Source organism: Argopecten irradians, chromosome 3, assembly GCF_041381155.1.
Source record: "Argopecten irradians isolate NY chromosome 3, Ai_NY, whole genome shotgun sequence".
NCBI classification, from domain to species: domain Eukaryota; kingdom Metazoa; phylum Mollusca; class Bivalvia; order Pectinida; family Pectinidae; genus Argopecten; species Argopecten irradians.
The window spans coordinates 49,506,874-49,567,731 of NC_091136.1; the positions used below are offsets into that span (position 1 = coordinate 49,506,874).

The following is a 60,858-nucleotide window of genomic DNA, read 5'->3' on the forward strand; positions in this document are numbered from 1 at the left end:
GTCTATAGTGTCGGTTGTCCATGACCTAGATTCTTATCGTATCTTTATCTATGTATATTAGTTTATGTATGTCGTCGATACTGTAAGCATATACAGGGCGATAATCCAAAGAAAAAAAGTAATTGTATTACAGATAAAAGTTGAATGTTGTTATGCAAAGAAATTGTAGAGTATTTCTTTCAAAAAACAACAAATTATATATGTTATCATTACTTACGACTATTATTATGTTTTGCTATATATTTCTAAATAAGATCGACTACGAGACATAAATGAACTGAAAATATTTTCCTTTTTGCCATAAACACGAATTCCTTTCCACTTCTTCCTTTCTGGGGCTGCAGTGGCCGAGTGGTTAAGGTGTCCCGACATATCACTATACGCCCTCTACCTCTGGTATGCGAGTTCGGATACCATGTGAGGCAGATGCCAGGTAATGACCGCTGGTCTGTGGTTTTTCTCCGGGTACTCTGGCTTTCTTCCATCAACACATTTGGCACGTCCTCAAATGACCCTGACTGTTATTAAGACATTAAACTGATAAAACCAAGCCAAATTTCTCTTTAATGCATTTGACGACCAATTTACAACGGGTATGTATGACCTTATAAATTCGTGTATTGATAATCGTCTTAATTTGTTCCAGCTTTCATTTAATTAAGATTAATATGAATGTATTTGTTCCATTTTACTTGGCTTATGATTATTTTCATAGTCATGAGTTATCGAAAAAAATATTGCAAAATTTCCTTTTTATTGTATCTTGTCGATTTGTTTTCGGTTTTTCCCGACAGCAGCAGTTTTGATCAGATCCTTGTATAAAGTAATTTGAAAACATTTTATTGAATACTTTAAAAGGAAATAACTGTGATAGTTCTGTGTTTAAATCATTTTTTGTTTCACGTGCTTTAACATATTGTTGAAGAAGTCTACATATAAAACAGAAAATTCCAAACGAACTTTATTATTGCCCTTTTGTTATTCGGCAAGATATATCAAAATATACTTTGTTCTTATTTCCATTGATATTCTTTAATTCATATATGCAATAAGGCACAATATCTTAATACATGTAAATGCAACTCCCATATTTCGTAATATCATACAAGGTATAAATATATACATGAATTGAGATATTGGTCGATGGACTCTTCATCCATGATAAATATAATATACGGGCACTGTGTCAAGCTCAAGTCGTCATGTCAGCACCAAATAAGCTTTGTTCCTAGGGTATTGGACCGCGATCCCGACATCCAGGGTATATGTCTGTCCAGTAGACGCTATTGTCACATTCATGGTACCCATAGCGTCTTTGGTTTGGTTGATGAACATTTGAGTTTCGGTGAATATGAAATCAAAGGACCCGTCCAGGTAGTCTATTCCAGTCAAATTAAATGACGCGGTATCAGGTGGTAAGATAGGGTCAAACTGAAGCCTGTCTGCAAATATTCTAAATCCGCCATAACCAAAGATCAATGATTGTAAGTATCCACCAATTCCGGTAAGAAAATTTCTAGCTCCACCACCTTTCTCCACCTCCGACCAGATCTAAATCGAAACGAAACTTTATCAACATATAGTATTGTCATGAATGTTTATTGATTATGTTTATTATCCATAAATCGTTTCTTATATTTCATAATCATACCTTATCCCATCTCAAAAATAGACAATATTGCTTTTTAATTTTAAATCGTAAGTAGTTTAAGAGTTTCAGTATGGTAACATTAAGATCACACAACTAACTAAATTATACCGATTACCTTTAGCAAACGTTAGTAGATAGAAGGTAGTTTATGTCGATACCTTTTTATAAATTATAAACATAAATCCTTCATGCACTCTTAGAAGAGTATCTAAATTAATTTCCTAGAATTGTAAAGAAAGTTAATGAAATGTCATAGTAAACCACTCTTTCTCAATACAACTTACATTAAATGGAGGAACAACATTGTTGAATTGTTTCTTGAACAAATTCTCAGCTTTAGCTGTTTCATTTAGTTCTAGCCACCCGATGGCAAACATACCCCAAGTCATTGCGGGCCCTCCAGGGGTAACCTTGTTCATACAAAAAGAAAGAAATGGCAACAACTTTAAATTTAATCAAATAAAGAGATAATACAATTTAAAATGAATATGAATGTTTAATTGGACTTCACAGATAAATTTATTCAATATATATATATATATATATATATATATATATATACAATGAGATGTGCACAAGTTTTCAAACCTTTATAGAAACATCTCCCAATATGGTCTTACAACATACATAATATTTACAAGATGACATTTAAATGTTTCAGAAGAGAGGAAAAATAGAAGGAAAAGAAGAGAAGTAGGTCTATATTCTTATTACAGTTACAATTTTTGCTTCTATGGAATAATATCACTAATATTTACCTTTTCGTAAATCTCTAAATCGTTTTTCCTAATTTCCTCTGACATATCAGTCACAAGAGGGTAACCGAGAAGAACAACATCGGCCTGTTTTACAATTTCATCTGAAGAAAGAATGCTTGATCTAAATACACGGCAAACCAAATGTAAAGAATATAACGTGTCGTCGCATTACAGCAATGAAGATATTTCCTGCAAACAACAAGTCCGTACGATATGGACAAAATGATCAGAATTGTGATTATCTAAATGTTATGAAATCTCTAGAAAAAAAGATACATTGCAACTCTTTTGAAAGTCTTTTCTGAAGGGTTGTGATCTGCTACTATAACTAATTATCAAAGACAGCTGAGGTAAGCTACCTATATAATTATTACATTGATTACTTCAAGTTTAAAAATGTATTTTACTTGACGTAATAAATGAGTCATAAATGAGACACTGAGATCAACCTGACAAACGACATACCTTGTGTATATCCGTCATACTCTGGGTGCCACTGGCCAGTAGTGTTAAATGGTATATAGGTTTTCTTAGCCATATCCTCAAACCGTGGGTCCGGCCTCCTGTTTATTAAGGGTAGGGCGTACTTAGGTAGTAGTAGGCTAATCTTAGCCACACTGTTGGTATAGACGGAGTTGTTGACAGGATAGTGGTACTCGTCCGGGGGCATCACATCTACGTTAATGAAACATGATGTTTATTCGTAATTCAAATTATTTATTGATAAGATGTGTCTCTCAAAATTTATCTGTTTATTTATCTTGAAATTATTTAAAATCAGTGTATATATCCAATCTTCATTTATTTAAGGAAACTTGATATGAAGCATTTTCAAAACTAGATAGAATTAAACACCTTACCTACCATTTATTTCATAGTGATCTTCTGCCGGGCTATACGTCATCCTAGACATCCAGAACGAGGCTATATCCGTGATGACGTCAGCTGCACCTTCGTCGTCGAGGAAATGTTTGTCTCTAGTCATCATGATGTACTGTTGGAATGCTAGTGCTATATCGCCTGTGATGTGCTGTTCGTAATCAGAATACTGTGCCAGGGGACACACCTCCAGACCTTTATTTAGATCAAACATAACACGTTCTACCTTAATGTGTAGCATCCGATAACGATTTAGATCCATTTAGTGTAAATATATATCGAGAAAGAAAGAAAGAAAGAAAGATAGAAAGAAAGAATAAGAAAGAAAGAAAGAACGAAAGAAAGAAAAAGAAAGAAAGAAAGAAAGAAAGAAAGAAAGAAGCTTTTTCAATAATAAAATGCAGGAACTGTAACACACGCCACCCATTAATATACAAAGCCTGTCATCCAATTTTTTGTCTCATATGATCAACTGATAATTTCGTACCATGAAATTATGTTTCATCTAGTATATGTTTTTGTTTTGACGTTATATTTCGCTAAAGTTCTCACTTTACTATACAAGTAAATGTATATGTATTAAACAACATATTGTCTTCTTTATGAAACTAGAATCAAACGTTACCAGTATATGCGCTCTCCCATGGAAACATTGCTCCATCAAAACCTTTCATGTTTGCGATGTGCTTAGCAGATGCGTGTTTCGTTATTCTGCTTTTGATTATTGTCTTTGCTTTGTCTCCGTGAAGTGCAAGAAGTGGCGGGAACATCCACGTCTCTTGGTCCCAGAAGACATGTCCTTGGTAATCCTTATAATACACATTGTCACATGCATATACATTAGCTTTTAATTCTTGAGCATTAGCAGAAACATTGGCATCAAAAATGAATTGCAGGGAAGAAAATCCAATGGGTCAAGAAGAAAATGCCGCGAATATAAGGAAATCGTATTGATATGCACATAATAACAGATTCAAAACAACATCACCAAATATGAAGGAAGATATGTTTCGATTTAAATTTCAAATTACATTGACATTGCACAATATTGCTGTTTAGATTTTAAAGCTTTTCTATTGAAGATACCTTATGTAAGGCACCGTGAGCTAGCCCTCCCGGTGATATTCCAGTGAAAGTTCCCTTACTCCCATCCCTGGGTACCTCACTCAGTAGATAATACAGGGCCGCATAATTAATTCTATTGATTTTCACATTAGAATCCACATCTATTCTCCCCTTTCGCCATATATATTCCCATTTCTCCTCATGGGAACTCCTCAGCGTCCCGTTAAAGAAATAGTTGATACCTACAATAAAGATTACACAATTATCCGATATAGTTTAATTTTGGCATAAAAATCATTTGGCTATATTTCAAATGATGTTTTGTACACATTGATCCGTGTCAAAGAGCTTTTCAAACAATTGTTAATATTGTATACAGCAAAATGACATAATAAAATGACATAACGAATCCCAAAACCAACTTGATATGTAGATAAAAACGTTAAGATCAAAAATAAGAAACGTAAATAATCACTTCGATATTTTAAAATTTCTGGCATTTACAGTTCGCAGACCCCTTCGTTTGCTTATCCACACTTTTGGCATCCATTATCAATGCCTTCACATTTCTGTAAGGATTATGATAACGAGGAGTATCGAGAGTAATTTGTCATTGGCGTCTGACGATGAATATATACGTCTCTTGTAATCTCATTTTAGTTTATATGATAATGATACGCGTTACCCTGCTGGAAAGATTCTGTCGAATCTTTAAGTTTCGATTCCACACACGTCTGGAATAGATATCTGACGTTCCCACCAGCTTCTACCGTGATAGAATCCGGAACTAATGTGGACAAAGCCACCAAGTCCCTCCTATCGACTGTATCAAACTCGGGTACATTGGTAGTGCCATTTTCCATTCTAAAATGCAAAGAAACATAAACAATTGGATAATGATGGCATAAACATCATCCTTAATAAAATTTAATTTTTGTCTTTATAAAAGTCTTCTTTACATTCAAGTGAACCATGCGATTATTATATATTATTATGAGCGTTAAACGTTGTGAAATTAAAAATGAAGCAAAACGTTCATAATCATTTTGTATTTCTTCATTAAACATAGATATTCATTCAAAACTTTATATATTTAAAACGTGCGAAATCTATCTAAAACGTTATTTTTGTATTTGTTAAACTGCAACCATACCAATAAAAACAACATGTTGATAAGATATTAGGTTTATTATCATAAAAACCTACCGAAATTCGTTTAAATCATGCCTGTCCACAGTCTGAAATGTAACATCATCACTGGGAGGGCCCAGGTTCTGGGATAAGTTTAGATAGACAGGTACACTGCCATTGTTTACCACAGATATCTCCGTGATCAGTAGTCGGTTCAGCCATTGGTGGGCGTACATGCTCATCTCTACTCTGATGTCCTCAGATATATACTCCTCAACGTACATACCTGCAAACACATTAAAATGAAGTAATAAGTCCTCCTCAGATCGACCAAATGTTTTGAAATATAACGTGCAAGACCCCTACGATATCAATATTGTCGGAAATTCAATAATTCATGAACAAATGGTTAGTTAATGAAAATAAAAAATGTATATACCAGACAAAAGAAACAAAAACTAAAGCGTAGACATATTTACAATGACAGAAATATGTATCTTAAGAATTTATTTTCTTTATATTCGATTCACTACCTCTGCCGACGTCCAGGGAGTATTTCCGGTCTCTTACAGGGAAGGAGAAATCGGTTATGTTGATGGAGGATGTGGACCGTAGCCTGGCCCTGTGACTGGTACCATTTGGGCCGTTGTAAACACCATCTACATACATGGTATCACTGTGTATAAGGGTTGCTAGGTAACCGTTACCAATGGTTGGCATGGAGGCACCATCAGGTAAACTATGTTAAGAGGGTAAATTTTATTGACATCATAACGCTCAAATGCTATGTCATCTATGGAGAGAGGACAATTTATATAAAATTAAATAAAAGTTTGACAAAAAATAAAGGAGCAAAAGTGAAACCGAGCATGAAAGCTGAAACCATTTTATACAGTTGCTTGTTCATATTCGCGGAAATAATGTATGTTTAAAGAGTAAACGTAAGAATAACAAGATAAAGATTATCTTTAGTGAGACAATCAACTGTAACCAATTAGAAAATACCACATGCAAACTAAATAATGAGTCATTAATGACACATTAACCCCCCCCCCCTTATTTTAACAAATATTGATGTAAAATACGTAAAAATGTTACAAGGCTTTATAGATACAAATCCTTAGACAACACTTAAAATTCCATACTCGTCGCAAGGCACGTGTGGCCGAATATTACCTGTCAACTGATAATACTGTGACATCCTGGTCCAGAAATGACGGGTAAGCTCTCTGGTTTTCCTTTATTTTTACTGTTAAAGATCCATGGAACAACGTAACGAGGCTGTCACGGTGACTGGATACCGTCATATTGTTGGTGGATCTGGCTAAACTGACACAGATATTGAAACCGACCAATGTCAGTACGATCAAAAACAGATGAAAGGGGTACATGATCTCCACATGAGAAAATTAAATTCTCGTAATCTTGGTAACAATGACGTGCCCAGGGATGACTGGCATCAAATCAAGCTAGCCGAATCATATTCCACACCCATGTTTTATACATATGATGAATAACCATCTGAACTGACAAAAACTAGTGATACATTTACGTAATAACACCGATAGGACTTCATGTCCAGATAGCATAGTGTCTATGGAAGATCTACTTTATCAGGCCAACACAGGCACCCAGACTTACCAACCCTGAATTCACAGGCATGTACCCTGTGTACCACATCATCATAATTCACACAGTACAGATTTTAAACTTTATATTGTGGACAAAACGTGTTTTGTCATGTGGTTACACATTACCCTTGTGAGCTACTGTAAAACGGCTTATTTTCGCCACAACTTCATTTCGTTTTTTCAAACATGACGACTTTTTAAGGATTTAATTTCCCGATCGAGACCTCTTTGGTTCTACTATATATGACACATTTTCCCTGCGATATATGTTTGTGATTTCTGATCGCCCTCGAAATCCGCGAAAATCAATCGTGAAAATAACATCACAGGAAATAATTGACACAGAAGTTAGAATATTCAGTTCGTAGACGAGATTCAATGGTATATTGATTACGTAAATTGCTGAACTCGGTGGTAATGCATCTTCGATACTCCAAGGGTTTCGATCACATACGATCTCAACACCCCTGGACTATCTCATAGTAAAACTGGAGACAACACAACAGGTAATTTAGTCCTTTGATTACACCAACAGAGCCGTATAACGGTAAACTGTGGTTGACTGTGGCTTTGAAGTAGGGCGTTGATCTCTCTATAGTTTTCAAACAAAATTTGTGCTGGCCTGTGATTGGCTCAGATTTGTTCCTCTGAGCTTCCTTCAGTTTTACTATGAAATAGTGTAAGGGTGTAGAGATCTTATGTGACCGGAACCCTTGGAGTATAGAGGATGGTGGTAATGGTGACACACCAATTCGACAGACGACCGGTGTTGTATTGCAATGTTTAACAATTTGGTGTGTACATACATACAGAAATACACCAATGTTAATTTAAATGTTTAGTTTGTGATACAGGAAAATGCAATTCAGGTATATGTATATCAAATGACAGAACATGAAACACACAAATATTAAATTCATTCAAAAATGTAAATAACGGAAATGAAAAAACGAGTCTAAAATAATTCTTTTCCTCATATACGATTCTTTTTGACGCCGTCGGTGTTGGCGGCATGAAATGGATACGTTTATCATTAGTTTAAATAAGATTAATTACGACGGGATAAATCTAAATCATTCTTTTATTTCTTCATTAAAAATCATTAAATACAGCTATTTACAATTTTTTATTAAGACAACGTCAGGTAAGCTGTACTCCTGCGGAACTTGATTACAGTCCCAACATCTAACGTCTGGGTATGATGTGTCGACGGAATGACGACCTTCATTCTACCCGCGGCGGCCGACGTCTGGTTTATCGTTATGTATTGGTCGGAGAAAGTGAAGTGATATGAGCCTCCCAGATAGTCTATTCCGGTGAGACTCAGTGAGGTGGTATTGGGTGGTATGGCAGGGCTAAACTGGAGTCTGTCTGGATATATCCTAAAGCCACCATAGCCGTATAGAAGGGATTGAAGGTATCCTCCAATAGCTGTCAGGTAGTTCAGTCCACCTTTATTGTCCTCAGGGTTAGACCATAGCTAATGGGAAGTAAAAGTTATATTCATTTTAACGGTTTACAGAAGTATACAAATAAAAAATATCACACAAAACCAACGTAAATCACATTTTGTGTAAAAACACGTTTGAAGACCGAGATTTCAAGATTTATGTGAATACAATTAAAAATTATTTAGATTCTTGTTCTTGCCGCTCTGTTTAATTTTATAATTAAACAATATCATGTATGGGGCAAAGAAGTAATATACACCGTGTAGACAAAATAAACGTAATGAATTTTCAAAGGCTGTCAGCCATTTTATCAAGACACACATAAAACAAACAGGGTCACACTTAGGATTAGTTCTTTGGCACATATACTATTTGAAGTAATTAAAGGATCTCATATTGCCCGGAACATAATGATGTTAATTCTTTCACCCATACATATGTAGCTACGACAATACATCCATAACAGATAGTGACCAGATCGATTATTCTTGTTTATTCTCAAACGAGCAATGGGGTTTCGTTTAAATTTCCATCAGTTAATCTGATCTTCGTTATGTATGACCTCACTTTATATGGGCCAACAACGTTCTCTAACTGTTTGTTAAAGTGTTGTTCGGCTTTGTCTGTGTTATTCAGTTCCAACCAGCCTAATGCAAACATTGCCCATGTCATAGGTGGGGCCGTGGCTGTTACCTGAAATAAACAGGTATTGTTATTATTCTTATAGCAAACAAAATCAATACAACGCTAACTGAAAGCATATATAATATATCTAATGTGTTTTAGCACATAAAGGAAGTTTATTTTCGATGTTAGTATATAAAATGTTCGACAATCATGACATTGAAAAAAAATTGATACAAAAATGTTTCTAATTAAACTAAAGAATTAAAGTGGATTTTTATTTAGCAAAATTATATCGACTTGCTTTTTATTTCACTTTCACTTCTTAATTTACTGGAATAAGCACACATTCTATTTATCTTAAAACGTTACGAAAAGAAGTACTGTACAAACTTTCTCATAGATTTCTAGATCATTCTGTCTGGTTTCAGCTGATAGGTCAGCCATGAGTGGAAATCCTAGTAGGATTGTGTCGGCCTGCTGTACGGTTGTCCCTGTATATTGTATGAAAACCATCCTATTGTAATTATGTTTCTTTTTTATAACCGTGCTTCGTTTGCAATCATACTTGTCTATAATGTCCACCCGATGGACAGAGTAAATTATACACACGTTGAATTGTGTTAAAATTGGTCATTTAATAACCTTGAAAAAGGTCTTATTAAAAGTTAATCTTTATATATGGGTTGTGACTAAGGCAGGTTTCACTGCATTTCAAAATATTAAAAGAAAAAAATGTTTCAGGTAGTCGTATTAATGTATTTATTTAAATGTGTGTAAAATATTTCGTTATCTTAAATGAGCATATGCCAGACAGCTACACGTTAGCTATATGAAGAATTTATGATAAGTATTTGAATATGATACAAACCCTCCACATATCCATCATACTCGGGGTGCCATTTGCCAGTGTTATTGTATGGTACGTATGTTTTCTTGGCAGCGTCCTCAAACCTGGGGTCTGCCGTCTTATTGACCAGAGACAGGGCGTACTTTGGTAGGAGGAGGCTGAGCTTGGCTACACTGTTGGTATAGGCCGAGTTGTTGACAGGGACGTGGGATTTGTCGGGGCCCATTACATCTACAACAATACCATGATGTGATAATATTCAATCAGAACAGATTCGAAATTATTTGTTTTCACATAATGACTATTTTGGCACTTTTTGTCGGTAAAGAAATCATTTCAGTTCCAAACAAAGAAAATTCATAACTATTATTATAGTCTTACTACTTAAGTGAATTCCCAATCCTGACGAGACAATGAAGGACACAAAAATAATGAAGTCGTTAAAGCTGGTAACGTGTCAATAATTTAATCCAGAATTTATCCTGGAAGCATGTTTCACTATGTTAGGTACCATATATTTCATACTGATCGCTGTCATTATCATGTGTCATTCTCGACATCCAGAACGAGGCTATGTCATTGATGACGTCAGCGGCACCTTCAGATTCCAGGAAATGTGTGTCCCGAGTCATCATGACAAACTGTTGGAATGCCATGGCTACGTCCCCAGTGATGTGGTGCTCATACCTCAAACATTCACTGTCTGGACAAACGTTTAAGCCTGTAGAAACACGCGGAAGGGGGCATTGGATTACAAATAAATCAAAACACACTTTGATTTTTAAAACTACATGTATTAGTAGTGATGATTGTAGCGAAGATATTCCAACATACCAAACGGTTTCGTGTAAAACGACTATTACAATATCTGAATAGTAACGAATCAAAATAAATCAAAACACACTTTGATTTTTAAAACTACATGTATTAGTAGTGATGATTGTAGCGAAGATATTCCAACATACCAAACGGTTTCGTGTAAAACGACTATAACAATATCTGAATAGTAACGAAGAATTCTTGAAACATACACACATTTTATACAGATTTGTCAAAAAAACATTTTTTCTCGCTAAGTAAACGCGTAAGAGTTTCACCGAAATCTCAGAATATGTCATTGATCCCTGGAAACTACCCTTATAATCAGGATTGGTATGTTACCAGTGTAAGCACTCTCCCAAGGAAACATGGCTCCCTCGTATCCCATGGATTTGGCGAGTGAATTAGCAGCAGAGTGTGTCCTCACACGGGTTCCTAGGATAACCTTGGCTTTGTCAGAATGTAGAGGAAGCAAGGAGGGAAATATCCACGTGTCCTGGTCCCAGGATACATGACCTTTATAATCCTAAAAATATATATTCATGAACTTGACACAATAGAAACACATATCATGTTAATAGCATCATTTCGCGGAAAGCAAACCAATTAGCGCAAACGATGAAACTAATTGTATATAGTATATAGAATGAACCAGGAACTGAATGCAAAGAATAGAGGATAACGCTCATCAAGGGAAGCAAGCTAATAAATAACTATCCTTCCCAAACTGTAACGATTTGTTTCCATATGAAGAAAATTAGAAGGTAAAAGGTGTTGTTTTTATTTCTCTGTTCTTGTCTGCAAACATATCTTAGTTTCTGAAATCTTTCTTTCGTCCAGAAATTTTATTTGGGCTTTTGGTAACGGTTTTCATATGTATTATGACAATTGATTGAAATATTAACCTCTCAGTTGGTTATAAATTGTACTTAATTAAGTAAATTAGAATGGTTGATGAAGGATACTTTACGTTGTGTTTGTCGCCATATCCTAATCCCCCAGCAGATATTCCGTAGAATGGTCCGTAGGTCTGGTACTGTGGAATCTCACTCAGAAGATAGTACAATGCAGCATAGTTCAGTCTGCTCAGCTCTTTGTCACCATCTACGTCAATCCGTCCTTCTCGCCACATGCTTTCCCAGTGGTTCACATGGGAGGATTCCAGTGTTCCATTCATAAAATAATCTAACCCTATAGAAACATGTCAGTATGTAGTCTTACAATACAGATGGGAAACCATTTCAGAAGTCATTAAGAATGTGTGAAAAGGTATCTTCCTCAATAATCGAAAATTGAATACACTCTGAACAGAGCAAAAAGAAACACCGATAACACTATTAAAGACTCTAGATAATCACTGACCTTGTCCATACGAGGCCATGGCTATCAAGGAATTCTCGGCGATCGCTGTCAGATACAGATGGCGAGAGGCTTCGAGTGGACCGACTGTGATGGAATCGGGAACTGGAGAGGAGATGGACAAGAAATACGCCGGGATGTCTCCGTCCGCTTCAGTTTCTTTGGCTTGTTCGAAGTCTATACTGCGGTCAAGATGTTAATTTCCATACAAAATTAAGTTCAATACGTTTAACATACAGACAGGCGTGTATGAGCACAGAATCTTGTTGTCTCCTTGTTAAAACGATTTTATCTCTCCATTCTTTGATTGATCTCAGCCTTTCCATTTCTCATTAAGCAATTTTATATGTTGGCTGTGGAGCGGTATAGGACTAAAACATAACACCAAATCAGCTTACTAGGATTTACATTGTAATAACTACTAAAACACTACCCCTTTTTATTATACACGAAATATCAGCAACGTTTCTTTTAGACCCTCAAATAGAGCCCCTATATCAAAAAACACTTTCTCAAAGAAGTAAACAGTCATCTAACAAAAAGCTCAAACAAAATTGAAAGAAAGAAAGACATTTAGCAATCTAATTAAAATTAGACTTGTAATTCCGCTCCAACTACGATACTCTACGTTAAGCTTTTCTTGTATTGAAGCGTAACATAGAGTATCGTAGCGGGAGCGGAATTACAAGTCTAATTTTAATTAGATTGGACATTTAGAGATCAGACTTTGTACTTTTGGTTCAATCTTTAAAATCACCAAGTGTATTTGATTTCGTTACCTCTTGTGAATAGTTTGTTTGCATTAATTTATCAATATATATTGTCATAACTAAATTTCCAATGAGTTTCTTTCTGTCTCTTCTGAAATATGTACCGATACTTACCGAACACCATTTTCGTGAATAGTGTTGACGTGAACATCTTTACTGAGCGGCCCCAGCGTCTGTGACAGGTTCAAATGTACTGGTGCTGCACCATCATTAGTTACATATATCTCAGTAACCAACAGATTGTTCAACCACTGGTGGGCGTACATCTTCAGTTCTACGCTGACATAACGTTGGCTATATTCCTCTATGTACATACCTGTTGGTTTAAGGTGGTAAAAGATCTAGTAAGTATTTCTTTATATATGTAATATTTCTACCATGTATGAAATACCATACGATACATTGTTACATATTCCTCGATAGGTTGACTTTTTAATTCTTAATTGTTATTGATTAAAAACCATTTTGTTGGTCTAATTAACATTTGTTCATTGTCACTGTCGGCCTTTATTGACCTACTTTCGGCTGTTCTATCTATTATCTTTACATATGGTATTAATAACAGTCAATAGCTGTCAAGCTTCTCAATGAAGTCGGACCAATGGTTGAAACATTCTTGAGAATTCAGCCTATAATACCTCTTCCGGTATCTAGTGAGTACTTCCGGTTATCTATATTGAACGAGAAATGCGTAATGCTGATAGAGGCAGTTGATCTCAGTCTTGCTCTGTGACTAGTGATGTTTTTGCCGTTGTATACTCCATCCACGTACATAGTATCACTATGGACAACTGTGGCCAAGTAACCGTTACCGATAGAGGGCATGCTGCTGGCATCGGGAAGCCTAAAGGGAAGTTTTTGAAAATGAATATTGTTTTTTATGTTAGCAAATTTAGTTTTTATTTCATTCATATTTAGTATGAATATTACGAATGATGCGTCAGGAGGATTTACTAAACCACTACATTTATATAAGATATTGCAGTACAATCGTTACTAATTATGAAGGTAAGTATATATATATATTCGTATAACAGAGCATTATCAAATTAAACTCACGTTAGACTGGAGAGAACTGTAACTTCCGGGTCAAGGAATGCTGGGTAAGGTGTAGTTGTTTCCATGACGGTTTTAGTTTTATTCCCGTTTATCAATTTCACCAACCGTGGATGTTTATCTTCTCTGACCAACCCACATTCAATCATGCCACACAGGGTAGCGGTTATAAGGACAACACCAAATAAAGGGAGATTCTTCATGTTCTAGAGTGAGTAAAATGTCTGTTATCATGCAAATACAAACAATCTAATTTCATCAAGAAAACTTTCTAGATACTTTTGATATCAAACCCATTTTCTGCACTTGGAAAATGTATTTAGTCGTAGACGCTGAAAAATCGGTGGTGTATCGAATGAAGCTAAGGTAATAACTACAATAAGAACAAACAAACAATGTCTGTCATCAGTTGGACTTGTCAACGCCGTATATTACGTGGTATGTTTCAAACCCATACAGCTTACAGCTATCTGACTGTCAGTTCATTCGGCAGCTTTTATGTAAGCTTTACCTAAAATATTAAGACGTTGTCGAATAATACAACAACCTTACATCATTATGACAAAAATGATCAGTTACAAAAAGTTAAACCTTCAGTTTCCCAATGGATATGTAGTGGATTTAACGTATGTAAAATCACAGTTTAGCACATACACTACTGGCCAAAAGGTATGAATCTAATACTTAAAGTAATTGACAGTAAAGTTCATTTATAGCATTCCTTGGCATTTCTGAATCTATTTGTTATTGTTTTTATGTTAAAATGGTAAAACTCGACATGTAATTCCTGGTCAACTAATCGACGACAGATAAAGTCCTTGTCAACTAATCGACAACAGATAAAGTCCTACCAAGGCTAAAAGGAAATTACATCGATCAGTTTATTATTAATCTCAAATGACAAAAAATTTCATAATTCAAATTGAACAACGAATAGATATATTTGATTTGTGTTATTATAAGTACTAAAAAAATTTCTCTAAGTGTATATGGTAGGTAAGCTACATAATGGTACAAACATGATTATCAAAATTCAAATTGAATATTAGTGTAATGATGATATCTTAAATACGAATACTTAAAATGTCACTTGTCCCTGCCGTCCACACTGAAGGTCGTTGTACAGAAGCCGGTTCCGTCTATAGCTATTAATAGATTCACTGCTGATAACTTACAAGTTCATAGGTCATGACTACCTTCATATCTTTTTACATTGCAGAATGTTGGTTTCCAAAGCCGTGAGCATGGACGTTATCGAAACTATGTAGAAAATATTGTTGAATTTCCAAAGGCAGTCTGTCCCTTTATCAAGATATATATGTATAACAAATACGGCTATGTGAAATAATAATAGAAAATACAAAAAAAAAATACTTTAATAATGATGAACGCAATTAACCTTTCGGCGTGTGGAGGAAATGAGCTTTGCCTTGCAAATTGAACATTATATTTGGTCTATACGGTTTGGATAACTTCTTTTCCCAATATTTAATACTTGAAGTAATCGTATCCTACAGACAAACGTTTGTTCCATTGATATTACTTCTTTTACCCATTGCTTCAAAGACTAGTATATATTTAGTATTCTTGCATCACTTCACTTTAACTAAATGTCAAATAATAAAAGCAATTCAACACCAATTTACCTGTGATTTAGAAATGATCATCGTTTTAATGTGACAAAGGTTAAACTATAATTTATCATTATTTAGGAGAATACATCAATTTAACATTCTTGTTGAAGTAACAACATCAAAATGAAACTTAAAAAAACCCTTTTAGACCATTTATATCTCACCATATTCAGATTATACTAAACAACACAAAAGAAACCAAAGATATGTACAATTAACTAAATAAAATGAATGCTTTGAGGAACACATCAAAGATAAAATGGTAAAAAAAACCATTCTGTACATAGAACGTTTGGAAACATCATTACAAGAATCCTTCTCATGATATCACCTATATAAATTCAGATTACATAACAGAATACTTCCAACAAACCCATCTTTGTAATGAAGAAATAGAGACAATTGAACATAATGTATCTTTTGGAATTGCCAGAAAGTTGAATTTATATGGGATGATAATTATTCAGTGGGTTTTCGATAAATTACATATAATTTTGAATATAGACATAAAGAACAGATTATTTTGGATTTATTGATGTAGAAATGAATGAAAACTGGACTCCAATCAAATTTACTATACTTTACAAAAATACTGCATATTTTGATGTCACGAAAGAAGATGAACCTATCCATAGCTGAATTGAAAGCATAATGTATATTTAAAATGCACAAAACATAATCAATAATACCCCCCAAAAAAGAAAAGAAAACATAGGAATTTATTCTTAGGATGTACACTTCTTAGGAGTCAAAATTTTCTCGTATTAAACTTTTTTTCTCATATAGAGTTTTGGAAATTGGAGTTCATACCATAGAAGAAAATTGAAGAAAAAACATAAGTCCGTGTGCTCGTTTTTGAGCTTTTGTCATTCAAAATTGACATAATATTGAATTTTATGAGAATTTTGTAGTTTTGATCATATACACCAGAGGTTAGATCCATAATTTCCTAATGAGGTGTTTGATATGCATGGATGTTTGCAGAATTTATTTTCCAGTGATCTTTAAAAATATAGGAGTTATAATTAACAAGATTCATATTTTCACTCAGAAAAACGACATATGCTACCCCTGCCATTAAATTTATTAAACTTTTGGAAATATTTTGCATATCAATAGGGAGAAGGTTGCTCTTTTTAAATCTTGCAAAAAATGGGGGGTCCTTGTGCTGACTTTTTTGCCCCATTTCAATATCTGTTATTTTTCAATGTTAAAAAATAAAAGTGCTAAAATTACCATAAAATGTTAATATGAAGCGACAAAAAGGTATCATTTCACACATTAATGCTTAATATTTAAATTACCACGAAGCTAGTAAAAACTACAGCAAAAATTAGCTCGATACAGCTAATAATACTGGCGCAGAGATGATTTAAAGGTAAAAACAATTTAAGCCAAAAATGGTAAAACTTCAGCTCAACTCAAAGAAAAACAACGGCACATTTTCAAAAGTTGGTCATTTCTTATAATTCCCGTACAAAAAATCTAATAAGAATAGAAATGCAATTTTTGAATAAAATTTGCAAATGGCAACTTGCTACAGATATTCATAGATTTTATTTGAAAACCTTATAACGTCTTTGGTCTATGTCGAAACGAGACTTCAGCGGGACTGAAACCTCAGTAGAATACATCCTTAACATGGCATGACTTTCAACAATGTAGTGTTATCAGATCTTTTAGAAGTGTCGATTTTATTTGAAATCTTCAAATACTTTACAATTTAGTAATTTACTTCGCCGTATGGCAATGAAAAGCAGTACAATATGTGGAAAGCCAAACACTATGATAACTTAATTCAGGAGTTAATGCAATAGATGGTCTACATATTTATGTTCAGTCGGAAAATTCTTCATATTCAGACATGGTCTCGACGTTTTCCTATTCAGACATCAGCCTATAACTCCTACAATAACAGGTAATTTCTCAGATATCTCGGCAGATCAGGGGCTTTACAAGCTCCTTAAAGTGCACATCCCACATGAAGCCATTGTTCTCCATTTAGGTTGTAACGAGCAGACAGAAGATGGTAAAGTATTTCTGTATTCTCGTTTGCTACAGCTACATAAAGAGTGGTCTTTTGAGAACGCAATATCCGTAGTGACTTGTAACCCGGGTTGATACCAAACCTATTCACTTCTAATTTCACATTTTCTCCAAGCAATAATGTCACAACCGCTATGTTGTTTTTGTACACTGCGTACCATAAGGGTGAGGCATTTGCTTTGTTACGAAGTTCGGGATCTGCACCGTATACAAGGAGCATCCTGACAGTACATGTCATACCATTGTATGTAGCATACATCAGGGCCGTATCTCGGTCTTGATCTTGGTTATCAACGTTACATCCTCGTGGCAGCAACATTTCCACCGCCTCTGCGTGTTTTCCAAGACACACAAGTCCCAGAGGGGTGTTTTTGGAATATGTCACTTTGTTATGCTCCGCGCCTTCAACCTTTAGCAGAGCTTTCAACATGTGTGTGTGACCGTACGAGGCGCCATAATGCAGTGCATTATACCATCGCTGAGGAAATTCGCTGCTGAGGTTGACGTCGGCACCGGCTTTAGCTAGTATCTCTACAACAGCAATTTGACCTTTTCTGGCAGCACTGGTAATAGGGGGTCATTTTATTATCTTTCCTCTGATTATTTGGATTTGCATCAGCATCCAACAGTACCTGGACAATATCAGCTTTATCTGTAAGTATAATAAAATAAGGAAACATGTACCTTAAGGTACTAAAATATTATATACTTGTTATATACTAGGTTACCCTACATTTGTTGGGTAACGTTGATTGGAAATCCTTATTAAAAATAATCCAAATAATAAAGCCTGGTAAGGCCATTCCAATTTGATTTTTGTTCTTCGGATTTTGTAATTTTAAAATAGGAGCGAGCAAGCGATTTTTTTTATTTTAAAATATTTTGAAAATGAAAAAAAATGAGCGAGCGAATATTTCCACAGTATTTGTATTATGTTCATTTCATGAAATAACATTTAATAAGCAATTGATTTTCATATTGTTTTCAACATTCATAACTGTATCAAAGATGGAAAAAAGAAGTCTGATTAAGGTATTGCTTACAATGGTATACTTTTAAGACAAATCATGACAATTTTAACATTGCATGGCAATGTGTAATACTTCAAAGAAATAGTCAAGAAAGCTATAACTAAGTAAACTTTACTTCATATCAACAATGTGCTGTTGACAGGTAAATCCTTTCTCAGTTGGCACAAAATATTGTTTGAAACTGACTATTTTTGTTTGGCCTGTTACTTATCTTGCAGCTCGTACTTAAACTGAGATATATAACTACAAACACAAAGATTATTGCCTTTCTATAAAAAATATATGGACAATATGACTCAAAAGTTTTATTTTATCAACATTCACAACAGAAAGGTTTTTTTTTTTTTAATTCATTTTATATAGCATCTTGAAGCAAAACAAGTACTCATTGTAATGGACACCATTACATAGTCCCCCAAACGCACCCCCAATTGCAATAAATCTGAAAAAAGTGTGCACTATATGCGCAAAAATACGGTAATACAAGGCTATTTTCAGAGAAATTGATTTGGCAGTTATCATGACTGTATGGCATCCCTTAAAATTTTAAGTTAAAACCCCCATTTACCAATTTTCAATGAATTGCTGACGAAAAATTGAAAACAGGAAGTTTGCCCAGCGACAATCTTTTAAAATTTGTATCATATTGATCAGCATCCCTTAATACCCCTATATGCTAATTTTTATTGAAATCAGAGACCAAAATATAAAAACAGGAAGTTAGGCCAGCGGCCATCTTGGAATACCAAAAATCTATACAAAAATGTTTTTATGTTGTTCGCCATCCCTTAAAACCCCCTGTAGACCAATTTTCTTTGAGATCGGAGATCGAAACCTGAAGAACAGGAAATGAGCCAGCGACCATCTTGGAATAGCAAAATCTTTACGAAAACCTTTGCATGTTGTTTGCCATCCCTTAAAACCCCTATATACCAATTTTCATTGAAATAGAAGACCGAAACCTGAAAACAGGAAGTGGGCCAGCAGCCATCCTGGCATACTAAAATCTTTACGAAAATGTTTGCATGTTGTTTGCAATCCCTTAAAACCCATACATACCAATTTTCATTGAGATCGGAGACCGAACCTGAAAACAGGAAGTGGGCAAGCAGACATCTTGGAATACCAAAAATCTTCACGAAAATGTTTTCATGATGTTCGCCATCCCTTTAAAGCCCTATATACCAATTTTCATTGAGATAGAAGATTCATTTTTTTATATTTTACCAAAAAGATAGGGATGCACTCTCTATAAAATTCTCAATAACCTCCGTAATTTTTTTTTTTTTTTTTGGTTGACTTATTAAAATACTCAGTTAAATCATACATGTAACTACATTTATGTATATGTAATTGAATTGATAAATGAATACCATCATATATATTCGGATAATGTCATCATGCAGCATCAGTTATCTCTGTCAAGAATTCATTTATTTTTCTTTATTCTTTCTTCACTTGTTTTTTACATTATGACCTTCTGTAACACATTGTAACAAACAAATTTTGAATCTTGGAGTATCGAGGATGTAGGCGCCCATGCTCCTATGCATTCTTATAATTTCCTTGATACTTTAAAGAATTAATACTGATTATAGTGTATAAAATCAGAACTCAATTCTTAACCTGATTATGCCATCGCCAAAATATCATTGTGAGTATTACTCAATGACACATGTGCGTCGAGCATTACGCACTTGATATGTTTCTAAAAATAGGTCTTGTTGATACATGTATGACTTATGGATAAAATGAAATTGAAATATACAGGTAATACATGCATTTTAATTACTATTTTCCAGGTAAAATTTAAACTTTTGTTTTCAGGAACTAGGCTGGGTTTACTCTATTAGTGAAAGATACAAACAACGGGAATTGTGTTGAAAATATCACGCAATTTGCATATATGGAAAATTGACTTGCAGTCGCGGTTCTTTTCGAATTTATTTCAAGATGGTGGAAATCCATAGTTGTAAAACTGCAATAAAACGTCATGGTACATGTATGAGCCTCGGCAAGCCTCGGGTTTTACATTTTGTGACCCTCGGGTAGAATATCACTATCCTTCATATACAGTACATGTGACATCAAGGACATAGTCTCACTTATAAATTCTTGGTGAATCATATGTTAACTTTTCCGAGGTATTAATATATCGAATTGTTTTTGTACGGTACATTCATGTACATGCAAGCGATTTTGATTATAAAAATGTTACAATATGCACGTGAGCCTGATGTCAATTGAAGGTTCAGCAGCACAAGTTTAAAAAGTGACTGGCCAATCAAAAGGCGCCATTGATTTGCAATTGTAAATGGGCGTGGCTTTCAATTCTCGAAGGTTACCTGTGACGGGGTATGTGACCACATCAAAGACACTTTTTAAATGGTGTAACAATCTCCCGCCGCCGAAATTCATTCGAAACGAACCCTCTCTGTTTCCGATTCATTGTATGATCACTGTAAATATGTACCATTACTAATGAATCTTTTTGAATGGTTAACTTTTACCAGTGAATTTTGTAGACTCCCCTTGTAGAAACCAATAAGAGTGATCTTCACTTACCGAGTTTCACAGCGATGTGGAGAGTTGTTTCTTTGTATGGACACACTCGACTGGTGTAATTAACATTCGCGCCTTTTTCTAGTAATTTGGTAACATACTCAATTCCTGTCGGTATAGCTCTCATGAGTATGCTATCTTGCCCATCACCGACCGTGACATTAACATCTGCCCCAGAATCTATCAACACATCAAATAAATCTTTGTTTTGAGAACGAAGTGCCAGGCTCGCTGGAGATTCTGCACCATCTCTGTTTCCATCTCTCATACTAATGTTAATTCCAGGAAATTACAAAAATCGCTCGACCAATTTGAAATTACCTTGTTCCATGGCTAGAATGAAAACCGTTGATGTGTTAAGAGTACAGGCAGCATTAACATCGATGTCTAATGTGAGAAGGAGGTCAGTAGCTTCTTCATTCCTCCTCATCACGGCGATGAAAATAGGAGATAGATTCAAAGAGCTCGTCTTCTTATTCAATATGTATCTTTGCGATGAGAACACTTTCAACAGTTCTACGTTGTTGGTCGAAGCTGCAACATGGACGAACGACAGCTTGAGGACATAGAAATATACATAATCTTCATCAAGTTCACATCTACACTTACCACTTTGTATCACTTGTGAAATCTCCGCTATTGATGTTGAGTCAAAATGTCGCTTTTAAGGCATCCTCTCCAGCACTTACAAAATTATTTTAAGCCTGTGACAATAAAAACCTGTACAGTGCATTTGTAAACCTTTATTTTACTATTTTCATTAACAAATTATAAAGATATAGCATTAAGGGAGAAGAAGCATTACAATAACACTTTATGACTACAACAGGTCGATAATGACTTACATATTTCGATATCCATCTTGATGACGTCTTCAAATTTGCTCACAAGTTCCATGCAGTTAATGTCTGTCCGCATTATTCTCTCATACAGTTTTGCCTGGCGCTTTCTGATTTCTGATATAGACACAAACGATATTAAGTAATAGAAAATTCTGATATGATGTTATGGTTTGATAGTGCTTTAATGTGACTACAGGTGATATATCCTCTTTTATTTCATCCAAACCAATTTATTTTACTCAAGTTCTGTCTATTACGAGTACTATTACTAGTACAACAACTACAACTTTATATTGCCATTTCTTTATTATCATTTATATCACAATAAATGATTTCGTTTCACAGTGGTAGACTAACTTGAAATAATATGTAACTAACCAAGAGTAAAACGCCAGTGCATCTACATGATGTATCGTAACACTGTCAATATTTGTTCGTTGTAGTCGGTAGACACCCCGGGTACACCTGGGAACTCTCGTCTGTCTGCAAATCATTACACTTCCTGTGTATTGAACAAAAGACGCACCTCGGTAAGCTAGTTTCTCAACGGCCAGTGAATGTTCCGGATAGATATACTCTGTACATTGTTACACATGCGAGTGAGAATTTCTAATATATGGGGATTTCCCTTCTACGGCAGATCACTGTTGATAAACACATGTCTTTGCTTCTTATTCATACAATTTCTTCTCCACATAATAGGTGGATAAAGCCACATGATAACATTATTTTATCATTGGGGAAAATGAAATGAAAAGAAAACGCAATCACACACACACACACACACAACCTCTCTCTCACACACACACTGATAAAATTGAAACAGTAATTTGTAACAAACCGAAAGTGGGCTACCTTAATTTCATAACTGACTCATATCTTATTATACATATCAATTCAAATTTTCCCATTCCAACATTGTAATTGTGTTACTAGTATAACAAACCAAAAATAGGTGATCTTGTATATTTTCATTCTGAATGCGTATAACACCAGTATTAAAACTCCATACTCATCACTGAGTATTTACCTGACGAAATCTCTACATTTGTCTGTGCCAAAGATTGCATTTTCAAGTTAAGAAATAAAGTTGACATATTTTCAAATACAAAACAAATCGACCAACATGATTTTAGTAAAAATTCAATATTTTTGATAGTTGTTTGGAAATTTTCATTGATATCGATGGCCTAAAATGAGGTTACAACGCCAAACAAATGTAAGGTTCCCTGTGTAATGTATGTTAACACTGACAATTTATTTCGCTTATTTGCCGTCCGGCGCAGTCATAGTCAACTAAAAGCACAAAACATTTGGACGACGATGGGAAACATACAACGACCCGCGTTATGAAAATTAACATGTTATTAATTTCAATAAAATTGTTAGAAGGTGATGATAAGTATAGTATTAACGGTAAGCTAATGACTAAGCTCTACAAAATTATAAATATCGTTTTACACTTCAATTTTAACAAGAGCCCCAGAGGGCCTTATCGCTCACCTGGTTTATTTAGTAATTATATTAAAAACTCTTGCAGTTTGAAATAGCAAAACTGACCCATTTGGCAACCACCATTTGTACAACAAGGATGCTACCATTGCAATATGGGTGTTATCCAATGCTTAGTTTCAGAGAAGAAGTCGTTTATATACAGCCAAAAGGCCGCGTGGGCCCGCCATTTCTACAATTTTCAAACAGTACCGCATAGGAATGCTGCCAGTGAAATTCTGTTCAATGCTAACTAGCGAACAAGTCACAAACAAGTCGATTGTTGACGGACGACGGACGTGGTATCACAAAAGCTCACTTTGGTCCTTCAGACCAGATAAGCTAATAATTAAATCCCGTGTTGGAAAGGTATGTGACCCTTGAATACTTACACAATTATAAGCACAGGGACCTTTGTGACATTTAAAGACATACTAATTGGACTCCGGGGACTAATACTGCAACAAATTATTTGGGATATGTACACTATGAAACAATTGGATTAATAGCAAGCTCTGTTCAACGATCGGACGAAGCATTTTTTTTAAATGACAAATAACAAATACATTTGCCTAAGTCGAAACCTCGGTGTTTGTTGTTATTAATTTTTTTCTTACAATAAAAAGTGTACCAAAATGCATTTATTCCTAATTATTTATCATCAAATACAAATGTATTGATGTAACAATGTAATGATTACAAAGGGATAAATCCGACGGTGCTTGATTCAAGTTAAAATAATCCGATATGAATTTAAATTTGAAAAAATAGATATTTTATAATTATTCTACTGACGTTAATATTTACTTGTGGAGAGTTTGGTAGAAATGATTTTACTTATCATTATTGTGAAGTATAAGTATATGTAGGCTATCTCAAACAATTACGGCAACTACTATACTGTGATTACACTTGATACCATACAGCTTACAAATGCCATGCTAGTTGAGAGCTTTCGATGACCATTGTACTTTTTGGTCACTCTGACTTATGGTTGGTCAACGCTGGGTGGCGTGGTTACGTCACGGGAAGGAATACTCAACAAGTCAAAGAATACACTTAATTCATATATTTGTTGTGTTTAGGCCAGCTAAAGAAATACAATACGGAATTGGAATGACGAAGTCACAGATCCTATTGACAGGATACCGACCTACGGCCAGTCCTCGGCAAAATACTACGGATATGTTTCGACCTAAACCCCTCTAAGAAATGGAGGGCTAGTTAACAAATGTTTGACGTTTTTCTTTCATTAAATAGTAGCATGAAGAATAGGCTTAATTCTGTTTGTGACACCATTTTTGCATGACTTTTATATTGAGGAATCTGATAATAAATCAGTTAATAACAGATAATTTTGCAAATATTTCGGAAGGTCAAGGACTTTTACAAGTTTCTTAAGCTGTCGCAGATTCCCATATCCTCTGAAATAATTACGACAGATAGAAATTAAGCGTAATGGCTGAGTAGCCTTACTCCTTAACGTTGTCACGACTTTAGCCTGTTTTTCCAATTCCGGACAGTCAATGTGAACCCATGGTTCGCCGCCTATGTTGTAACCTGCGGCCAAAAGAAGGTAAATGATGTCGTTGTATCCGTTGCGGACAGCGACATAAAGAGTACTCCTTGGAGTACTGAATATTGGTACCGGAACATTGCTGAATGCGTGATGATTCGAACCTATGCTGTTTACCTCTAATCGTACATTTTCTCCCAACAATAACTTTACAATCTCCTTGTGGTTTTTGTATACAGCGTTCCATAAGGGTGAAGCATTTGAATCACTGCGAAGGTCGGGATCTGCTCCGTATTCAAGGAGCATCCGGACAGTGTCCGTCATACCATTGTATGTAGCATACAACAGAGCTGTATCACGGTCTTTATCTTGGTTATCAACGTTACATCCTCGTGGCAGCAACATCTCCACCGCCTCTGCATGTTTTCCATGACATGCCAGTCCTAGAGGCGAGTTCTTGTCATTTGTTATTTTGTCATGCTCCACACCTTCAACCTCCAGCAAAACATTCAGCATGTCTGTGTGGCCGTTCCAGGCGGCAAAGTGAACTGCATTATACCCCTGAACATTACATAGGTTGACATCAGCACCGCCTTTAGCCAGGACTTCCACTGCTACAGTTCGACTTCTATAGGCAGCACTGATTATAGGGGTACTTTTATCGCTCATCAACTGAACATTCGGTTCTGCTCCAGCATCCAACAATATCTTCATAATATCAGTATTGCCTACCAATAAAAAAATATTCTTATTAATTGGAAAGCGATTTAAAATAAAGATATTTGAAAACAAATCCTAATTTCAGTACAGTTCTGATATGAAACGATTTTGTTATCTTGAAAGTACATGTATATAATTCCCCTTTATTCTATACTGTAAATTAATCAATTACATCGATGTATTAGGATACGGATTTAGTGGCAAATTATACCTGTGTTCAGTAAATTTCAAATTAGGTCTTTTGTCAGTTTGGTCGCAAGTCATTTCGGTACAGTATCAAATAAATCATGTTACGTGTCGGCATTTCTTGCGGCTTCTGAGCTCAATGCTTTATATCCTCACAGCAGAGCTACCATTATGCAAATCCACCCTGAAGAAATTTAAGATTTTTTAAAACAAATCTAATCCAGTTGCAGTAGGTTTATTTAATTCTTTGTTAAATTATGATATCAAGAAGTTCAAATAGATTTTACATACCGATTTTTGTTTCAATGTGCCTGACGATGGCCAACAGGCCGATCATTTGTAATAGAAAAGACATTTGTGTTGTTGAAACTGTATATTTTCTCCCTCTAGAGGGCACTTGTTTGAAAGTTCATAGTGCCATTCAAGACATTTCTAGGTTATGTGATCCTATGAATATGAAACATCCGCTTGATGAATAGTTCCGCATTTTGGTTTTCAACCCATTCAAGTATATAAGAATCTATTTATGTCCTATTACGGAAACTTACCAGTGTCAACAGCGATGCGTAGAGCTGTCTCCCTACGTGGGCTGATGTAATTAACATCAACGCCCTTTTCAAGTAGCTTGGTAACATATTCCATTCCTCTATATATTGCCATCATGAGTAAGCTCCTGATGATTCCGATACCGACCGTGACGTTAGTATTTGCTCCGGCATCCAACAACATATCAAACATTTTCTTATTTTCTCGTTGTAGCGCAATGGTAACTGGGTTTTCCATGACTGTGTTTTTCTTATTGATGTCGACTCCATGGAACTGTAACAGACGTTGCACCAGCTTTTCATTATTCTGTCTCACGGCTTGCATCAAAACCGTTGATTCGTTATTCATACAGGCAGCATTAATATCAATGTCTTTTGAGAGTAGAAAGTCAGTTGCTTCTTCATTTCTCTTTATCACAGCGATGAAAATGGGTGATAGATTCAGACATTGCGATTGCCGATTCAAGATATCCTTCCGAGATGTAAAAAGTCTCAATACATCTACGTTGTTGGACGAGGCAGCAATGTGGACGAACGTCAGACTGACAACATAATCCTTACGATCACAATGGTTACATGTACACTGGCCGATACGTATCATCTCCGATACCTCCTCTATAGAAGGTGAACATTCTATTAAGGTACGTCCAATGTCTCGGCTGCATGAACATTGATATGCAACAGCATCTGCAACAAAAAACAAAAACTTCCTAATACGCTTTTCTTTTAAATGAAGAAAACTGTAAATAAATACAAGAATACAAATTACAATTTTCTTATTGTTAAAGCCATCTTCAAATATTGGTGAAACGTTATTGGTTTTTTTTAAATCACATTTTAAAACCGTGGTACACATTTGTTGTGAATTCCACCTTTATTTCTCTATCTAACGTGATGTGCATTTCATTTGATTAATCAGAGATGTTAAATGACAGAGATTCGTTCTATATATCGTAAACACAATACATATAATATTCATAGAGAAGTGATGTATATGTAGACTTATATTAAAATATATGATAGAAAAAATATGTCACTCTGTCACGTCGCAAAAATAATTCAAACGATAAATACTTTAGAAAAATTCCTTGTCTTCTCCGCAAATGGGTGTGAATAAGCGGGAAAACAAGCAGTTGTTGTGGACACCAAAACACGACTTACTTATTTGAATTTCCTTCTGGATGACGTCTTCATATTTTCTCACTAGTTCCATACAGTTAGTGTCCTTCCGCATCATGCTTTCATAAAGCTCAGCCTGAAGCTTTCTAATTTCTGTTTAAAAAAAAATTTTTTAATACAAAGGTTGTCTTTATATGGAATTTAATGTTGTATGCCGCATTTTTTTAGTTGTTAGAAACTAGGCCGTAAATACAATGCCATGTTAATTGGAAACTAAACATCTAAAATGACAAAGAGACTGATATTGTGTGATAATCTACTTATTTGATAGAAGTAAAATGTTTATTGTATATTTTGTTTGATAGCTGATACGTCGGTGTACCATACACTATAATCTACTCTAATTGGTAGATGATGTTAATCTGCGAAAAAAATCGTATTCGTGCATTACGAAAGTCACATCAACAGGACGTAAAAAATCATATCGAGGTGTCTGTATGTATAACTATGGAATCTAGTCCGTGTTCTAACAATGGCTTGACATTGGAATATTCAGAAACGTTTCGGTAACATATAGGTGAAGAACAAATGAAGCTTTGTTAGTCCACTACTTTGGGATACTTATTGAAAATGGTCATTCCGAAAAGTGAGATAAATGGTTGAAAAACTCGAATATGCACAAGAAAGGACAAAAGAGTTTCCATAAATATCGACAAAACGTCAAAGCGCATTTCCATATGACTTTTATTCATGGCTTTTTATCCTATAAATACATCATAGCTGAATCAGTAATGTAGCTATCTTGTTTCGTAATAAAGTATCGGCAACTGAACAAAACCGAGGGGAGGGTCTCGTTTGTCAGCAAAATTGCACTTTTATCTGTCAAAGTTGTTAGAAAACATTTAATGCAAAAACGGAAAAGTTGTGAAGGATGAAATTGATGAATAAATTAAGCAAGTATCTAAAAAAACGATGACGAAGTCGCTTTGATCATTGAGTTTCAAATTTCTTCACAAGAGAAAAACTGAAAAGTCATTGTACGGTGGAAATCCCTGAACTTAGGTGACAAAATCTTTCCGTCTGTAAAAATATCCTCTTGCTATTTTCAAATTTACACGAAAAAAATCGTTTTGGTTTACATGTACATATTATGATTAAATTATTCTTCAGAGATAAAAGATAACTGTCCATACGAACTCGCAAAGCCGCGTCTTAGATTTACCTGTGACATCCATTACACAATCCATCTCGCTATCCATCCTGCATACACTCCTGTCTAGTGTCAGTATCTGTAACACCAGAGAAATATCCATTTATATTTATGCAATATAGAATATAATTTATTTTTTGTTTATTAATCTATGTCTTTATGTGTGCTATACATAAAGTAGATAGTGTTCAGAGGGCTGGTAATGCAGGAAATCCCTATTAATTGATTATTTTCTGTTTTCTGTGTTCTCAATTTCTTGCTTACTAATTGCGATAACTGCGTCAGGGATATTTACAATTAATTATGTAATGTCTTGTTGCTTGCCATATTTTCTTTTCTTTTTTAAGAAAGCCTATAAGTGTCACTTTGGAAAATAAAGAAACTCTTTCTCGTTAAAACGCATTAATTTTCTTGTTAAAACGTGTTAATTATCTCGTTAAAACGCTTTAATTTTCTTGTTAAAACGTGTTAATTATCTTGTTAAAACGCGTAAGGTATCTCGTTATATCTCATATTTTCCGAAGTGTTTTTCTGCGTACATACATGCGACTTAAATTAAATAAAACTCATATATCTTGTATGCATCTTGTAGTTCACTGCCAATTCTATGATGATTGATTTGCTCATTTACCAGGTTTTATTTAGGTTCTTGTTTATAGAATTAAGACATGTCTAAAGTGACTTGAATATTCTTGGTAAACGGATCGACACATGCGATCAGAGGAATATTTCGTCATATCAAAGATATAAATCATTATAAACAGATACACCCTTTGACGTAAATTTATTTATATACGGTTTACATAAGATACAGAAATGTACGTATATTATATGAACTATGTATAACATATTATCTTTTCGATTTGTTTTAGTAAAGATAACTTTGTGTAGTTAGATGGATCCCCTGGTACTCTGTGTTACAGGTATGTTACTATTGTACACGGAATACAATATATTGTTCGGGATAGACGTTGATCGATAATATAAATTCTGACACAATATTTTTTTTACTGTATAGATTCATTTGGAAATTGTCTGCTACTTACCGATAAAATATGTCAGATATTCTACACCGACAATTTAGTGAATTTACGTTGAACAGTACGCCTTCCTGCTTGACGTCATATAGGACGACAGGGGATTCCTGTTTGTGGCTGAATACACAAGGAAGTCTAACAGACTTCTGGCGGTATACATGTATTAATAGGATATACCATAATGTATAGTATCATACTGTAGTATATATCACAGGAACATCCTTATAGTTTCAATGTCAAATCAAGTTGATCGGTAGTTACCGTAAATTCCCCTAGTTATAACGTTACAATCCCAAACACGTACCGTATTCAGTTACGTGCATCCATGTAAATGTTATCATTGGAATTCCCTGTGCAAGGGAGATGACTCGTGGTAGACTGAAAGTGTTAATTTCATTTTTATTGGTAATTAATAACTGCATGCTTGTATATTGTAATTATGTCACTGATTTTCTCTGCACTGCAGAAATTATTTAAATAAAACATCGTTAAAGACTCGACGTGGTGGGAAATGAAACCGAAAGTAACCAGGATGGTAACAAACGGGGCGCTTGATTTAGCCAATATAGATCTATTTTGATATCCCGTTCGTGGAGAAATATGTACATTGTTAAAATCGACAAACGAATCACACTGAAAATGTTAACAGGATAAAGAGGTGGATACATGACAAGTCTAACTACCTATCTAAACCATAATCAAAGTGGTTAAAGGCCCACTACCTTTCCGAAACGGTTTTTAATTTTTAAAATGGGAATGTAAAACGAGATCGATAATTTTGTAGTGTCATAAAAGTTATTAACTTACCGTTATTACTACTCATCCTCATCGTCTGAAAAATTTGATCAAAATAAATAAAACGTTAATTTTTATAACGCGGGCCATCGAAATGTATTTTCTGATGTTTTTTAAAGAAACCTTTCAATTTTGCTTCGGAAAGGTAGTTGGCCTTTAATTAAATAAGTAATTCTATGTATTGTTACTTTTCATGACTTCCTAAACACAAAAGTGATTTAACATTGGTAAACAATCTCCAAGACAGAAAAATCATTTATAAATTGCGTGAAAAGTACTATAGTAAAAGCATGTTGTGCGATCCAATTCTTTATATTGTTGTGAACCATGGATTCTTGGTTTTCCGCGGTTCACAACAATATACAACTATACCTTCTTTTTGTTTATAAGTTCATTTGTTGATAGCTACACTTGTATTTAATGTCTACATCCAAAGATGTCTTTTATACAGAAAGGAAATGAGCAAAGGTCACACAATGTTTAAAACTGGTGACCCCAATATGTACAGGTAAATAATCATTGACCAGTCTCTGTCCTTGTTGGCCTTCGAACAGCGTGCACATATAGCACATTTAGTAAATGTTTAAACTCTGAAAAGCAAATTGTTCGTCACTCCTTATGACAAATTTGGTTGTCGACCCCACCATTCTACAGAGAAATACCTGGTTAGTGTTTCGACAAATGCTTGAAAAATATTGATGAATGCTATATCTCCAATGTAAAAAAAGTTGTGGGGGAAGGGTAGAGCCAACGCCGATGGTAGTTTTATTGATTGGTGGGGTAATGGGTTCCTGGCTCCCTAGTCGGGATATCCGCAGGGGAGTAAAGAGTAAAGCAAAGTAGGCAGAACTTTACAATCACAACGGGCAAAGGAGATCTCACAAGTTCACCTTTTATTGACAATAAAAAAGATGAACCAATGATGTCTCTTTTACCTGTTGCGATTGTACAGGTCTATTTAGTTTACAATATATTTTGTTTCATAGACCCTGCGCAAGGTGTTTGATACCGTTAATCATTGGGTTTTGCATCCTCGATACTCCAGGGGTTCCGATCACTTACGATCTCTACACCCCTGGACTATCTCATAGTGAAATTGAAGGCAGCTCAGCGGAAAACATTTGACCAATCACAGGCTAGCAAAGATTTCATTTGAAGACTACAGAGAGAGCGACACCTAACATCAAAGCCACACAGTCAACCACAGTGTACCGTTATACGGCTCTTTTGATGTACATCAAATGACTAAATTACCTGTTTGAGATAGTCCAGGGGTGTAGAGATCGTAAGTGATCGGTATCCCTGGAACATCGAGGATGTGGATTTTGTTGCACAACTTTAATGCAGATAGTGTTGCTACTTCAGCCTTGAATTTATTTGAAGTTTTATTTCTCTTTCTCCCTCTCTGGTGTTCTGTCAGCCTTTCTCCAAATTACGATTAGGGTGTCCCAGGGCTCTGTTCTAGGGTCTCTATAGTTTAGTTTAAACAAATGATAATCCTAAATGTTTGAAACAGTCTGTTGCAATGATGCATACACATGGCACTTTACAGAAAGTAAGAGAGTAAAACGTAGAAAGTCTTTCATCTAAAATGAATGAAGATGTAATGAATAAAACCAACATTAGAAATATAAAAACAAAAAGTAGTTTATTTTATTTATCAATACAGACAACATGGCTATACATGAGTTAAATAAATCCTAACAAAGCAGTACGGTAAACAAGGTCATTTGGTACATTATTCACACTACAGACCATAGATTGTGTTAATACCAATACATTATTGTAAACTAAAGCTGAATAACCGATATAATAACAGAGTTACACACTTGATCATAAAACATATTATATTATCCTCTTCCATGGATTACTTCAATGTTCTTATATCCAGTTTTACTGTGATATAGTCCAGGGGTGGATATAACACTATTGTAGTACCCCCTGGTGACCATCTGTTTCAGGTGACATACCCTTGTATTCTGTGAACGCCACACATCCTTTATTCTGTATGTAATTTGGCCATTATTTTCAGATCAATGCCTTAAAAGTGAGGATATGATATTTGTACCAGAAAGATATATACAAACATAAATATCTATAAATATTGATCAATATAATCTGGAGAGGTGTCTGTAAACAAGGGGTAAGATGAGGACAAATTAGTTAGGCACAGCATCAGTGATTATCAATTAATATTGAGTGGTTTACAAAATGTGACAAAATCTGAAATTCATCTTTTCCCGCTAATCTTTACACTGTTGACTTACCAGGTAATACTCAGTATCTTGGTAGCAGTACAGCTACCTGTATACCAGTATTTGTACAGAAATAGTTTCCATTTAAAATGTTCAGAAAATCATTTCTTAATCATATAGTAGTAAATCTGGTTCCTTCTTTACAAGTACATATGTTTTTCCTGGCTCTAACAACAGAACATCTTTACATACTGTGCCTGGTGTAGTACCACATGGCAATTTTACTGCACATGACAATGGGAAATTCATCCATACCACTTTGATGTCAGAGCTGCTGCATATAAAGTTTATCTGGCATGTCAAACATCAGTATTATATAACAGGTAAAAAAAATAGAATACATGTGCTGTAGTGCTTTTTAATTCATTTCAAGAGATTCAATATATCACATGATCATCCTGTATCTCATGAAATTCCTTTTGTATGTCAAGTGAACATTCTATAGGTCATGTAATCACACTATAAATTATCATGTGATCATTTTGTACCTGTAATAATATACATATATGTATGTAGGTCACTTTACAAAGTTAGGCTAGAAGTCTCCTAGCCTTTAACATTATGCCAAGCAGATCCAAAATGACAGTTACAAAGAAATAAGGATTTATAAGTGATAAGGATTCGTCACTGTCTCTTTACACTATTAAAGGGTTTGTGACACAAAAACCTTTTTATACATTTTCTGATAGTTTGACCCCATCAATGTTGGCTGACATACATTTCACAGCACTCCGCAAAGCTGTTTATCTACTTTAAAGGCAGTAAGGGTAAATTGCTGCGGCTGAGAAAACTTTAATGAGCGTCATCCGTTTCACCATGCTCTGCTGTCTGCTGTAGATACTATATATTTATAGAGAAAAACTACAGAGTCTTCCAGTATTTTTTTAAATATCTGCTGTGGAAAACAATGACAGTGATATCCCTGCTTTGGGATTTGTTCCGGACATTATCCCATACCAGTTTGACCCTTTGATACACACTGATAATTCTCTTTCTACTGAGAAAGGGGATTACATAGCCAGATGTTTCAGATGCTGATCAAGAAAACCAAGAAGGTAATCATGAGGATTGGTTGACAAACACGGCATGGTTTGTAATACACCTATTATTATTTCAACTTATTGGCATTAAATATAAATGTGGATACCTTCATGGGTATTCATCAGATAATATTCATCAGATAATTTCTTTTTAATAAGTTAATATAATCTGTAATATATCTTACATAATTATTTTTTTTACATTAAAATCATCCATTGAGAACAATTAATTTCTCCTTTTATTACTTTATACTGTACATACATAAGTAATTTACATTTGTATGATTGATATCAGTGACTTACGACTTATATAATTATTACACTAATTTTACATACCAAATATACATGTATCTCAATAAAATCTTTTTTTAATTAACATCAATGACAACAATGTGTAATACACTTCATTACTATGTCAATAAACAATTGGAGAATTCAGTAAATGAGGATTATATTCTTAACGACAGAGAAATGTATAATAATGACATAGGTTACTACCCAAACATAGCTAATTACATGGTTCAATTACCAAAAGTCAACTTTTCCATTTATGTTATGGAAACATATTTAGTTATACCGGTTATGATATCAATGCTATAGTTTTCAATAAAAAAAAACATAAAATCATCCATTGAGAACAATTAATTTCTCCTTTTATTACTTTATACTGTACATACATAAGTAATTTACATTTGTATGATTGATATCAGTGACTTACGACTTATATAATTATTACACTAATTTTACATACCAAATATACATGTATCTCAATAAAATCTTTTTTTAATTAACATCAATGACAACAATGTGTAATACACTTCATTACTATGTCAATAAACAATTGGAGAATTCAGTAAATGAGGATTATATTCTTAACGACAGAGAAATGTATAATAATGACATAGGTTACTACCCAAACATAGCTAATTACATGGTTCAATTACCAAAAGTCAACTTTTCCATTTATGTTATGGAAACATATTTAGTTATACCGGTTATGATATCAATGCTATAGTTTTCAATAAAAAAAAACATCTCTGTAAATTGTTTATATTGTTATTAATTTTACCTATTGATATATTTATTATTAAAGAAATATTACTTTTGTATAATGTATTTATACGACTATACAGCCAGATACTAATACTGATATTATGCAATTATCAATTTAATAATGTGTACTGTAGCAATTCGTATGAGTAATTAAGTAGCAGGCAATGGTGATGATAAATTGTCCTTCAGTTGTTACATGCAAACACACATTTGAAACACAGACATTCCATGTATAATGTTTACTAACAAACAGGGCTGAGGAATTATAATATAAATGTACAATAAATACCATTATCAGGTCAGAGATAATAGGTCACCTTTTCAAACATGAATTAAATTGACCCTGAAGTAATTTAATGCCTCAATATAAAACTCCATTCACACAAATGATGATTTTCTGTCAGCTCAAACTTGACACTTATGTAATGCAACTATGTATTTTGAATACCCTTCTTCTTTAGAAAGTGAAATAACTTGTTTTAAAAAACTTATTTTAACTTATTTTATTTCTGTGATTGTTATAGCAGCCATAAGCAGCACATTGCACCACACTGAATTTATAATGACAGCCTGTAATTATTTCATGTGAAACACAAGATAAGATAACTGTAAGTTTAGGTGTTTAGTTCTATTCGTGTCTGTCTCACCAGCAGCGGTGAGCCAGTCGTTGAACCAGTGACGTGTGCTGGCTGACAGCCTCGTTATCGCAATAAATTTTTGCATATTGGTCAGCTGCCCAGATGGCCCTATGTATAGCCTGGTATCTCAGTGTGTGTATTTGCCATCCCCGTTGAGTGGGTTATTTCGATGAATTTAAAGGGGGACCAATCTATAGACAACTTATCACTTTTTGTATCACAAACCCTTTAAACACCACACAAGACGCCGATGAACCGGGAATAAAAACCATTTTCTTTACAAATGCTTATTTTATCGAGATAAATGAAACACCAGTGTAAAGAATGGCTTTATGGAAAAGACTAGTAAAGGCCCAGCCTGTTGTCCAATCTAATTACTATGGTTTTTCATTTCAAAATATTTTATATTTATACAAAAAGGTATATTGCATATTAACAACATTAGATAAGACAACAAGCTAGGCCTATACTAGTACATGAAATATTGTAATTTTTAATGAAAATTACAGCATTTCTCCTCAATCTTTTGTCCTTATAGCAAGGATTAGACATTTTGAAAATTTTATTTCATGTAATGACGGCCTACTTCAGAAAGTAAGACGGACTGTGAGCCATCTCAAAGATTGCGACAGAGGATATCAAAAGAAAATCAGTTGTTGCCAAATTTTACAGTCAGTGCACACAAAACCACTCTGAACATATTCGTCCAAAACCCTGAGTGTCTTATCCTCATATCTACATTCTTGCATAGAAATAATATAAAATGGTGATCAAAACATTTATACAAAAAGACAGCAGAAAAACACTTCTTTTGAAACTATGAAATAAAATAAGTTTATAGTGTATAACAAAATTTGTATGCCTATCAAAGTAAAAGCACACAAACCATTTTTTTCAGTAAATTTTGAGAGTTCACAATAAAAAGTGTAAGTGATTAAAATACCAATACAATAAGCATAACAATTATCCTTTTGGAAATGTGTTATATTGTTGTATAAAAACTTAAATGAAGTATATAACCTTATTTAGACACCTACCAAATTTTGAGAGCGAGAAAATGATATTCTGGCTCCGATTTCTCGAAATAAACTGAAGTCAAAAACTTACTTAAGTCACAATTGTTTACATAAGTTATATAAGAAAAAAAACTTAAGTTTTGACTTAAGTTTTCTCTTTTGTTTCGAGAAATCGGAGCCAGAATTGATGGATGACATCTAGAGTGATCTTGAAGATGGATGTAAAAGACCATGTCTTGGTGTAATCTTCTCACTGAATTTATCAGACAGAAATTTCTGTCAGGTAGACACTTATGAGTATTTGACACTTTATCCATTGGCAATGGCAAGGAAATCTGTTTGGATCCATAGATGTTGGCAATGGCAAGGAAATCTGTTTGGATCCATAGATGTCAAGATGAGCAGACATTTGAGAAACAAATGGACAAAACAACAAAATATAAACTTGTTGAAGACCTTGTCAAAACTCGTTATCACTTTGTTTTATGTTCAGGCATCAGTTAATAACTCTGTCAACAGAAGATAATTTTTCAAATATCTTGGTAGATCCAGAGCTTTAACAAGTCCCTTTAACTGTCGTGGGTTTCCATACCCTCTGAAATAGTTACGACAAATAGAAATTAAGCGTGGTGGCTGACTAGCTTTCTTCCTCAACATTGTCACAATGGCTTCCTGTTTTTCCAGCTCTGGATCAGCACATCCCACATGAAGCCATTGTTCTCCATTTAGGTTGTAACCTGCAGACAAAAGAAGGTAAATGATATCAGTGCACTCGTTACGGACAGCTACGTATAGAGTGGTCTTCGGAGAATTAAATAGTGGTGATGCCACTTCAGTGTGTGAGTGCTGATTTGTACCAACACTATTTACTTCTAATCGTACATTTTCTCCCAACAATAACTTTACAATCTCCTTGTGGTTTTTGTATACAGCGTTCCATAAGGGTGAAGCATTTGAATCACTGCAAAGGTCGGGATCTGCTCCGTATTCAAGGAGCATCCGGACAGTGTCCGTCATACCATTGTATGTAGCATACAACAGAGCTGTATCACGGTCTTTATCTTGGTTATCAACGTTACATCCTCGTGGCAGCAACATCTCCACCGCCTCTGCATGATCTCCATGACAAGCTAATCCTAAAGGAGAGTTTTTGTCATTTGTCAACTTATCATGTTCCACACTTTCAACCTCCAGCAGTGCCCTCAGCATAGCTGTGTGGCCATTCCATGCAGCCATATGCACTGCATTATATCCCTGAACAGTGCTTAAATTGACGTCGGCACCGCCCTTAGCTAGAATTTCAACTATAGCAGTCTGTCCTTGATTCGCCGCAAAGACAATGGGAGACATTTGATCACTCCTCACTTTTACATTTGGATCTGCCTTGGCATTCATCAAGGCTTGAACAGCGTCAGTATTATCTGCAAGGACAATTATGTATAATATACATATACATGTGTAAATAAATGTTTTCAGGCCTTCAGTCATCTTCAGGCAATTGTTTTATTGACTCGGTAACTTGATTACATGATACGCATGTAAACTTATGCATGTAAATATTGGTGTTTAACCTGAATATTATGTACAGTAACTTTAAAGACAAGCATTGAAAACTGAGAGGGACTCTCGGGACTGAGGTAAAACTGACTGTTAAGTATATTTAGTGTGTAGTTTGTTCTCGATATTCCACTGACGTAATATTCTTCCCTAGACTGTGTTTAGTCCATAGTTTAGACTTTAGAGCTTATCATTCTTAACCCACACACATTGAAGCATATACAATTTTCACTTACCAACATACACTGCGAAATGTAGGGCAGATTCGTTACGTGCATTGGTGTAATTTACATCCACACCATTTTCCAGTAACTTGGTAACATACTCCATTCCTTTAGTGACAGCTAGCATGAGAACACTGGTTTCTCCAGCCCCAGAGATAACATTGACATCTGCCCCAGCATCTACCAACATATCAAATATCTCTTTACATTGCCAACGTAGGGCAAGAGAAAGTGGGGTGTCTCCGCGCGCACTCTTAACATCTAACTTAATACCAGGAAATTGTAGGAGTTGTTGCACCAGTTTCACCTTGTTCTGTTGCACGGCTCGCATCAACACTGTTAGGCGCTCAGTCGTACACACAGCATTTATATCAATGTCTTTTGTGAGGAGGAAATCAATCGCTTCTTCATTTCTCAGCGTAACAGCAATAAATATAGGAGAAAGATTCATCAACCTTGTCTGTTGTTTAAACATATCAGTATATGGTGAAAGCATTCGCAACAGTTCTACATTGTTGGATGAGGCAGCAACATGGACAAATGTCAGTTTGACGACACCTTCCTTGAAATGACCAGGACCTTCATAGCGACATCTGCATTCCCCACGACGTATCATCTCTGAAATCTTGTCGATCATTGGGTTGGACTGATGAGGCTCTTGTACAAAATGATGTTCAAGTTCTCTTCCACACTTGCATAATGATCCAACATCTGAAATATATATTTAAGACAAATGTATAACAAATATACTGTACCTCTGGCTTATTTTATGTGCAAAATTCTATTACCTCTGGCTTATTTTATGTCCAAAATTCTATTATGTAGTTATATAGATGTGAGACAGTAAAACATGTTATTAACGAACACCCTTATAATTAATTCCTGTTTATAGCATAGTAATTTTCATTTCCTGTCAAGGTTCCTTTAAGATGTATCTAATAAATGTATTAAAAAAAAAAATGTTATAATTTAGGTTTATTAACAATAATTTTACCATAATTGTGTCCAATTAGTTACTCCATAATGCTATAGTCTATAAGGCAGACAGGATAACTGCCTGAGACTGATCCCATGTATGCAATGATAGTAGAAGAAAACTTAGTCAAGCAAGTCTCAGTAAGATCTGATTTAGATAGTAAAAAAATTAGACTTTAACACCATTCATTATCTATGCCAAATAGTTTTCAGTTCCTCAAATATGTGAAATACCTTTTCAATGTTTGTTAAAGTTTGCTGATAATTTCTACCTACATGTAATATAAAAATTAACTTTTGTGAGTGAGTTTCTGTTAAATTTGATGAAATTAACATTGCCAAAAGTGAACTTTAAAGAACAAGAGGCCAATGGGCCTGAACGGTCACCTGAGTTCTAATATAGAATGAAACAAAGACATATAAACACTATATACTGGCCCTTCATGTTGGTCAGTGATTTTACAAATTTTACTTATAAATCTATGAAGAGTATTTGCTTCCATCAAACCTGTGGACTAAGTAATTTTTTGAAATTTTAGTCATTTTGACCCTGTTTGGTCCCGCCTTTCTGGCCCCTAGGCGGTCAGCGAGAACCAAATGGATGTCAAACTGCTATATCTCAGGCTAGTAACTCTAATAAAGTTTAACTCATTTCCTATAAAAATTGAGCAAATAATGTTCATAAATGTGTTTTTCGTATATAAACTAAAGAAAACTTGACCCCCTCCCCAGGGGGTAACGTGAGACCCCAGGGTCATATAATTCATAATTTTATAGAACACCTTAAGACCTTTCCATCTATAAAGAGTATTTGATTTCCAGAATTTTAGAAGAAGGTTTTTGAAGTTTTAGTCTATTTGACCACTTTTGGCCCTGCCCCTCTGCCCCCATAGAATCAGCCAGGACCAATATAGATATGATGCTAAAATGCTATCTCAGGCTACTAATTCTAACCAAGTCTGACTCATTCCCTTTGAAAATTGAGCAAAAAATGCTCATAAACGTTCTTTCCCAATATAAACTATAATAAACTTGACCCCCTCCCCAGTGGGAAACATGAGACCCCAGAGTCATATGCATGTAGTTCACAATTTTTGTAAAGGACCTTAAGACCTTTTCATCTATGAAAAGTATTTGATTCTATCATTTCCATAATGCCAGAAGAAGATTTTTGAAGTTTAGCCTATCATGCCCTTTTTGACCCCGCCCCTCAGGCCCCTGGGGATTAGTCATGGAACATGATAATCATGACAACATTTGACTCATTTTCTATGACAAATAACCAAATAATGCTTAAAGTGAATAGTCGGGCAAAGAAAACCAGTCTAAATGCGTTCATTGGCCTTCCAAAAGTTCTCACATATTAATACGACGGCCAAGTTCTGCTTACGTTTCCTAGTTCTGACCATTAAAGTAAAGGAAAGTTGAAAGCATTGAAAGCGAGGCTGCGTGTAAATGTAACCACGGACATAGTCAGCCGGGAGGACGTTTTAGGATTCCTATACTTTAAATTAATTTCTTCGTACGCAGACAGATTTTGGCGAGAGATTTTATTTTTCTATTTCATAAGAAATTATACTGGATACATTCACACCATTTTTACCGACTTTAGCCATCCTTGCCCGACTGTTCACTTTAAAAAGTGTTTTCTCTATATAAATTATAGCAAAATTTAACTCCCTTCCCAGGGGGAAACTAAAGATCCGAGAGTCATATAATTCACAATATTGTAAATGACCTTAATACCTTTCTATCTATGAAGAGTATTTGATTCTACCTCACCTGTAAGTAGAGAAGAAGATTTTTAAAATTTTTGTCAATTTTACTCCTTTTGGCCCCTTCCACAGTCCCCTGCCTTAGAAGGTTTGTGCAAAAGTTCATTGAAATTACTTCCGCAGTTTTGGAGAATACGTCGAAAATGTAAATAGTTTATCATAACGCGACGACGATGGATGATGGACAACGACGGACAAAAGGCGATTAGAAAAGGTCACCATGAGACTCATCTCAGGTGACCTAAAAATGCTGACTCTGCTACCGCCACAGTCAGAAATATAGCAACACTTCAATATAATTGTTCTCGCCTTCATTGACTAGACAAAAATCTAATTCATGTGAGAAAACATTAATCAGCAAAAACTTACTTATTTCAATTTCCTTTTGGAGGATATCTTCATGATTTTTAACAAGTTCAATACAGTTAGCATCCTTACTCATAATGCTTTCATACAGCTCCGACTGGCATCTTTTGAATTCTATTGGGTAAAAAAAACATACAAATACAATTATATATATCATTTTATAAATGATGCTTGTGTGGTCCTGTGGATTTTTAAAAAAATCTGACACAGCAAAAAGCAGACAGGTTATTCAACACACAATATATTTAATGTTTATAACTTAAAACCATATTTAAAAAAAAAACCAAAAAACAATAGTTAGATTTAAACAAAAAATTGATCACATATATATATATATAGTATAATTTTTGTTTGATTTATCATTCAACATAGATGTTTTCCACAACTTACCTATAATATTCATTTTCTTCCCAGTATCCATTGTTGATTTCCTCAGGGATATTATCTTCCTTTTTGATGACATTTTTCAGAATCTATACGAATGAAAATCATACAGTGAATAAATGATTGAAATTGACAGAACCAAATGTGACAAGATCTAATTGTGACGGTTGCCGTCACATAAAGTTCCCCCAATCTCCACAGAGATTTAATTGACACAAGTGGCCTCCCCTGAAAAATGATGTGACATTGTTTTATGGGTAAATAAATTTTATTTCGCGGAGGAAAAATGCTTTTTGGAAAGCCACACATAGTATTAGACACATTAATGCCTATAATTGTATTAGATTTGTGTTCTCAACCATGTTCCTTTTTGTTCAATTTTGACCAATTGCATGCCATGGTAGCCATCTTGATTCCTGATCTGGAATAGTTGCCCAAAAAATGACCTCAAAATAGTTTTATGTCACTAGTAAAAGCATGATCTATAATTTTGAAATACAACAAAATGAACTTGGACCTAAAACGGATCCCTGCTGACCAGTGAATAAAGGCAGATAACTCTTACTGGTTTTAGAAACTTTGAAACAGTCACAAAATAAGGTTTTTTATTCATAATTATGGTGTTTTTCACTTTGAAAATTTAGAATCTGATTTAAACTACACATTTAAACCAAATTCAGGCAAATTGGATCAGTATTTAAATCTATAAGCAGTTCAATTTTAAAGGATGCTGGTCAGAAAAATGAAATGGGCAACACATCTGCAGGCCACCAAAAATTTCATAGCGATCAGACTTATAGTTTTTGAGAAATGGTCGAACAAAGTCGCGGCAGAAAAAGAAGAACCAGAAGAACACAAGAAGAATAAGAAAGGGAGCAAACGCAATAAGTTCAAACGCATTAAGTTCCCCACTCTGTTTGGGGAACTTAATTATATAGAGACTTTAATCTATTCTGTAACAGAGAAAAAAATCCATGTGTTTGCCAAAAAGAGGCTTGATCAAACTTTCTACAGATTCTCTACTTTGACCTACTTTCCACACCTTGTTGTTTAAAATAGTTTACATCTGATTATACATGTATGTACGTATTAGTAAACCTGAACCTGCTACATGCAAATTGGCTGACATGAAGAGTAAAATTACTAAAGTAAAGTCGGCATGACAAACAACAGTCCCAAGGGCCTTAACGGTCATCTGACTACTTAGGCAATAATCGTATAGGAAATTAATTAGATATAGTGTCTTGGAAGCCATCTTCAATTTGAGATCAACCAGGGATGTAACAAAACTTTGTTGGGACAATGAGATACAACTTGAGAAGAAGTTCAAAATGTGTTTTCAAGATGGCAGCTGTGGTGACAATCTTGGATTTTGGATTGACATGAAAAAAATAACAACACTTTGTATGGAACATGTAAGGATCATTTCATGCAACTTTCAGCCAAATGGCTCTGGTAGATCTTGAGAAGAAGTTCAAAATGTGTTTTCAGGATGGCGGCTGTGGTGGCCATCTTGGATTTCGGATCAAAATGAAAAAATAACAACACTTTGTCTTGACCATGTTAGGATCATTTCATGCAAGTTTCAGTCAAATTGCACTGGTAGAACTTGAGAAGAAGTTCAATATGTGAAAAGTTTACGCACCGCGGATGACAACGGACGTAACATGATGACTATAGGGTCAGTATAGTAACAAGAGGCCCAAGAACTTACGGTCATCTGTTGTAGCGGAAATGAATCTAAATCAGTAGGTGATATCTTTTCTGCTACAACAGTAGCTACCCACTCTAAACTTTATCCTGTGGAAAACTGTCTTTCTATTAGGTACACACCAAATAATATATGTGATATAGAGTCTGGGAATCTAGCCCGCTGATTGGTCAAGAACCAATGCCTGCGCTCTAATATAAGATACAATTACATGTACATGTATGCGTTATATGTAGCTACTGTTGTAGCGGAAAAAATATCATCTCTTCTGCCTGAAAAGTCAGTCAGAGGGTGAAATCTTTTCCGCTTCAACAGTAGCTAGCTGTAGTGATTACGGAAGTGATAGTAAGGCATGAGTAGGGAGGATGATAAGGTCTATACACTCTACACAAGCGTCTACTTCTAGTTGCAGAGACAATATAATAGCATGTTTCTACTATATCAATGCCTGTGATCGATCTATATGATAAATTTTGACACTCAGGTCTTCGTTTTCATGCTGACACTGCGAAAGAGGTAGTTAGTCTAACATTATCCAGATAATATGTAAGTTTACCTACATCAAAAGAGTACTGTGTCAGCGTATTTGCCCCACCTGTATAAAATGTTGGAACAGAAACATCGGACACAGAGATGTCGGACGGGTGACGTTCCAATTCTGCAGGTCACATTCAGGAGAACGTGTTCAAGATAGACAACTCTACAGATCTAGAAGCTTAAACAAAATCAAAATTACCAACAACGGTCAGCTTAACACTGTTTATGGTATCATCAACACCATAAGCAGCTAGATAACTCGTTAATGTCTGTTTTCAAATGTGTTTCTGTTTAACTTTCCTCATATAAACTATTCGTATGAACCTGTAAACCGAAAGTAGGAACTATGCCTACTTTTCGGAATTCTTTAGAAAGATACGATGCATTCCGAAAATGATCATTCGGCTAACTTCGGTAGATTCCGCACTTCTGAAAGAAAAAGTCTAGTGAAGTCAAATAACAATTTATGTACGCATTTTGTAAAAATAATAATGATAATAATCTATGGACCTTGAACTTGCTCCTATCAATTTTATTGTCTTTGCTGACACAGGGGTAGTCCGCTAAACCAGAAACATATCTTACATTCTATGTACACCTGCCTATATTATTACTTATTAGGCTTTTTTATTATTATATATATTAGGCCAAAAAAAAATAATTAAAAAAGCCTAATAATAATAGGCAGGTTTAGCCACAGGGGGCCAACTCAATGAAAATGGATGTTATACATTTTTTTTTTGTATTTGGAGGATGGACTGATGAGTATATATGACAGTCATGTGATTTTTTTTTCAAAAAAATACGAGACTTGAAAAATTATTAAAAAATCGGGATATTTACTATAAAACCCGAGTTTTTAATAATTTTTCAAATCTCGTATTTTTTGAAAAAAATCACATGACTGTCATATATACTCATCAGTCCATCCTCCAAATACAAAAAAAATGTATGACAACATCCATTTTCATTGAGTTGGCCCCCTGTGGGTTTAGCGGACTAACACAGGGGTCGTTACAGTTATATAATGGACCTGGGCCATGGCACTATATACTGCCCTTCAATGAGACCATGTTTAGATGTTTCAGGGGCCTGGATAAAAAAATCATACTCTACATACACATGGATATGAGAATTATTTATTAAAATTTATATAATTATGGACCCACCAGAGTGTCCTAAGACCATTTCATGCGTTTTAGAGGTCTAGAATAGGGTTTTTACCAATTATTTTATCCAGACCTCTAAAGCAGACTTAGGGTCTATACGTAATGATATAAACTATGACTAGGTCCTAAATATAATTATCATATCTCTGTGGCTTTAGTGGCTGAGAAAACACATTTCTATCAAGAAGTCTTCATAAAAATGGTACTATACCGTTAGAATGAGTGATAATTTTCAATTCAAAATTTAGTGGTCACACTAAATCACACTCATCCGTAGCTCTGTGTGTATCCCTAAATCACTCATCCGTGCCCCTGCATGTGTGTATCCCTAAATCACACTCATCTTACCCCTGATTGTATCCCTAAATCACACTCATCGTACCCCTGTGTGTACCCCTAAATCACTCATCCGTACCCCTGTGTGTATCCCTAAATCACTCATCCGTGCCCCTGCATGTGTGTATCCCTAAATCACACTCATCTTACCCCTGATTGTATCCCTAAATCACACGGACTACCCTGTGTGTATCCCTAAATCACTCATCCGTACCCCTGTGTGTATCCCTAAATCACTAATCCGTACCCCTGTGTGTATCCCTAAATCACACCCAACGTACCCCTGTATGTATCCCAAAATCACACCCATCCGTACCCCTGTGTGTATCCCTAAATCACATCCATCGTACCCCTATGTGTATCCCTAAATCACACCCATCCGTACCCCTGTATGTATCCCTAAATCACATCCATCCGTACCCCAGTGTGTATCCCTAAATCACATCCATCGTACCCCTGTGTGTATCCCTAAATCACACCCATCCGTACCCCTGTGTGTATCCCTAAATCACAACCATCCGTACCCCTGTGTGTATCCCTAAATCACACCCATCCGTACCCCTGTGTGTATCCCTAAATCACACACATCCGTACCCCTGCATGTGTGTATCCCTAAATCACACTCATCTTACCTCTGAATGTATCCCTAAATCACACCAATCGTACCCCTGTATGCATCCCTAAATCACATCCATCAGTACCCCTGTGTGTATCCCTAAATCACACACATCGTACCCCTGTGTGTATCCCTAAATCACACCCATCGTACCCCTGTATGTATCCCTAAATCACAACCATCCGTACCCCTGTGTGTATCCCTAAATCACACCCATCCGTACCCCTGTGTGTATCCCATAATCATATCCATCGTACCCCTGTGTGTATCCCTAAATTACACCCACCCGTACCCCTGTGTGTATCCCTAAATCATACTCATCGTACCCCTGTGTGTATCCCTAAATCACACCCATCCGTACCCCTGTGTGTATCCCTAAATCACATCCATCGTACCCCTGTGTGTATCCCTAAATCACACCCATCCGTACCCCTGTATGTATCCCTAAATCACACCCATCCGTACCCCTGTGTGTATCCCTAAATCATACTCATCGTACCCCTGTGTGTATCCCTTAATCACACCCATCGTGGTCCTGTATGTATCCCTAAATCACACCCATCTTGCCCCTGTATGTATCCCTAAATCACACCCATCGTACCCCTGTATGTATCCCTAAATCACACCCATCGTGCATCTGTATGTATCTCTAAATCACATCCATTGTACTCCTGTATGTATCCCTAAATCACACCCATCCGTACCCCTGTATGTATCCCTAAATCACACCCATCGTGCCCCTGTATGTATCCCTAAATCACTCATCCGTGCCCCTGTGTTTCACAACCTAGGTACGTTAGATACACAAGTTATACGTGCGGTACGTGTTCCTCGACCCACGCGCGATCTACAACCGTGATCCTACACGTGAGAGTACCCCGATCGCCAGTCACACCAAAGATCATGTCTAACTCTAACCTGACGGGCCTTAGCAGGTTAATCGTGAGGAGGTAAGTTAATAGCTGCACATAAGTACTTAGTACTATCAGCCCATTAACGCTATATCTCAAAGAGTACCCAAGGGACCTGTCTCACATTTTAGTCTAAGCACCATTCGCGAAAATAGGCCAAACCTCCTAGTAACTGCAACATAACCAATTCAAGCGGTTTGTTTTTACTTACTATTATGTAGTAGCATATCAAAATCGACCGTTATCAAATAAGGGGAAATATGCAATTTTTAGGTCAAAACTTGTATGTCAAAAGCGAAAAAATATATGAAAATCAATTAGTTTAATATATGGTCAGCCCATATATTCCAAGGTATTTTACCGTAAATTGCTTATAAAAACAGCTTTGAAAATAATAAATATTGATGAAAAATTAAAAAAAAAACGTACTAAAACATTTACTTAGATAGGTTTAAACTATTTTTGTACTTTAACTCACTAAACCGTACACGCAGATAATTTTAAGTTAAGTGATTCCTTAAATTTAATGAATGTTTATGAAACTGGACCCTGATAAATCTATTTAATAAAAATGAAATCACGAAACCACTTCTGAACAGTTGACATGGAGGCAACGCATATTAGTTTGACGAAGAAAATCCTTAGATTTCTTGTAAGAAAATGCAGTTTCTGATGTTTCTTCTTATTGTTTAGGAATACTGTGAAATAAACAAAATATTATTTTGATTCTTCTATGAAAATAATTTGCAGAAATAAGAATTTTCACAAAATATATAGACATGTATATATACCCCCTCCCCTAAAACAAACAAGAGGCCCAGAGGGCCTGTATCGCTCACCTGGTTTGTAATGCCAAGTAATGTTCTGAATACAGGTTCATTGTTTCTTTTCTGAAGGAATTTTAATATTAACCTCTAAATCCCCTATTGGGCCCCACCCCTCCCGCCCCCAGGGGGTCAGAGCCAAAATTTATACAAGTTCTGTTCCCCTTCTTCCAAGGATGTTTATGGCCAAATTTGGTCACAATCCAAACAAAACTCTAGGACAAGAAGTGATTTATAGGATTTACCTCTATTTCCCCTATTGGGCCCCACCCGTCCTGCCCTCGGGGGGCCAGAGTCAACATTTACACAAGTTCTGTTCCCCTTCCCCCAAGGATGTTTGTGGCCAAATTTGGTTACAATCCATGCAGAACTCTATGACTAGTAACGATTTAAAGGATTTACCTCTATTTCCCCTATTGGGCCCCGCCCCTCCTGCCCCCGGGGGGTCAGAGCCAAAATTTATACAAGTTCTGTTCCCCTTCCCCAAAGGATGTCTGTGGCCAAATTTGCTTACATTCCATTCAGAACTCTATGACTAGTAGCGATTTAAAGGATTTACCTCTATTGTAACCCTATTGGGCCCCGCCCCTCCTGCCCCCGGGGGACCTGAGCGAAAATTTATACAAGTTCTGTTCCCCTTCCCCAAAGGATGTTTGTGGCCAAATTTGGTTACATTCCATTCAAAACTCTATGAAAAGTAGCGATTTAAAGGATTTACCTCTATTTCCCCTATTGGGCCCCGCCCCTCCTGCCCCCAGGGGGTCAGAACCAAAATTTATACAAGTTCTGTTCCCCCTCCCTCAAGGATGCTTGTGGCCAAATTTGGTTACAATCCATGTAGAACTCTATGACTAGTAGCGATTTAAAGGAAATGTTGACGGACGGACGGACGGACGGACGACGGACGACGGACGCCGCGCCATGACATAAGCTCACCGGCCCTTCGGGCCAGGTGAGCTAAAAAGTATAGACACAGGATGTATGTTTAGTGGTAAGCAGATATCGCAGGTGCTAATTGATACAAGATAGTAAAGTTAAAATCTCAACATCTCATATTAATTTTAAATTCGTGAATTTATATTCCAATACACCTTGTTCTATCATTGACCTTCTATAACGTACAAATTTTGAAACAGTTCTTGTACATTTACATATGTATGTAGAATAATATGTCGTCCTTTGTATTGTCTTGTACTAAAATGACCTTAGTTGTCGATGGGCCGTAAAACTCAATCAAACAAAAAAATGTACTAAAGTATAAAGAAATATCGTTCTTCGTTTCCTATATCTGTATAATGTAAATATATACACAAACCAACATACTTCAAATCAAAATTTTCAATTCCCCCTTTGTAGATTTTGAGTACTTCTTAGCTCAAATTGTTTCTGTTGTAATTACTTTGAAGTTAAATGTAAAGTGACTAAAGTTTGTTACCACTATTTCCCAGAAAATTAAGTAATCCGTCTCATATTTCATATGTAAACTCTCCTTCGGCCCACGTTAGGCATATTGCATTTTGGCATCGATTCGTCATTTCTATGTCCGCCTTCTAACCAATCGTCGGGATTTTGGTAGAAAATGTGTTACAATCTTTATCGGGACAATTACTTTGAACAGCCAAATAATGTTTTTTGGCGACATTGTAAAGTCTTCAGGAGTACGTAATGTATATGTAATAGATTTACAGTATGTAGGTAACACAGTACCACATATTCGTGCATTTAGAATTAAAGATAGTCATGTCAACATATTTTAAAGAAGGTTGCAAAATACAACGATGCTGTCGCTCGCTTCGATTTTGTTTTGTATGTACCAAATTGAAGCAACATTCAGGCTAGAGAAAAGTTGAATCGATTACAATCCACGACACAAAAGGACAACGTCAGCATCTGATTCTAAAACCATAAAAAATAGTGTCATACTTTACCAACCTTCTTGAACAGTATTTTGTCCGCCATCTTGAAATGATCATACCTGATCATGTATAAGACAATGATAACCCTTGATCCTTTCTCTGCTACTGGTCCTGCACTAACAATGCCGATTGACGGTCATAATAGACCATTTAAGTTGACAATCAAGAGTTCTCTAGGGATATGCAAGTACGATGTACATATACGCTCTAGGTCCTTCTGAGACAGAACCCAATATTCAATGCAAAAACACGCATTTCTTTTGTTTTTGGAATGAAAAACAACGCCATACATCGGATGGATATATTCAATGCAATAACACGTATTTCTTTCGTTTTAGGAATGAAAATCCGCGTCATCCGATGGATATATTAAACGCAATAACGCGTATTTCTTTTGTTTTAGTAATTATTCAATGCAATAACACGAATTTCTTTTGTTTTAGGAATGAAAATCCACGTCGTACAACGGATGGATATATTCAATGCAATTAACACGTATTTCTTTTGTTTTGGGAATTATTCAATGCAATAACACATATCTCTGTTGTTTTAGGAATGAAAATCTACGTCATACATCGGATGGATCTATTCAATGCAATAACGCGTATTTCTTTTTGTTTTAGGAATGAAAATCCACATCATACATCGGATGGATATATTCAATGCAATAACGCGTATTTCTTTTGTTTTAGGAATGAAAATCCACGTCATACATCGGATGGATATATTCAATGAAATAACACTATTTCTTTTGTTTTTGGAATGAAAATCCACGTCATACATCGGATGGATATATTCAATGTTATAACACGTATTTCTTTTGTTTTAGGAATGAAAATCCACGGCATACATAGGATGAAAATATTCAATGCAATAGGACTATTTCTTTTGTTTTAGGAATGAAAATCCACGTCATACATCGGATGGATATATTCAATGTAATAACACGTATTTCTTCTGTTTTAGGAATGAAAATCCAAATCATACATCGGATGGATATATTCAATGCAATAATGCGTATTTCTTTTGTTTTAGGAATGAAAATCCGCGTCATACATAGGATGAAAATATTCAATGCAATAAGACGTATTTCTTTTGTTTTAGGAATGAAAATCCACGTCATACATCGGATGGATATATTCAATGCAATAACACGTATTTTTGTTTAAGGAATGAAAATCCACGTCATACATAGAGTGAAAATATTCAATGCAATAACACGTATTTCTTTTGTTTAGGAATGAAAATCCACCTCATACATCGGATGGATATATTCAATGCAATAACACGTATTTCTTTTGTTTAAGGAATGAAAATCCACGTCATACATCGGATGGATATATTCAATGTTATAACACGTATTTCTTTTGTTTTAGGAATGGAAATCCGCGACATACATAGGATGAAAATATTCAATGCAATAAGACGTATTTCTTTTGTTTTAGGAATGAAAATCCACGTCATATATCTAGCGTCCGATTAGAATCCAAAGCATCGCACACGTACCGCTCTGAGATCAACATTAAAATCGATGAAGTGATCCATACAGAACATCTACATGTACAATGTGTCCCAAAGATTCATTATTCCGAATCTAAGTTATCAGTCGATGGAAAAGTTACTAGATCATCACAAAATGTAGAGTACACCACACAACACATTCCCTCGAAACACGTACACATTCAAACACACAGGAGGAGACAGAGGACGTTTACAAGTGAGGTCCAGGTGAATCTGCCCCCAAAACTTACAGAAGTTCACCACTCGCACGCAATCCATGTACCAGCTACTAGCTACAGCGATAGGGCGGTCATCAGCTACAGTGATGAAGAAAACACACTGAATAATGATGATTTTTCAGAGATCTCTGCCAAGCCACTGACGATGTCCACCCCGCTACCCAGCAGACGTTTATCGGAGAGAAACCCCCGAGTTTTCGATGAAGACTCCCAATCATACTTGTACGAATTTGATTCATTAGAATCTTGGTTTAGTAAGGATTCCACAATATCTGAAGACCACGTCACTGACTTCTGCATCCCAAAATATCAAAATGAGGTACTTATTCTAGGGTTGAATTCCAAGAGAAAGCGATATGCTTGTACTGGGAATACTTCAAACCTATTGAAGGGAATCCTGAAAAAGAGAACACAATAAAACCAATCTTTCTCTTTTACTAACTTTTTTATCTTCCTTTAAGGTTATGGAGGTTTTCGATGGCTGTAGAATACCACTATGAAAACATCCAAATACTGGTTTTTTTCTTGAGATTACAAGGCCAAGATCACGAATTTACCTCCTCCCAATGTCGTGTAAGAAGTCGTGGAAGCTATAACCGTCTTGCAACCTCTATCAATAAGAACCCTCCACTTTATACGAAGGGTCTGATAAAATTGACAGACATAAAGCAAAATATGCTGCATTTAAAAACAACAAAACACATGCCATGTTTGACCCAAAATAAGCGCCCCTCCCCCTTTTTTGAAGCTTCATTTTCACTTAGGTTGTTGACTTAAATACAGACTAACACCATATGAAACCATGGAAGTTTCTCATTTGATTTCTTTTGTAGGATGATTTAATGGCTTACTTTGCAGTAATGCTGTAAAATATTTGGTCTTATTAAGCACCCCTTCATTTTACAACTTTTGAAACACCCTGTGTTCTTCTTGGGTCAAACATGGTAATATCATAAATGTTATATAAAAAAGTGTTTAAGACACAGTTCTTTGTAGGTTTTTTTCTTCAATTAAAACATCAAAATGAGTTCCATACATAACATTTTATAAGATTCTACACTAATCACATATCCTGTAGTCACATGACAAATATCGTATCAGCTTATTCACCGATTCTTAATGACAGAGGGATTATCAGTATAAGGTAAAATAAATAACAATGAAAAAAAATCGGACTATTGATAGCACATTTATCAAAGCAAATAACTAATTCATTAGATTTTGATAGCAAATGAGAATAATTTTCACCATCATCATTCATCCAGATTTTGTTTAAGGTACACACTTTTTAACTGAATATCATTAAAACAAGGGAGATAATTGCCATTAACCCCATGCACATCCCACACACCACTTTTTTAAAAAGGGGAGATAATCATCAACATCTTGATAATCAAATTCATTAAGCTGATGAACAATAAAGATAACCACCAGCTTCCCCAGATTTATCCAGTAAATGAAAGTAATCCGAGTGGACCTCTAAAGAAAGGTTTTAACAGCATATCAATTCAGCACAGTCTACTGCTGTATCCATTCTGCACAGTCTACTGCTGTATCCAATCAGAACAGTCTACTGCTGTATCCATTCAGCGCCATAATCTATTGCTGTATCCATTCAGCACAGTCTACTGTTGTATCCATTCAGCACCATGCTGAAACAGTCTTCTGATGTATTCGTTCAGCACCATGCTGAAACAGTCTACTGCTGTATCCATTCAGCACAATGCTGAAATAGTCTACTGCTGTATCCATTCAGCACAATGCTGAAATAGTCTACTGCTGTATCCATTCAGCACCATGCTGAAATAGTCTACTGCTGTATCAATTCAGCACCATGCTGAAACAGTATGTTGAAACAGTTAGTCTACTGCTGTATCCATTCAGCACCATGCTGAAACAGTTAGTCTACTGCTGTATCCATTCAGCACCATGCTGAAACAGTTAGTCTACTGTTGTATCCATTCAGCACCATGCTGAAACAGTCTTCTTTGTTTATGTTCTCTCTCCTTAATCATCAGCATCAGAAACACCCCACACAGCATAATCTAATTGGCGCATAGATGGTATTTTAGCTTTTTCACTTGGAATTTTTTCTATGACATCATAATACACTGAAAAAAAATAGATATACAGAATAAAACACAATTTTAATTCATTTTCTTACTTATCTTTTTTATAGAAACAAATCACAGTCTCTAAAGGATTAAAGCAAATGCATAAGTATTTGTCTGTTATGCTTTTACAACGACCACAAACTACTTCTATTACAGTCAGAACCATGATCTGTTATCCAAAATGACTATCAATATAATACATGTAAACACAAACAACTTTTGTGTCTTTCTTATGTCACGATGAATTCAAAAATTGTCATTATATAATAGATTATGAATGTATATATCAAAGTACCATTAGGTACTTACATACCAAAATCCTGATAATTCCTTCATTTAGTGTTAACCAAACCGGAAGTTTACATTAAATATATGCAAATGACTGGCGAGAATTAGGCCACTGATCGCTACCACTGATGCAAATTATCCCCACTATTTTTCAATGATAGACGTTCATGCTATAGTTTTTGTAGACATGTTTGAAACTATTCTATTTAAGGAAATAACATAGAAGTTGTTCATTGCAATTAAACTGCACTATGGCAGCATATTTGTTCTAGAAAGAGGAAAAGAGAAAAAATCGCATGCAAATGAGAGGTCAATCGCATTTAAATTAGTTGTGTCATCCGGGCCGTAGCAATACTGCAAAAGCAAGCTTTTTCAGTAAAAATAGGACCAAACATGCAGCTCACCAATGATCCATACACAATTTTTTATATTCATTTTGATGTTTCACTTGGTAACCATGTCAAACAAATGACATCAGATGTTTTGAAAACTCTTCAATTATGTTGCCATTCTATGAAACCCCTATTACAATTTTAAGCTAAGACAAAATCTAAATTTTGACCAAGCAGAAGCCTCCATTATGTTTCAAGGGTCGACATGCAGTAGTGGCAACAGATTTTATGTCCACTACAAAATGTAGTCTTTAAATGAAAATATGACAATAAATTGTCCATTACAAACACAGCTTTCTCTGTACATAACCTGGTACATTGTAGGGTAGTAAGTTAATAACCTAGTACTTACTTTTTGAAAACCATGGCATATTCATGTACACTTTTTTCCTCAGGTCTACAAAAACAAAGACTATAAAATAACCTGGCATTCTAAACTAGCTGTTGAATGACAATGATCATGACCAACCATATCGACTGGAACCAAAACTGACTTTTAGACATAAAGCATCCATCTCCATATATCAAAGCTGCATAAGACAGTGCAAGGAAATACTGTGACACAACAGGCATGGATATCGCATGTTATTAAGCATTGATGTCACTATTTTTTAACTTTTAACCCTGATGAAGTTAAAAAATAATTAAATCAATGCTTATAAATTAATAATTAATTATTTCAGACTACTTGATAACATAAGATATGTTTTAACATACAATTCCATTGATTTTTAAAAGAATTATTTATTCTAAATTAATATGCAATGTCAACGTCCCTATTGTGATGTCATGACAATGTCAGGTTTTCACGCTATTCTCAGATGTTTTCTTCACAGAATATGAAGAAAACGAATCTGCCAATCAGAAAGTAAGAAAAGTATAAAAACAAATAAAACTTAATTATTTAATAAGAATTAATTTTGCTTTGTTTCATACTAAATCTGGCATTCTGATTGACCGATTCTTTTTTTCATACCACTTTTGATTTGGAAAAATAATCACCTGGAAATCAATGAAATCGTATGTGTGAATGTATTTCATTTTAGCAAATAGTCTGGAAAATTAATTATAAGCATTGATGTAACTATTTTTAATTTCCTCAGAGTATGAAATAAATTTTGTTTGCAAACTTGCAATTTTGGATTTTTATTAAAAATTGAAACAAGAGGCCCATGGGCCTTAACGGTCACCTGATAATTGATACAAATTAGTTATGTCATTTACTAGCAAACCAATCTCTTTTGTTCATGAAATAGGGACATACATCTAATTGGTCTACATACAAAGTTTCATTAACCTTGGTGCATATTTACTCACATTACTGTGTTTACAAGGTTCAATAATTATTATTGCAAAGGGCAATAACTCCATAAATAAGTAAGAGTCAAATCAAGCTTATTTTCAAACTTGTTTGAGATATTTCCAATGTTAGTCTATATGCAAAGTTTCATTAAGCTCGGTGCATATTTACTCAAGTTATCATGTTCACAAGATTCAATAATTATAATTGCAAAGGGCAATAACTCCATAAGTTACGATCTATTCAGGTCAATTTTCGAACTTGTCTTAAGATCTTTCCAATTTTAGTCCAAATACAAAGTTTTATGAAGCTGATTGCATATTTATTCAATTTATCGTATTCTTAAGGTCGTAAAATAGTTATTAATGAAAAGGGCAATAACTAAGTAAATTATCGTCAAATCAAGCAAAATTTCATTAAGCTCGGTTCATATTAACTCAAGTAATGGTATTCACAAGGTTCGTTAATTATTATTGCAAAGGGCTATAACTCCGTAATTAATCATCGAACCAGCCCGATTCACAAGGTCCAATAATAATTATTATTGCAAAGGGCAATAACTCTGTAAATTACTGCTGAATCAAGCTGATTTTCGAGCTCAACCGAGATCTTTCCAATGTTAGTCTACATACAATGATTCATTAAGTTTGGTTTCTACTTAAAGTTATCGCGTTCACAAGGAAATGTTAACGGACATCGCACGACGGACAACAGACGATGCATTACGACGGACAAAAGACTATCGCAATAGCTTCCAATAGGTCACCATGACCTATGGACTTATGGTCAGGTGACCTAAAAAGCCTTGTATGGAACTCTTACACAGTTTTATAAAATGAAGTTTTTTTCTAATGGTGTCAATTTCCAAAAGTTTTACTTGTACAACATGGTAATTTAATCATTATCAATCATATTTTCCACAGCCTTAGACTCTTTTTTCAGTTCTATATGAGCCATACCCCTATCCTCATGCATCTTCCTGAAGTATATGCAGCTGACACCAAGGAACAACAACTCGCCAGCAGTAGCAATGCCTATCAAGGCCTTCACCTTGAAAGAAAGTTTCGTTTTCTGGGGTGTCTTTGAAAGCATTTTGTGAGATTGGGCCAATTCTATCAAGTAACAGAATTCTGAAATACAACAGTCAGCATATTTAAACAAAAAGAAATGATGATATAGCACAAATGAAGAATTTTCAACATAAAATAGAATTATTTAGATCATAGTAATATTATCAAAGTCCCTGATAAAATGTTGTTCAGTCTTTTTTAATGACATCCCAGATATATTATATAATATTATTTAATTTAAGTCATAATTCACTTCTGAAATGATTAATAACCACTGGTGCATATTGTAACTTGTCACATTACTTGCTTTATTTACTAATTCTGGAAGGACCTGTGGGATACTGTATATTATCCTTCAATATTACATGTTATATGGTATTATTGTTATTCACTGTGATTTAATGTGAATGACTGAAACTTAAGTCCAGGTCAATCAATTAAGTGCATGGTCATCCGGTCAAGTTATTAAAAAAAAAATGTTTATAACTGTTAGGCAAATCACATTTTTAAGATGATCCACCAACAATAATTTTCAAATTACTACAGTCAGAATCATATATACATAGAGATTGGAAACTCCTTCTTTGTCTTTGTTGACAGGCAGAGGGACCTCCGGTTTATAGGCATATTGCCTTGGCGCTAACTTCTTTTAAGTGTATTCTTTTAAACATGATATTTTTGCATCAACACAAAGTTTAAACATTATATCGTGGTTTGATGTGATCAGTTTTCCCGATTGATGTTACTTAATATGATTTTTGAAAGCATGAAAATAAGCAATTTTACCTGGTTTTTCGAAAAGTAGGCATTCAAATCCGGAAGTGTGTTTTGTTTTATTAATAAATAAGTTAAAATATCATTTTTTCTATCCAAAATCGTACTCAAACCATCTGAAAATTACTGATTTTTTCAAACATATCAAAAGTTATTCTTTTATATTCAACTATTTAAGAGTTTATCTAAAAATCCCTAAGCACATACAGAGGTACATCTGCCGATCGTAAAAGTGGAGAAGTTGCCAATCTCTATGTATACATGTTTCTGCTACAGTATAAAATATTTTGTAAAATTTGTAATTCTGAAGTATTATATAACAATCTAATAAAATTTGATGTTCATTATCTACTCCGTAACCTAGACGTTCATACGGAGTTTACAGAGTAGATAACGAACATCGAATTTAATTAGATTGATTATATAAGCACCTTTTGGACAGCTATATATCACTGGAATATTACTGGGAAAAATACAATGGGATATGTCATCATAATTTCCCAAAAAATCCTTTCATCATACATTTTACTGAAAAATCAATGATAATCTATTTTATAGTCGAAACTTCAGTGACTGTGGTAGGATGTTCAAGGCTCACTAACTACTGTTGTAGCGGAAAAGATATTACCTTCTGACTGACTTTCAGAAGGCGATATCTTTTCCGCTTGGCTACAACAGTAACTAGCTAAAGGTCCACTAACCCTGGAGTTCATAACCGTACTGTAGGCTGTAACCTTCAAACAATTATTGGCTTTTAGAAGAACTTCTGGTGCTTTATGTCATCGGGATTAGTTCCACTAATGTTCTAGATCACTGTACTTACTCGTTCTAATGCAAACTATTAGTTAATATGTCAATTGTTATGTAAACAACTGTTGCTGTTGATATTGCTGTACACCATGCTTTATCTGTCAGAACGTTGTAAGGGAAGTAACTCTGGAACTTTTAGTGGATTATAATACCGTCCGTGGACTCGGACCACATATCCGGAATATCCTCTTGATCAGAGTTGCTTCCCTTCCTTTAGAGGTCTAATATATATTCGCTTCAATCTACACGTACACTGTTCAGAGAAAAAGGGGTTTGGATTAGTATCGTCCTGGAAATCTTCTATATGAATCCTCGTGAAAATTTTTTTTCTATAAATGTAGAACGATATGATGAGAAGAATGCAAACGGTGGAATGCTATTCATTTACATTGGAATGTATACTTTTTAAACAAAAATCAAATAATCAAGATAGAAAAGCGTACCATATAAACAGAATCATTATTATTGTACTTATATATTTCTATATCAGAACATTTATTGCCTACGATGAAAGTTACAACGCCAGACAAATGAATCGTGCAGAAAGTGGTGGTGTGTGTAGTATTATATAACGAACTAATTTTATATTAACATTTTCAAATCAACATCAATTTACTTGTATCAGAAATTTAAATCATCTCTGCTTCTGTATAAACATTGCCCGCTAAAAATGACTGGGATACGACAGCTTCGAACGCATACTCGGCTCACGTGTCCGACCAATAACCATACGTGCACTTGATATTGGGCGGTGCCTACGGCTAGTAAAGGTAACTAACACAACTTATTACGGTATTAGCCCTCCCGCGGGGCTGAGGGAGGTGTACACTACCTGTTCCAGGGTGTTCATACGACGTGGTTATATATTTCGTATTTAAACTGGTGTATACAACGAAATGCCTTAAATTTTACTTGAAAAAAAATCGATGGTCAATATATAAGCAACATATATTAGAAAGAATACGTATATGTTTCTAAAAATATTAACTATCTATTATCTACGATTTTTGTATGTATACATAAAAATGGATACACTCTTTTGAAACTCAGAATTCGTTAAAAATATCAAGGATTTATAATCTACGTCCTTGAAAATAGTTTTGAATAAAAACAAAAACTTACACAATATAACTGAAACATGTACTGAAACATGTTTCTCACTTATAAATCACAGGGGGCTAACTCAATGAAAATGGATGTTGTCATACATTTTTTTTGCATTTGGTGGATGGACTGATGAATATATATGACAGTCATGTGATTTTTTTCAGAAAAAAAACCCCGAGATTTGAAAGTTTTTTTTTTTAAATCGAGTTATTTACTGTAAAACAGATAAAACTCTATTTATTGTAAATAACCAGATTTTTTGATAATTTTTCAAATCTTGTTTTTTCTGAAAAAAATCAAATGACTGTCATATATATTCATCAGTCCATCTACTAAATAAAAAAAAAGTATGACGACATCCATTTTCATTGAGTTAGCCCCCGCCCTGTGTTATAAATCCTTGATGTTTCTGGATAAAGATGAATATATATATATATATATAATGAATAATGTTTTTTTTTTATTTACGTTATGAATATCATAATGTAAAAAGAACTATAATTGAAATCTCATGATCAGTTTAGTATGTTTCCTTTCCTATTGCTAAGGCTACAATAAAATTATATGTTAGAACAGAAACATATATACATATGTATATATGTTTCTGGTTAGAACAATTAAGGATTTACAAGTGACATACATACGTCCTTGGTTAGAAGAAAAAGAATTTGTAATAAGATTAATCTGAGTTCCAACTCGAAGGAAGGCGTTTTTAGCCTGAAACCCTAAAGGAGGAATAATCAATGCTATGTATTAGAAATCATTTTAAAAAGCGACCATGTGCCTTGATTCACAACAGATTGAGCATTCACTCAGCAATGAATCAGAAATTTGTACTTTTGTGTTTTGTTAAAAAAGAAATATCAAAATGCCAGTGAATTATATATTACATAAAGGTCTATCAAAATCTCTGAAATTGAGTATACGTTTCCTTTTGTATACCGTAAAGGTCATTAACTCCGTGTTCTATACAGTATATATTTTCCAATTAATTCTAATTAAATATTCAAATTCAAATCGCTATATCCTTACATTTAGTTTTGTCACTACAACGGTTTTTTTATTTGTATGATGTGTAAAATGTTGATCGTGTTTTGTTTTATAAAAATATGTCAAAAATACACTGTACCTGTTCTCTGTACCGGCTCAATATACACTAGATTCTATACGTTTTCAACAAGGC

At 34.9% G+C, this 60,858-nt stretch overlaps 4 protein-coding genes across 4 annotated transcripts; 1 reads left to right on the plus strand and 3 right to left on the minus strand.

The window, feature by feature from the left end:
* Positions 1-696: 696 nt before the first annotated feature.
* On the minus strand, positions 697-8,046 carry LOC138318933 (protein-glucosylgalactosylhydroxylysine glucosidase-like). The gene is made up of 11 exons (XM_069261749.1): positions 6,661-8,046; positions 6,018-6,223; positions 5,560-5,770; positions 5,039-5,217; positions 4,375-4,595; positions 3,914-4,097; positions 3,274-3,483; positions 2,875-3,084; positions 2,410-2,510; positions 1,936-2,061; positions 697-1,551 (listed from the first exon to the last, which is right to left on the minus strand). Exons 1-11 carry the CDS (start codon positions 6,873-6,875, stop codon positions 1,201-1,203), a joined length of 2,214 nt encoding a protein of 737 aa, XP_069117850.1. The 5' UTR covers positions 6,876-8,046; the 3' UTR covers positions 697-1,200.
* A 132-nt stretch (positions 8,047-8,178) lies between these two features.
* On the minus strand, positions 8,179-15,534 carry LOC138318934 (protein-glucosylgalactosylhydroxylysine glucosidase-like). The gene is made up of 11 exons (XM_069261750.1): positions 14,048-15,534; positions 13,627-13,832; positions 13,103-13,304; positions 12,222-12,400; positions 11,830-12,050; positions 11,202-11,385; positions 10,552-10,761; positions 10,062-10,271; positions 9,584-9,684; positions 9,134-9,259; positions 8,179-8,595 (listed from the first exon to the last, which is right to left on the minus strand). The coding sequence occupies exons 1-11, from the start codon at positions 14,245-14,247 to the stop codon at positions 8,245-8,247; spliced, it is 2,190 nt and encodes a 729-aa protein (XP_069117851.1). The 5' UTR covers positions 14,248-15,534; the 3' UTR covers positions 8,179-8,244.
* A 151-nt stretch (positions 15,535-15,685) lies between these two features.
* Positions 15,686-44,672, minus strand: LOC138319721 (serine/threonine-protein phosphatase 6 regulatory ankyrin repeat subunit B-like). The gene is made up of 13 exons (XM_069262859.1): positions 44,333-44,672; positions 42,068-42,150; positions 41,681-41,791; positions 38,574-39,272; positions 37,276-38,201; positions 28,959-29,025; positions 27,779-27,889; positions 26,621-27,304; positions 24,968-25,894; positions 22,163-22,273; positions 21,639-21,851; positions 21,321-21,497; positions 15,686-18,300 (listed from the first exon to the last, which is right to left on the minus strand). Exons 2-13 carry the CDS (start codon positions 42,138-42,140, stop codon positions 17,642-17,644), a joined length of 4,758 nt encoding a protein of 1,585 aa, XP_069118960.1. The 5' UTR covers positions 42,141-42,150; positions 44,333-44,672; the 3' UTR covers positions 15,686-17,641.
* Positions 44,673-47,230: 2,558 nt separating this feature from the next.
* On the plus strand, positions 47,231-53,185 carry LOC138318935 (uncharacterized). Its single transcript, XM_069261751.1, has 2 exons — positions 47,231-47,380; positions 51,527-53,185. Exons 1-2 carry the CDS (start codon positions 47,334-47,336, stop codon positions 52,236-52,238), a joined length of 759 nt encoding a protein of 252 aa, XP_069117852.1. The 5' UTR covers positions 47,231-47,333; the 3' UTR covers positions 52,239-53,185.
* The last annotated feature ends 7,673 nt before the right edge of the window (positions 53,186-60,858 follow it).

Bases quoted from the DNA above. Each gene is read 5' to 3' on its own strand.
- LOC138318935 (XM_069261751.1), top strand. From the start codon at position 47,334: ATGTCTAACTCTAACCTGACGGGCCTTAGCAGGTTAATCGTGAGGAG. The intron at 47,381-51,526 runs GTAAGTTAATAG...CTTTTGTTTTAG, and splicing joins AGCAGGTTAATCGTGAGGAG to GAATGAAAATCCACGTCATA.
- LOC138318933 (XM_069261749.1), bottom strand. From the start codon at position 6,875: ATGTACCCCTTTCATCTGTTTTTGATCGTACTGACATTGGTCGGTTTC. The intron at 5,218-5,559 runs GTAGGTTTTTAT...TTTGCATTTTAG, and splicing joins CATGATTTAAACGAATTTCG to AATGGAAAATGGCACTACCA. The intron at 2,511-2,874 runs GTATGTCGTTTG...TTCTTTCTTCAG, and splicing joins GTATGACGGATATACACAAG to ATGAAATTGTAAAACAGGCC.
- LOC138318934 (XM_069261750.1), bottom strand. From the start codon at position 14,247: ATGAAGAATCTCCCTTTATTTGGTGTTGTCCTTATAACCGCTACCCTG. The intron at 11,386-11,829 runs GTAAAGTATCCT...ATATATTTTTAG, and splicing joins GATATGGCGACAAACACAAC to GATTATAAAGGTCATGTATC. The intron at 10,762-11,201 runs GTAACATACCAA...GTGTTTCTACAG, and splicing joins TTGGGAGAGTGCTTACACTG to GCTTAAACGTTTGTCCAGAC.
- LOC138319721 (XM_069262859.1), bottom strand. From the start codon at position 42,140: ATGTCATCAAAAAGGAAGATAATATCCCTGAGGAAATCAACAATGGAT. The intron at 38,202-38,573 runs GTAAGTGAAAAT...TTGTCCTTGCAG, and splicing joins ACATTTCGCAGTGTATGTTG to ATAATACTGACGCTGTTCAA. The intron at 27,890-28,958 runs GTAAATCTAAGA...TTTTTTAAACAG, and splicing joins TTGTGTAATGGATGTCACAG to AAATTAGAAAGCTTCAGGCT.